We start from the raw sequence: 71335 nt of genomic DNA, 5'->3' as shown, positions 1-71335 counted from the left end.
CTTGTCGCAGATCTTCGTGACCCTTAAGCAAGTACATATAGTCTTTTCCATTTGAACCGCGTATACACAACTTGCGCGGTCTTTGTTTTGACGTAATAACCTGGAGGTTTGTTTTAATATAGCTTATACTTATTAGGGCATGACCTGGATTGTACGAACCCGGTACGGCCAATTCCAAATCTTTGCATGCCAAGAGCTTGGGTGAAACGTACGGCAATTCCAAAGAGGTTAGCTGGGGCAATTGGCGCGATATTTTCTGGAATACATGATAGTATATATCCCAGGCATGATCTAAATCGGTTAGAGCGTTTGACGACTTATAGCGCTGTGTCCATTCATAGGCTTCTGTCAGTTCTCGTCCGTATGCCTGTGAAAATGAGGTTTCCTTGAGTGTTTGTGGTCCCCGTTCTAACATACAGTGCAACGGTTCCAATATATCGAACATTCCCTTGATATTACGATCTCCAAAGTACAGACGCGAAGCTTCTTCCAATCCCTCATGCCACTGTTCGTGCCACAATATGGCGACCCTGATCAATTCTTCGCTTATCATCATGGTCTGTTCCACCAAAGTGGGGGAATGTTTTCGCATAGAATCGAGAATTTTAAACGCTGCATTTTTACGTGCCATCGAGGCAGACTTCGAAGCCACAGTCAAGGGATATACCAAGGCCTGTGGATGATTCTTTCCAATGTCAATCAACAGTTGATGGATCAATTGGCCCACTAAATTGCGGTGTGTGTCGATGCGAGCTATCAACTGTGGTATAACCTGTAACCAGGTATTGATTTCAATCAGTTTCATACCTGATAGCAGAGCATCATACACTTCCGAGTGGTGGCCATAATCAAACCATAGAGTAAGCAGACGCAGGGTATCTTGCAAGGAGTTACCCTTAATAAGACTAATCGAGCGGAAGAAGCCATGTACAGCTGGCACTGCATACTGTTCTATGATCATTTTCTCTTTTTCAAGTAACAGGGCTGTATTGTGTAGATCCATGGGTGATTTCAGATTTTCCAAAGCTTGTTTCTGGGCCTGAACAACCTTAAAGTTCATGTAGGCATACAAGTGCCAAGCCTTATACCAATTCGGATCGTATTCAGCTGCTTTTTCAAAGCATTCCAAGGCTCCCTGAACAGCATCTGGGTCTAAGCCTTGCAATTTGTTTTGCCAAGTGGCCAAACGAAGGTAACACCTGGCCAATAGACGATGATCCTCTTGTTTATAAGCATCTGGCATACAATTCAGCTGGCTACTATATGTGTTGACAAAGCGACTGAGTTGATCATAAGCACCTTGCATATTGTCGGACGCTGCCATGTGTTTGGTATAGGCATAGGTCACTTGCGGTAAGTTGTAGGGCAAAGGATCGCTGGGATTTTCTGTGGGATCCACACCTAGTAACATGACCAATGTTTTGTGTGACTGTTGCAAGGAACCGGATTTACGGCAAAGGGAGGCATATTTCAGCCATGTGTGTATATCCTCATGAGGACGTACCACCAATGAATGGACTTGTATTATACGGCGCCAATCTTCGACCAACCGTTGACCACCCTGCAATCGTTTCCACCACATATTCTTAAGAGGCTCCCGTCGTTCTGGTATCAGCTTGTATTGTATAACTTCTTCCAACTCGGCCAACATTTGTACGCAAACCATGGCGCCGTAGGCCCGTTCATAGGATTCTCCAGCCATGGATGTCAATTCGGTGTCGAGTAAATCGCGAGTTTCGTCTATTAACCGTTGAGCTAACTCGAACTCATCGTGGTGTACAGCGAGCACAGCTCTATAGAAGGAACCATCCTGTGTATCTTCGGGTATACATTTTACGTATTCCTGCATTGATTCCCAATCCTGCAGACCCCAGGAGGCCACAGCAGCCAGGGGAGCTGCCTTTGACTTTATATCTTTATTTAAGGTATCCCATTCCTGCTTGGACACCCTGCTTAACTGAGACCATTCGCCCAAAGCTTCCAGACAACGCATACTGCCTAGACGGGATTCAATATCGCCGTTATCTTGACGTAAATTCCTCTGATAATGTATTAGAGCTTGATCCCAATTGTGTAACTTTTCATACCATCTACCCTGAACTTTAAGTTCATCTTTAAATCGAGGATTTTCACTTCCTACGGAATTGCGATAGGTGGTCAGCAAACCTTCTGCAGCTTCTTTTTGTTGCAGTTTGTTGTTAATTAAAATCAGGGACTCGAAAACATGAGGATCCTTGTGAGTCATAAATTCTTCCTCCTTGTAACGTAAAGCCTTGGCGTAGGCGCGACAAGCCATGGCGCGTGTGCCCAATAATTTGGGATCAATTAATATGGGATCTTTGTCACAATGTTCCATGAATTCGGCCAAATTTAAAATGGTCTGCGTAATTTCGGGCATATCGGTGACTTGTAAAGCTTGTATTAGCGACTGAGTCAATTCATTTTTATGTTCTGGTTTTAATTCGGACCAACACGATATGAATGCGGCATTAAAGAGATCCCTCAGTAGTTTGTCATAATCTTCGGCAAGCACACGACAGGCACGCAGTGCATGTGACTGTGATTCCCTCAGCAGGCCGATAGACAGACGTTTTAACCATTCAACCCAATCGTCTTTGGAGACACGACGATTTACCTGCCAAGCCATGCACAGTTGCTTGGTGGAGACGTTCAATTTTTTTATGGTGGTGTTGGCATCACTCATCACATTGGCAGCTGTGTTCTGTTTGAATTTTGCCTGTCGCATAAGGAACTCCTCTTCGAAACACATGGTGGTATTTGATTGCAGTTTAGCCATTAGCTTTTCGTATTGGGGATTCACAATTCTGTGCTTAGCGATGGTGCGATTAACCAAGGGGGCAAATACCAAATACTTCTTGCCCAGTTGGATAACCAACGAACACAGGGTGGACATAGCCTGATCTCTTAGCTCAGCATCAGTGTCCAACACCCTAACCAACGGATGTACGATACGCGAGGAGAAATCGGTAAAGTCTAAATTCCATGCCAAATTGTCGATAGTCTCCAGGGCACAATGGGAAACCTGTTGTGGTACATAGGGCGAATCGAACAGTTTCACTATGGGCGGTACAATTAAATGCAAATAGTCATCCAAATTATTGCCAAACTTTTGCAACGCTTGTAGAAGACGCCGAGTGACATTACGATCTTTGGAATTGTCGTGTTGAAGAACTCTCAAAATCTGTGGTATCAATTGGGCCAAATAATTGCGAAACTCGCCGCCCAACGCTACTGCAATCTGCTCAATTAAATTAATCAAAGTAACTTGTAGGGGAGTATTGTTGGTCCAGAACTCCTTGATCAATTTGAAGATGTCATTCATGTAGGTAATAATGTGTTGTCGCACAATCTCAACCAGTATGGCCAACTGTTGGAACAAGAATTCTCTCAAATTATTATTGGCAGTTCGGACATTTTCCAAGAGGCTAGGCAAAACTTGAGACAAATACGGTACACATTTGATGCCTAAACTTTGAAAGATATAGGTAACAGCCTGCACCACACTTGTATGACGGCTGGATAGGGTGGGATCGCGCAAAATACGCATTAGAGCAGCAATGGCCACTGCTGGATAGTATTCGTCCAGAATGTTGCCCATATTCACCAATAGTTCGGCTGTTGATATATCCTGATTCTCTTCCACCTTGTAGTCGGAAAGTGAAATGAGGACGCTGTCTTTTTGGCTGTCAATCAGACCCTTATTCATTTTGTGTTTGTAAGGATCCATGGCGCCCAATAAACCAAGTACCCTGATGGTCTCCCTACGTATTGATCTACGTTGTTCGGTTTTGAGGAAATTAATGAGAATATCAATCAATACGGGATATTTGTGATAGGGTGTAACGACTCGTCCTGTAGCACTTATCAATTGGCCCAAAGTCCATAGGGCAACACCACGTTTGTCGGGTGATCCAGCATCACCCAACATTTCCAATAGAATGGAAAGTAATTCATCTGCCCACAGTTCCATTTCATTAGAACCACCATTGACTTCAGCTAAATCACCCACGGCTCGTAACACATTTAATATGACGCCTGGATTTGATTCGGGCTCACGTAATTTGGGCACCAAAATGGTCAATATTGGATTCATATAGGATGATATTAATCGTGGTGTACTAATGACTAAATGATCCAACATTCGGGCACTCTGCTCCTTGTTACGGCTCATACCAGAGTGTTCCAGTTCGGTAAGTAGCTGTAACAAAACACGTCTCAATTTTGGCATAACATAGGCCGGATTCATGGCAGATAAACGTCCAATTGTGACCATAGCCAATTCACGAATTTCAAAGATCTCGTCGTTCAATGTTATGAAGAGGGCACTTAGTGATTCTGGTTGTGCCAACTCTGCATCAAATGTCTCATCCAGTGAACGTAGGATACGTACACGTACATTGCAATCCATATCGGTTATGGCCACAATAAGCAGGCGTTCAATTACATGCGACACCGTGTCACTGAGAGTTTTGGAATTTTCGCTACTGTCGGCTTGTTGTACGGCCAACTTCAGAAGGCGGGTACAGGTTTGTACAGCTTCCAAGCGTATTTCCTGTTGTTCGTGATTTATGAAATAATCGGCACATCTAAAAGAAAAACGAACGTGAATATAAATATTCCTAATGTAACACAATGTATCTCACCTTTGTACAAAATCCAACATGTTTTGTTCTTCGAAATTAAATGTGCCTAAAGTACGCAAGGCCAAGACAATTGTTGCCACATCCTGTGACAGATGCATTGACGAATCCATAGAAGAACTCATGGGCATGATTGTACCATACGCCGTTGCAACTGGTTTGTTCATCAGTATTTGCGATAATATGCCAATTAAACCCTCTGCAATGGCAGATTTTAAATCCGGTACATTCTCTGCCAGTTCCCTTAGACATACTGTCAATGCTGGCGATAGACCTGTGGAAAACATTTGCTCCAAAATTTCACCAATATCTTCAGTTATACCAGCCTTAACCGCATTCGCCAGCAGTGTTATACAGGCAAATATTGCCGGATCTATCACTGTTTTACGTTTATTTGTGGCATCCTTAGCGGGTAATGCCATTTTAATAGCTGACATTATTGTCTTCAAATGTTTATTTATGTCACGTTCCACGGCAACAGCTATAAAGCCAATCGTAATATAGGCGACATTACGGTCCTTCTCTTTGCTTTTGAGAACATTCAGCAGATGACTTATACACTTGTTTAAATATTTTTGTACGAAGACTTCACGATTTATTGCTGCCAAACGAGGTAGAATTTGTAACAAGGCCTGTTGGACATATGTGGACTTAGATAGTCTTTGCTCTATAATGTGATCACAGATAACTGTGTAGTGTTCCATTATGACTTCACGGGCATACGACGATTCAAGGACATTGGACTGAAAATATAAATGGGTATTATATTATATATTCTTAAAAGTTTAGAAATAAAATTCGGCATCGCAACTTACCCCAGTAAATTTGTGACTGCCTTGTTGACTCTCCCCCAACTCTACTAAACGAGTAGATCCCAATTTTTTAACAAATGGTGCCTTCAAGCGAGGTACTATTGTTGTCAATTGATGGCTGCTAGTGCCCGAACTACTACCGCCATTTCCAGCGTTTACATATGAGGCAGCAGAGCCATCTCCCAATTTGCCAGACATTGTGTCAGGCAATAAGGCTTTCAGAGTGTTGTATCGTCGTTCCCATGCCGCATTTGAACAACGGAATAGTTCGTTAAATATAATCATGCTACCGTGGATACGATCATCCCGTGTCATACCTTTTGGTTCTTTTTGTGTAACATTTATATCTTCATTGAAACTTTTTAGCGCCTCAGCATATGAAATTTTATACCATTGCGGTTCACTTGATTGTTTTGTGTTTTCACGTTGTGCAGTGACAATTAAGGCAGCTCTCAATGCCTCACCGGCTGATTCACGTATAGCGGGTTTAGGATCAAAAATTGCATTGAAAATATGATCAAAGAATGTGGAAATTTGTTGATAAAAATATGTGGGCATTGCGACGGCTAATTCTCGTAGAATAAAAACCGCAGCATGACGGCGATACTAGAATGAAAAATTAGTAAACAATGAATTACTAGTTGTTTCTACTAAAAATGGAGTAAATTTTGGTTTACTTCGTGTCGGTCGCCGCTTAGCCATTCAAATGCTCTTTTTATATCGAATTCAAAGGATTCTGCACCCTTGGAACCCGGCAAGTTGGCCAACTTAACCAGGGTGCGTGCTGCAATTTCCATGACCGAGACATCGTTGCAAGGCAGCAAATCACGCAAATGATTATAATACGGAGTTATTCGCTTCATTGTATTCACAACATCGCCACTAATTAGGCACTCTGAAAAAAGGAGACATATGAACAATTATTTCGTCACAGACCACACCAGACATCGCTGGTAGTCTGCCGGCAGGTGATACTCACTTATGGCCAATACGCCACCCTTCTTCTCATTTATGTCGGTAGACATAACCATACTAAATATCTGATGATTAAAGTCATCGAAGAACTGTACCAACTCCTCCTGGGACATTTCACGCAGTTCGGTCTTGACATAGAGGAATAGATCTTGTGCAGCCTTGCTTTGCACAACGCGATTTCGGGATTTGAGTCCCGTCACAAATTGTTGCACAATCGATGTCGTCGACATGATTTCCGTTCTCTTCATTAAGAAATGCAAAATATTTCCCTGTCGATTTCCACTACATTCACTTTGTCAATATACTTTTCGCTTGTTTTCGTTCTAAAATCTATAAAATAATTTTTTCTATTTCACAATAGTGATGGACAATCCATCGATGTGACTATCGACTATTTCGGCGATACCGATTAAAATGGTTGGACTATCGATAATGTCTGTTAAATGACAGCTACAGCTGCCTTCGTTTGTTTTCGTACATGTAATAGTACGTTTACATAAGCACATATTATCAGGATGTGAAGCAAACAGTCAAACCAATAATAAGGTCACCCAGGAAGACCAGCCAGATTTTCGTATGTATATATAAATATGAATTTAAGAGTATCCCAAAGACATTTCTGTAAACTATTAGGAACATATCTAGCATGACAGAACCATACAAGGTAGGCTACAGCAACTTTCAAATTAATTTTTTTTCTTGTTATGGCTTGTTATGTCAAGCCATACACAAAATGTGTGAATGGATGTGTATTTTTTCAAAAATAAAAATCTATTTTCAGTTTAAGTAGTTTGACAGCCCTACCTAAAATTCAACTAGCTCATTCGACGTTTTTCACCTCAAAAGTAGAACAAGTGTCGACGTACGAATTTTCAAAGTTGAAAAAATTCAACTATGACAGAACATATTTTAGTTTTTCATTTGTTGAAAAAAGAATCAAAACATAAAGGAAATATGTATTTTTCAATAAGAATATGAAATAATTGGACACATTTTATTATTTTTCGAGTTTATTTCTCGATTTTGTTTAGCTTGCTAAGAGATATGAACTCAACGTATTTGGGTAAAACGGCCGTACAAAACATTTCGCCATAGTAGGGAAATTGAATACATTTGTACGCCTCGTTGGAATTTAGGTAATATTGTGAAATATGGATTTTGCAGTGTCCGTAGGGAAGAAATTTTAAATTTGTGTGATGAATTAATATAAACATTTTATATTCTATTCGATTTTCTGAGGAAAACCAGACGTTCCATTCCTTTTGCGTTTTAGTACAATGAAAAAAAAAAATATGTCAAATGAAAACAAGGACGTTTTGCATTTGTATATATTAATTCTGACATAATAAGTCTGAGGTTGAGGGGTATTTTTTCTTTGTTGACAAAAGCTACCCTGTCCTGTCAAATTGTACCATGATATCTAGTTTATGGCCCGCTGGTATATTTCAATTTCCCCCTGCATCTTAAAATTCTGTAATGGTGTTTTTACACGATATGTATTTTACATATGTGCTGTCACTTTATTTATATATGGAAATCGAACTCGTCATGTGAAACATACGGAAATTTCAATGTGTCATATGCAATTACATATGTATTATTTTCCGAATAGGACGCTTTCTATTTTCGTATGTGAAACATAAGGAAATCAGCTGATTGAATGAAACATATTGTTGGAAGAAAATATTTCAATTGGAAGTCAAAGAAAAGGATGAAAAGGCAACAATTACAAATTATTATTTCGTTTGTAGGTGTTTAATAAAAACTGATGTTGATTTAAAAAAAAAATAAAAGTAGTTTTTTGTTTATAGGTTATGTTATATGTAAAATGCATATGCCGATTTGAACACAAAAAATAAAAGTTTTGAGTTTCGACACACATATGGATGAAATAAGTGACAGCACATATGTAAAATACATATCGTGAAAAAACCCATAAGCAATATTGGTATCAATTGATTACAACAATGTAATTGTCTAATCGAAGAGGCCTATTAATACATAACGCTATAAAAATATTAATTTAACTGAAAATATACGTATGGGCTTTATAAAAAAATTTTAAATTTATTTGTTTTAAATGCTTTAAACCACATCAATATAAACTTTGCAATGGTAATTGGAGTGGAAGCGCTAGACGCCATCGCCGAACGTTTGTTATTGTCCAACTAACAACTGACATTTGTTTACAATGTACACACACACACTCACATATTCACATGTTTTGATTTTCCTTCACAAGAGTGTGTGTGTGCGTTTGTTCTTGCCCGTTTTGTTTTGCTCGAAATATTCGCGTTCGGGGTAAAAAACAAAAAAAAAAGAGTATATATATAACCCCCGAAATGAGGTAATGAAGAATAAAGAATACGTAAAAATACAACCCTGTCGAATATATGGTAATTTTCATTTTTTCATTTTTCTCGCATAGGTGGTTTTTTGGGTGGATTATTAGTTTTTTGCACCGAAAATAGCCGTCATGGCTTTCAATCACAAACACTTCATATTTTTATTACTAATAATAATCGTAAGTTCCGCAATAGCTCAATTATCTGAGGATCCATACAAAGTTTTGGGCCTAAATAGACATGCCACAAATCAGGAGATACGAAAGGCCTATAAACAACTGGCCAAAGAATGGCACCCAGATAAAAATAGTCATCCAGATGCTGAATTAAAATTTGTGCAAATCAAGAAGGCCTACGAATTGCTGAGTGACTCAGATCGACGACGACTGTATGACCAGCACGGTGTCACCCACGAAGATTCACATATGTACAAGCAGAAGCATGATTACAGCAACTATGGTCGCTTTGCCACCGACCCCCTTGAGGAGTTCTTCGGCAAGCAGTTCCATTTCGACCACGACATTAGCATATACCACAAATTGTCGGTGACGACCAACTACTATGAGCAGACTATTCTGGAAAAGAGTCGAAGTATGCCATACTTGATAATGTTCTACAATGATTGGTGTTTCCGTTGCACCCGTCTGGTGGGAGCCTTTAAGAAGTTGATTGATATTTTGGAGCCTTTGGGAGTGCAGTTTGCCAGCGTCAATGCGGCCCATGAACAACGGTTGTTTCGCACGGCAGGGCTCAACGATTTGCCTGGCCTAATTTTGGTGTTGAATGGGCACAATTATGTGTATCGCGAGAATACTCTCAGTGCCCAAAAGGTAGTCGAGTTTATACGCAAAAAGTTACCCTATCGGATGGTGACAAGCGTCGATGACAGCAATATTGATGACTTCTTGAATGGCTGGATGGATAATAAGGTCAGGGCTCTGATTTTAGAGCCCCGCAATCAGACACGACTACGTTATTTGTTGTCTGCCTTCCAGTTTCGAAATCGTGTGCAATTTGGCGTGGTGCATTTAGAAAAGTCCAACTGCAAGGACATAAAAGAACGTTTCCAAATTCATCCGAATTTGGATACATTGCTGATATTCAATGAATTTGTGGAGCGACCAGTGGCCAGTGTATCTATGGCTGATATACCCACACAAACCTTGAATAGCATCATAGCATCGAATCAGTATTTAATGCTCCCCCGTTTGTCGTCACAAGAAATTCTTGAGGGAATATGTCCAGCCGAATGGAATCGCCCTCGGAAACGTCTGTGTGTTGTGCTGATAACGGAAAATTCAGAAGAGCACAATTTCGCTCGTGGAGCTTTACGCAACATTGCCCTACAAAGTGCTTATAGCATGGAGAAGGTACGTTTCGCCTATATCTACAAGGAGAAACAACTGGACTTTATCAATGCCATTTCACAAGGTTCGGAAAATGAAAAACTTCTACGAATTGTGGTATTGTGGCGTCGCGATACATCGCACATCAAATACGAATGGGTACATGATGCCAGTTTAGATCTCAAGGACCATCCTTCTTCGGATCATTTGATAAATCATACCAAGCAGCAAATAGACCACACAATACAGAAACTTCTCAAAACATCGGAAGCCCTGAGTTATGAAGCCTTTGTCAAGAATCTGTTGGATGAACATGCCCAAGGTTTTATTCACAACTGTATTAATAAAGTGTTTGGCGTTTACGACTATTTGGTGGACACCATCGAGGAACAACATGTCTTGGCTGCACTCTCCCTGCTGGGCACCATTGCATTTATGTTTGCCGTAGGCTATGTTATGGTCTACTTTGTACGAGCCGAAGAAGAAAATCTCAAGGCCAAAGGAGAACTTTCTCCAAATGGCGGTGCCAAGACAAATCGTCAACAACCTGAATTAAGACTGCATGAATTGAGGGCAGAGAAATACAATGGCCTAATAAGACTACTCAAGCCAGGTTGCAGGACCATCATCTTAATAACAGATCTGCAATCGCGTCCAAAATTAATTCCTCCTTTCCACAAGGCCGTGTGGCCATATCGCAAAAATAAAACACTTATGTTCGGTCATATGCTCATCGACAAAGGGCTTTCGTGGTATTCGGAGTTGTTGCGTCAGGGTTTGGGCGATACGAAAACCTTAAATATCAATCCCAGAAATTGTGTTGGTACTGTGCTGGCCCTAAACGGACATCGTAAATATTTCTGCATGTATCATGCCAAACACCCAGAGACGTCGAGGGGTGTTAAGCGAATGGAAAAAATAACACGACAATTGGTGCGTCGTCCCGATGATCCTGAAGTGGGGGCCTTCTTTAACGATGCCAATTCTGATGATTCGGAAGATAATGAGCCCAGGGTGCTTTTAGAGGGTAATCTTTTGGACGGCCTTAGTAATTGGTTGGATCGCCTTTTCGAAGGTAGCACTCACCGGTATTATATCAATTATTGGCCGGAATTTCCCACAAAATAAAAAGCTTTAAAGTGGTCGAGTGGACAACATTCAGAAGCCACATAGCCTGCCAAAAATCAAACCACATTCAATACCATCCAATCAAAGGGGGCGAATGGTGTTGGTTGGAGCAAAAAAAGAAAAAAAGGAATACTCATTATTGCGTATTTTCCAAATAGCTAATTTACCAAATAGAAAAAATACTATTTAATAATACTAAAGAATGAAAACAAAACCAAACAACAACCAAATAAACATACATACATACTTGCCAGAAGCAAAAGCATTAAGTTCAAATACGACATAATACGAGATACGACGATATCATAATTTACGATACTACCCCATCATTACATCTTAAAAACAATCAAGATTACGAAACGAATACGAACTTCGATGGAATAGTAAAATTATAGCAATTGGTGTTATCTAATTGGAATGCGAATGTTTTTGTTCAACATAAAAATCCTAGTCAAGAAGTCCACAATATTTTTAGTTGAAATTTAAAGTAGATATATAATTTGAAAACAATTGGTGTTGAGTGTTATATTGAAATTCATAAAAAGAACGAAAAACAAGTAAAAATTGTAATACACTGAATTCAATTTGTATTTAATTGATTTTAGATTTTATTCAAATTTATTTCATATTCTTTAAATTACATCTAAAAATTGTGGTTATTTTTTGTTACAAATTATTTTTATTATTACTTTACTATTATTATTTATAAATTTAAGTTATGTTTTATACATAATTATGTGTTTGTGTTTTAAATTATATTTTGGACTTCCCTTTCGTAGGGAGCAGTGTCATATTTCGAATATGAACGAATTCGTTCATGTTCGTTATTTAAATAACAAAACTTACAGACATGCATAATTAGACACAAATATACGTTCATAGTTACATACATACACACACATACAATAAAAATACAATAGTTTTATAAGCTTACGATAATATAATATTTATTATTATTACTATTATTATTAATACTATTCACAATAAATTTTAAATCAGATTTAAATAAATACAATTAAATATAAATAGTTTTATTCTTTTGTTTCGCTGGGGTATTTTTTGTGGGAAGAAAAATGTTCTACTACAATATCGGTTCCATTGTGAATACCATCAACCACAGATATTACTAATTAAATTTCTACGTATTTGGCAAAATATATAATAATATTTACAGCAGCTGATAATTGGGAAGATAATGAGCACGGAGTGCTTTTAGAGCATGAAGTTCGAAAATGGACTATATCGGTCGAAATCCAGACATAACGGTATTTTTTACATGTTTTCAACCGTAGTGGCTCTATTACGAAATTGTAGTATTCATTATAGCGTACCTTTATGGATTATCGGTACTTTCCTATACAGCGATCCCACCCATTTATCATTACATCGGAAGTTCTTTCAACGCTTTCCAACTGCATCCTTCCTGCAGTTCCAAGTGGTATTGAATACGTCATACCAAAATAAATGACAGTCTCCCTCTGGCGCAGAGTAATTAACACTTTTTTTAATTGTTTTTATCCTTCTTCGTTTGCCAAATGCTGCTATTTAAACAACTTCTACGAACTCTGACAGAAAATTATGACACTTTAATTAAGTTCGTTTTTATAAAGTTCTAGCTGGCAAAGATCGTCATAACTGATTAATAAATTTATTATGTGAAAATGGAAGTTGGAAGTTAAATTCCCAGAAACATCATATACATACATACGTACGAAAGTGATTGCCAAAAAAACTTTAGCAGAAAGAAACCAAACAAAATAGAAGAAAAACAATTAAACACAAATGTGCTAGGATCACAACTGCAGAACAATTGCTGGAGAATTATTAATTATAAAATTACTGGCAGCCAAATGTGATATGGCTATAGTTTGCAGATGCGACATATGGTACAGTGGTGACGAAAAATAAAAATACAACAAGACATTACAAGAGCTATGACATTTTTGGTGTAGCCCCCATATATCCCCAATATTCGTTATTTTTGGGCTTTTGGACACGTGTTGCAACCGAAATGACTGTAACTTGGCATTTTAGGTTCTCATGGTGTATCACATCTCCGTACCAACAAGTTAGTTTCAGGGTGGCCCCCATATAAAGATACACCAATATTCGGGATTTTGGATACATTTTCTATTTGGGTTCTCATTAACTAACACATATCCGCACTAAAAATTATTAATATTGACTCAGGTCGATATTTTGGACATGTTTTCGATATTTTGAACCGGGGTTCTTCGCTTTATAACTCCAGAATTAATAAAGTACATGAGAAAAATTAAATAGGTTTGGATTTATTGTTCTGTAGTTGCAAACTTTTCATGATATTGACCTCCAAACTTTATATTTGTGGAAGCTGTGTCTACATTAATGAAAAAAAATGGAAAACAGGGTGAGGCAAACCAGTTTTTTTATGTTTTTTTTTTCTCGATTTGTGGCTTAGCCATTAAGCCATTAGTACATCCCCTTATGTATTTTTTTCGAAAATTTATCTGCTTCTACATATAAATGATTCGGACATTTGAAGCTCGATTTTGAGTGTTTTTTGCATTTTTCTTCTAGTTTTAATGTGCAATCTCGAATTTCCAAAAAATAAATTTCTTGTGCGAATTTCCTTCAATTTGAAAGACCACGTTCTAAGATGATGTTTACTACTTGGTCTTTCCATCTAATTGGCCTTCACCTTCTACGGGAACCATCATTAGGCTCGCTTTTGTATGCCTTTTGAGCTGGGGCATTTTCATTCATTCGCACAACATGGCCTAGCCATCGTAGTCGCTGCAGCTCAATACGACTGACTATGTCGATGTCCGCGTATAAATTGTAAAGCTTGTGCACATATTGAATAAAATCTTCTTCGTGAACATCCATCTTCTAGAACGGCGGGAACTGACCTTCCAAAAACCAAATTAAACCTAATATTTTATATGGATGCTACCTTAAGATATAAATTTCAAAAACTTAATTTTGCACAGTCATCTGTCAAAGGTTGTGAGGTCCCTATTATTTGGGATTCAAAGAAAATATTCTAATATATTATATTACCTGAAAACCAAAACTCATCATAAGATGTACCTTAAAAGTTTGGGAAATGGGTGATTCATGCCTACATGCCTATTAAAACACCAATAATGGGATGGGATCAATGTGCGACTATGTTTTAACATGGACCTATATTGAATGTTTCCTATGAGCAAAATTAATTTACCCTACAAGAATGCGTATATACGATACTACATCCGTACGATCACAGCAAATGTTGTTCATTTCCTTTTTTAGACATACTTACATACTTGCACATACACTCCAATTAGTACATCCATTTTATTTGCATCCTATGTGAATTTCTAGACGATTTTATTTTGTGAACAATGAACTTATCCTTTTGTTCGAAAGCATAACAACAAGAAGTTCAATAATTAAAAACGTGTTTAATTTCAAATATCTCATTACTTTGCACAATTGTAATCATTATAGCAGCAGATAAATACTAAACGATGTATAGCCTAAAGCGCCAACAGGCAAAACTATGTTGTTCCAGGTAGTCAATGTTAACTTTGTACATAAAAATTGAAGAATGGTTACAGAGTTTGGGTTCATTACAGTAGATACCAACAATAACATATTCTTAAAAAAATCCACACAAAATCTACATTGAAAAATATTCTTTAAAAAAATCCACACCTTAGATAGTTGTTGAAAAGTATTGTTCAAAAAATTCCAGCCTAAGAGGGAGAACTGAGTGGTTCAAGGTAGTCAAAGTTAACTCCGTACGTTGACATTAAATAAAAGCTGTAGAGATTGGGGTATTACTGTAGACACCAGATACTGTATAAAACATTTTCAACTAGGAGAGTTGTTGAAAAATATTCTTTTAAAAATCCACACCTTAGATATTTTGAAGATGATCCATATAACGGCATTCTCAAATTTGCGATATTCAAAGGATTTTAGCCACCCTTTCAACCGAATTAGCTTTTCCTTAGTTTTCGTACTGCTTTAATATTAAGGAAAATACTGATAATACTCGAACAATCCATTCGTCTGTGTGAATGTGTGCTTGTGAACATTTTTTTTCTTGGATGATGGTAATGTTGCTTGACGTGGTGGAGGGTGTTATGGAACATTATTCATTCCGCTCATAATATTTTCAATCAATAAAAAAGGAATTTCATTACTATCGACTTCGGCAAACGTTAAAGAATTAGAAAATGTGGATAAGAAACACAGAGCATTGTGGTGGATAGGTTATGGTTTGGAATGTAAGTAGAACAAGCAGGGCAAATTGTGGTCGCATGGCAGAAATAGAAGAATATTAGTATTTTTAAAGTATAAGATGTGTAAATGAAGTTGGGTAAAGCATGACCTCCCAGTCACCTTAGAAATAATACTATGGCCTGTATTTTTTTCTAAATTAGCAGGAATTTTCAATCTTGCTTAAAACATACTTAGGCTAATAATACTCAAATTTGGGATTGATTGTGGTTTAGTAGAAAGAGTTTATTTTTAGTGAGGGCTGTGTTTACTACAAGCAGTCCACAAATATAGCATTTTTTGCGCCTTATTAAGTTTGGTTCTTAGAGTCGAATAAGGAAAGGTAGTGGTTAAAATTTTCGGCATAAATATTAGCTCTGTCTGTTTACTCGAAATTTGGTAACAATTGTTACCAAATGTTGGCTGTTTACACAAAAATTCAGTAAAAGAGAGTCAAGTGAGAGAGCAAGTTTGACAGTTGAACAACAACGAACTTACTGGAGTTTACTGAAAGAATTTTATTCAGTAAGATTTTGCAAACTCGACATTTTTTGATCAGCTGTTTTATGACCAAACACAAAAATTATTCAAAACATTTTTTTTAATTTGCAAAGTTCAATTTGGAATTAAGTTGTATAAAAATTACAGAAAATTCGTAAGTAATGCTAAGTTTCATTAAATTAGAAACTAATTCCTTATATATTTTTATGCAAGTTCTATATATATGGCAATGTTTTGATGCAGGAAGCTTAAATATTCCGGGGGAATATACCAAATCAATTATTCTTTTATTATTTATTATATTTTTAATATTAAATGCAATACAAATAATTGTGTTCGTTCTTTGTTTGTTGTTTATTTTGGCGGAAATCAAATGTTTTCTTAAAACAGCTGTTTATTTGCTAAATCTTACTAAATGTTGTCTGTTTACTTTTCTCAGTAAAAGAGCAAAAGAGACTAAAAACGGCTTACTCTCTGAACTAGAACTTACTGAATAAATGTTACCGGAAAAGTAACCAGACACACCTATTCATGAATTTACCTTAACGTCTTAAATGTCTGCCAGATAAGCTGAAGCTTGTTTTCGCAAGTGGAAAATTTGACCCTTCTAACATTGGTCCTTAGAGTCGTATCCGTGAGCTATAGTGGAGGAAAAAATCCCCATATAAATATCGACGACTTTGCCTTAAATTCGATGAAAAATTTCTTGATTAGTGTGAATTTGTCGTGTAAAATTAGAGCTAGAATTGTACTCAGGGAGAAAACATTAGACATTGGTCCTTCGATTCGGATAATTGACTAATAGTGGAGAACAAAATATCCGCATAAATACTGAAATTTAAATCATAAAAAATCGCAGGTCACTGTTCGCTTGTCGTTAGTTGAATTTTTACATCACACAAAAGTTATTACACCGTATTTTATAAATTAACTGAAGCTGGGCGATCATTAACAACAACATTGGTTTTTAAAAGAGAAAACACAACCAGTTTTTGAAATAAAAAGGAAATAAAATAAAAAATTTTATTTTCAAATTGAAAGCACAAAAATAAATAAACATTTTTTTGTCATCTGACTCTCTTCTCTTTTGCAGAACTTTTGGGTTAACAGACGACTTCCAGTAACAATTTGTAACAATTGTTACAAACTTTAGGGTAACCAGACACACCTAATATTTGCATCATTTTTTTGTCATTGACCATTCTTGGTGCTCAACTTTTCATGGACCGTTTCCGGTCGCCGATCGTTTTGAAATGTATACCACATGCAGTCGTCGAGGCCTGGTTGCGAAGGCATACTTTTTTCTTGCAGAAGTTTGTATTACTGAAGATATGCTCGTAGCGGATCCTTTTTAAATATACATAGCTACAAATTTAAATTTAACAAAAATTAAATTTCCTTATCAAAAAAAAAAAAAAAATCCAAACGTCCTGAGATATGGTCTCCATTACTATTTGAAAAGTTGAAATATTTTGATTTAACACCTTGCGAACCCTTCTTCTTTCGGGTTAACGATAAAGTCTACGCCAACAACTCAGCATCAATTAAAGATCTAAAATTTTGTTATCCATTGCAGACCATTATTTCCTGAAGTTACAAACCAAGTGACCAACCTAAATTCCTTACCATTCCTAAAGTGGATGCTTTTGAAATCATAAAAAGAATTTATGCTTTCTTCACAACTATTTGTGCCATCTGAGTGTAAGTATGTGTGCCTGTGTTTATTATTCCAAACGTATTTATGTGGTAGCAGTATAACACAAGAATTTTTCCCCAGCACTCATCCATCTGCTGTGGTTGCCATTCCGCACTTTCTTCATTGCCGGAGTTTTAAGGAGTCAAAGAACAATTGAAAATAATAATAAATTCCAAACGATTGAATTCTGACAACAACATTCGTCCCTTTATTGATTGATAGAGACTGTGCTTACAACGATACGGTTTCGCACAGATCCACCGCACATACACACCGACATAGAATTGAGGGCGAGGAACTTACTGGCTTTGTTGTGAGTTGAGGAGAATGAAATCCTGCATCAACAAACAAACATTTAATTGCTTAAAACTACACTCTGCCAGGATCTAAGTTTTATGGCATCTGGTGTTTATTTGAAAATAAGTGATGAAGTGTGGAAGTGAGAAAATGAAAGAAAATCGGGGCGTTGCTGTTTTCTAGGAAGTTTTTTTCTAAATAAGTCAAATATCATGGCGGTTTAATTCAATATAAGGGGAACATCACTGATTTTGTAATATGCTGTTTTAGGAAATTATGGGGAATTGACAAATTAAAATCAGTAAGGAAAGAAGTAAAGTCGGACTGCGCCGACTATATGATACCCTTCACCACTTTGGGTATAATGTACATATGTATCCTTTCAATTGTATGTCAATGTTCCGTCGAAGGAACATACTCATGTCTTTCTGCAAACTATGATAAATTTAATTTCATTCGGTCATATGGGGCAAATTTATATATGGGAGCTATATCCAAATCTGAACCGATTTCCACGAAACTTGGCACACATCATTCTAGGCTTAATTGAGTACGCTATGCCAAATTGCGTGCATATCGAAAGATGTTTAGGGTCTTTGGTGCACCATATACCTTAAATGGGACGAAAATATATATGGGAGCTATACCCAAATCTGAACCGATTTTCACGAAACTTAACACACATCACCCCTAGACTTCATTCTGTGCCAAAGATATTTGGGACTTTGGTAAAATCAGACCAAAATATATAAAAATGTACAGCTATAAAACTTCCAACGTGGATGCTATTATCCTTCTCGCTCTTACCTCTGTTTGTACACACCATTATAAAATCACAGCGTTAGCTGTCAATAATCTTTGAAGTATTTCAACACCCACAAAAATACGTACATATATATACACATACTCACAAACATTTATGTCATTTAAGTGTTGGAAATATCGACATCTGTTTGTTATGGCGGAGAGAGAGACCATAAAAAAACATCAAACTGCATTTGGCACTTAAATCAATGCCGAACTATGCGTCAGTCTGTATTAGTTGTATGACTAGTTGCCCAATGTATATACATATATACTCATCGCTTATCTGCTGCCAGACCAGCATAAATCAAAAAATCGATTTTGCAGAAAATACGTTTTAGGTTTTTAATTTACGCACACTGTTCACGCTGGATTTCCCACCCGAATAGCTCTTAACACTGCCAAAAACAGATAGTGGCTGCACTCCCACCTGGGCGCATAGAGCTCACTCTTCCTTTCTCCCACACAGGTCTTGACTCCGCCGGACCTTTCGAAATTAAAAGTTATACCGGACGAGAATGTCGAATTACGAAGGGATATGTGTGTGTGTTTATTTCTATGCCAGAGCATAGAAACCACTTCCGAACTTTCTACATTTACGTTCCTGAGAGTGTTCCATCGACTTTTAACGACATGAATATCCCGCTCAGATGTTCTCTGATAATGTCACAACGTTTGTGGGGCATCAAAATTGCTGGTTAGAGAATTCTTCCAAAACAGCTGCCATTTATAATTATGCGACACAAAATGTTAGTTGACATTTTATTCCACCCGAAGCGCCGTACTCTGGGAAGCTGTCCTTAAGGGTTTTAATATTTATTTTGACAGTTCGCCGGCTCTTTCAAGTTCACATTTCTTGTCCAGAATATAAGCTTGCTTAAATTCACGGCCACTTTCTCCCATCTCCATTAATTCTACAGATTGTGCCGCTTTAACTCCATGGCATTTCCTTACTGGTAGTCCACTTCTAGTTCCAGTCAATCCACCTATTGATTGGATTATCACCAATAGGTGGCAACTTCTAAAAGCCATTCATCAGAGTTTCTGTACTCAATGGTTGTTTAAAAACAGTTAATAACACTTGTGCTACTTCGAATCTCGTTGGAATTTCTGTTCTGTTTCAGTGAGCGGAAATCACGTCCTCCATCGAACAGAAGCACTTTTCTTTAATTTAAAAAATACAACAAAACTATGAATATTGTTTCAATCACTTAAGTCTCCAAATAAGATATTCGAAAATTTACAAAATTTGATTCGAAATTTGAAATCGAAAATGCTAGACCTTGTCCACTTAAATCGATTTTTGTATGAGGACTATGACATTGTAAATTGTCTGCTGATAGGTGAAACCTCCTCTCTTAAATCTGCCTTTATATGAGGACTTTGCAGTTGTCTGTTGTTAGTCTTAGTTTTTCGGCATAGATGATGTGTGTCTCACTGCAAGATTATGAAGTGCAAAACTGCAGTCCATTCGTCTCGAAATGCGGCTAAAATATTCAAAAATGGGATCGTAGTCTGAATACGGGGTGCAGAGTTGAGGGTTACGGCTAGTTAAAAGCCCAATATCAGGTTACGTCTTAGGTCACTTCCTTCATATGTCTTAGGTCACTTCCTTAATATGTGACTGCAAACCGTAAACGGGGTCCCCTGTATTCAAACGGAGACTTGTCGAGTCCTTAGCTGGCGAGTCCTTACCATGTCCCTTTAAACCACCCCACCGTTCTTCTGAAGCTAGAATCTTGAAATTTTGCGTGAAGGCCACTCTTGGTCCAAAGGTGACAGATAAGGCTGAGTTTTTGGAAATTCGTACTAGAACGGTACGAAAAGTACTAAATGTGATACCATTTGTATTTGGCGAACGGGTAGAGCTAGAATTTAAAATGAGGGTCAGTAATGGAGTGTAGAATAGATATAGCAAAGGGTGTTTTGGACATTCGAACTATAAGTATTCGAAAAACTCTGAAATGTACTAAATTTGGTACAATTTCGTAGCATGTGAATGGATAGAGCTAAAAACTTGAAATTTTTAAATACGAATTAGGGTTGAGGTGTAGAGTCTATTTAAGGAGATGGTTTTGAAAGAAGGTACTCATGTGTACGAAAAGTACTATATGGTACTATATTTAATACAAATTTAATTTGGAGATACAAATCGAGCTGGAATCCTGAAATTTGAAATTAACATTACCGTCGGAGTGTAGAATTGGGACGTAGTTTTGGAAATTTATTACTTATGTGTAGGAAAAATACTAAATCGTACTATAATTGGTACAATTTGGATTTGGGTGAACCGATAGAGCGGTAAAAAGTGAAATTTGCGGTCAGGATCACTGTGGGGGTGTAGGATTGGGGTCAGAATTCAGTTTAAGAAATTAATACTTATGGGTACTAAATTTGGTACAATTTGAATTTTTAGTTGAACCAATAGAGTTGGAATCACTGTTGAAGTGTAGGATTGGGGTATGTAGGAAGTTTTGGAAATTGGTGCGCTAAATTTGGCACATTTTTTATTGTGGGTTAACCGATGGAGTTGGAATCCTGAAACTTGAATTTAGGTGAAGTGTAGGATTGGGGTATGTGGGAAGTTTTGGAAATTGGGACTACTGTGTTCTAAAATTTGGTAAATGATGGGTGAAATGATGGGTGAAGCAATAGAGTTGAAATCCTCCAATTTTAATTTGGAATTATTGTAGGGGTGTAGGATCGGGGTATGCAAGAAGTTTTGTTGGATGGTTATGGAGAGTACTTATGGAAATAATGTGTGTTAAATGGAAATAAATTTAGTAAAATTTGGTTTTGGGTGAACCTTTAGAGCTTGAATCATGTAATTTGGTACTCAAATTTAATATATGTGGTCGATATCAATGTGCGGGTTGTTTAGTTTTTCTGACATATGCAGTTTTCTGTGTAAATAACATTATATTTTAATACATGTATTATTTAATATTTCCCACATTCGCTTACGAAGTAGCGGGCATATGCCAGTATTCAATAAAATAAATGCCAACATCTTTAGTAAGGAAGAATGATATGAAGCCTTTCTCTAAGAATATATACGCCTTTTTTATAAGAAAATATCTAATTTTACAAGAAAATATCTCTTCTATAAGAAGATATATAGCTTTATTATATATTCGTATAAACCTATATATCATATAGATCTTATATATGTAGAATAACTACAGTTATTATATTTCCAATCGAGTTGACTGTACAATGGAACTCATAGAACTCATATTTTTTTCTATTCTTTTCGATAATATAAGGGAAAAATTGATGTCGTAGTAAAAAAAATTGTACATTTGTTCAGGATCTGGAAAAGACCAAATATTAATAAGAATGCTATTATAGAAAATCTGTGTCAGTTATAGGAATGGGGATTTTTTTCCATACATTTATCACCAGCCAAGCAATAGTGACAATGGAGAATTTAAAAAGGAATTTTGTCGTTTAGTTATACATATGTGTGTAGTGTGAGATATATTATATTTAGTTGTGGTTAAGACATACTTGCCAACTTTTATTTTTAGCTTTGCCACATAGCACTCACTAATTTACACTTTCACATACACACACATGCAACCACCACAAAGGACATCTAACAGTCTTACAGTCATTTTCAATTTCAGGACCTTGTCCTCATACCCAATGCTTCCTGGAATTGTAATTATTCCAAAAAATTCGTAGCAACTGTTAATGTGCGTAAATGTGTGCTCAAGTGTATATGTGTGTGTGTGTTTGTGTGCGTGTGCTGGTTTAATGTTTACTTTTGGTCAGCAGCATCTGGCATTTGAAGTTCTAAAGTGGTTATAAACGTGAAACTTTTTAATGTAGTTTTAATTTGGTCCTAATAGCAGCATGGCTGACTGTCTGGTTGGCTGGTTAGCTGGACGCAAACATATATAAAAGTTTGGCGTGTAATATCATGTTTTTCTGTGTGGTTCTTGTTTTATGTACTTGTCGTCAACAATATTTCCGACATTTACTTTTTCTCATTTTCTTTCAGTTCAGTTTTTCTTTCTTTCTAATGTCGAAAACTTATTTTTTTCTTTGTGTCCAGATAAAATAGTACCGGTGGAGCAGAAGTACCACAAACTTTGTGACTACAAATGATTTAGTCTGCCAGTCAGTTTGTGTTTTTGAGTGTATCTGCTGGTGGTTAAACCAAATGCAGCATTCGCATAAAAATAAGAGATCGTTAATAGTTTATGACAGATTTCAAACAGGAAAACACGGGATAGAAGGACAATGACAGGTAATTATTTTTGTTTTTTTTTACTAAAATCAATTACCTGTCATTGCTATTCTACTTGGAAATTAAATGTTCTTAATGACGTTTAAATGGTTAAATCAATACATTTGATATTAAATAATGATAATCTATGGATGACTTTAACTAGTCTGAGGGATATATTGTCTCTAGTTCTAGAGTCAGAATGAAGTATGGAAATTTTACCAACGAGTAAAACAGCAAACCGATAGCTTTGGTGCAGGCACATCCTACTGTAGAGATGAAGAAGGAAACCTGGTGACAAATACAGACAGCGTGCTGAGGATCTGGAAAGCTTCTAGTATCATATAGTGGCGATGAAGAAGATACCCCAGAACCAATAAGAGATCATGGTATATAGTGTATACCATCTAGCCAAGATGAGGTCATAAAAGCAATTTATCGGCTCAAGAACAACAAAGCAGCAGGAGCCGATGGGTTACCAGCCGAACTATTCAAGACTGGTGGCCAGATGCTGGTCAGGAGCATGCACCAGCTGATTAGCACAATTTGGCTAGATGAATGCATGCCCAATGATTGGAACCTCAGCATCCCGTGTCCCGTGCACAAAAAAGGAGACAAGACGATATGTGTCAACTGTAGAGGAATAAGTCTCCTTCCCATCGCATATAAAGTGCTACCCAGTGTGCTGTGTGAACGATTGAAGCCAATGGTCAATAACATCATCGGACCATACCAATGCGGCTTCAGACCTGGCAAATCCACCATTAATCAGATTTTCACTCTGCGCCAAATCCTGGAAAATACCCACGAAAAACACATCGACACATACCACATATTTGTCGACTATAAAGCCGCATTCGACAGCCCTATCCGTTCAGAGGTGTTTAAAGCCATGTCTGCGTTCGGCATTCCGGCAAAATTAATACGGCTATGCAGGATAACTTAAGTGGCACAAGGTGACAGTTTGTCGTGTGATCCTTTTAACATCCTACTGGAAAAGGTCGTACGAGATGCAACGGTGAACATAAATGACACTCTGTACACCAAACAACACATGTTACTCGCCTACGCCGATGACATCGATATAATGGGTCGAACATTGCGAGCGGTAACAGCACCTTTGAACAAATTGAAAAGGAGTCTGCCAAATTGGGTCTAGCAGTAAACGGCGAGAAGACCAAGCTGATGGTATCAACGCGCAAGACGTCCAGTAGACTCGGACCAACAGTGGAACTTGAGAACTACAGCTTCGAGGTAGTTAGTAGTGGACTTGCGCACAAGACCGACGCGCTTGGAAACCCTTTTTATGCTCGGGTTATGGAACAACCGTTCTGTAACAAGCCAGCTAAGTAAGGAAGTAAGCTAAATCTCTTTTATATGAAGAAGACCTAAATCTCTTTGATATAGACCTAAAGCTCTTTGATATAAAGAAGACAAAATTCTTTATATAAAGAAGACCTAAAGCTCTTTTATATAAAGAAGGCCTAAAGCTCTTTTATATAAAGAAGACCTAAAGCTCTTTTATATTAAGAAGACCTAAAGCTCTTTGATATAATGAAGACCTAAAGCACTTTGATATAAAGAACACATAAAACTCTTCTAAGACCTAAAGCTCTTCTATATAAAGAATACCTAAAGCTCTTTGATATAACGAAGACATAAAACTCATCTATATAGATAGACCTAAAGCTCTTTTATAAAACGAAGACATAAAGCTCTTTTATATAAAGAAGAGGTAAAACTCTTTTATATAAAGAAGAGCTAAAGCTCTTGTATATGATGAAGAGCTAAAGCTCTTTTATATGGAGAAGACCTAAAGCTCTTCTATATAAATAAAACCTAAATCACTTCAATAAAAATAATACCTATAATTCTTCTATATAAAGAAGGCCTAAAGATCTTTTATATACAGAAGTCCTACATCTCGGATATATACAAAAACACATAAAGCTCTTCTATATAAAGAAGACCTAAAACACTTCTATATAAATAAGACCAAAAGTTCATCTAAAAAAAGAAGACATAAAGCTCTTCTATATAAAGAAGACCATAAATAAAACCTAAAGCTCTTCTACATAAAGAAGACATAAAGCTTTTATACAAAAGATCTATTGTATCTGCAGGTTCTTCTATTAAAAAAGTATCTAAAATATCTTTCATACGAACACCTTAAGCTCTTCTATGGGGCGAAGAGCTTACGCTCTTCTATGGACAAAGACCTTAAGCTCTTCTATAGGAAGACGACCTAAAGTTCTATTTTATAAAGAAGCCCTTAAACTCATATACAGGAAAGCGAATCAATAATGTTATATATGAAGAACCCCTGAGGCTCTTCTTTTGGAAGAAACTCTTATTATACAAAGAAGACATACAGTGGTTTTAAATTTTTAAACTACGGCATTAGACTTTATAATTCCTTAATTTGAAATGAAAAACTTATCTATGTGATGTTGTTGTAATTTTAATATTAAAAGTGTATGAAATAATCATTCATACATAAACAATGGATATGAAAGAAATATGTACAAAAGTATATCCTTCACCATTCCATCAACTCATAATATGTACGAGTTAGTACGTATGATGTACGTGACGACGGACATGACATTGTAAGTTTGTATACCAAACATCAAAAAATATTATAACTTCTCTAACAAAAATATTATTTTCATTTTTTGGGGGGGAAACGAAATTTGAATGGCTAGAAAACAACCGATAACAACTTCAACTGAATTGTACATTTCATGCTCGCTCGTAATCATCAGCTCAGCTCCTTCATTGTTCGATGTCTGTGTCGCCATAGTTATAAAAAAAGAAGTAGAAAAATAGTTTTGCTGCTGCTGCTTACAATTTTACAGATGTTTTTCTTATACCGGATGGGGTTTTTGTCTCACTTGCTTATTTTTACTTTTTGAAATGTTTTTCTTTTTTCGTATTTTCCTTTTGCTTTTGGAAAATACGTTTTCCGTTGCATTAAGATGACGATGATGAAAACTTCTTGAAAGCCAGAATACCATGATTAGTCGAAGGAAGCAAATGGCGGAAGTTACAAGGAAAAGAAGTGACTTGTCCAACAACGTACACACATACATACAAATGTACAAGTATATACAAAAGAAATGATGAATGGATAAGTAAAATGAGAAACACAGAAGCAAAGAAGACGAAAAACTTTTCCAGACTCAGGGGATGTAGTATTTTATGCACACTTTATGTATGAATTTAATATAGTTTAGCATATATACGTATGTACATGTACATACATACATAAGAGTGTAAAGGTAAACTCTTAATTTTCGACTAGATTTTATATATTGCTTATAATTGGTAAACATTAAAATCTAAACTGCATATGTATTTCGGTCTAAATATTAAAAATATAAATAAATACAATTGTATATACGATGGCAGTTTGGAGAGTTCTTAGCCTAGCACAGAAAGTGAGGCGTAAACAGACAAAAGTTAAAAGTGTTTTGGAAACTTCCATCTCTGTTATGAACACATGTTAAATTTTGTTTCGATCTGGTCACTCCTTCATATAGAAACATGAGTTCAAAAAGACACATTCACAATTTTTTTTAGAATGGAAAAATTAGAAACGCGTGCTTTCATTGGAAAAAAAATCGCGGAAGCGTCTTTTTTGAACAGCGGTTATTGCACTTTTTGTGCTAGGCTAAGAACTTTCCGAACTGCCCTCGTACATATTTGTTTCAAAACAAAAATATTTTGTGGTTAGATAAACTTTAACATTGTTAGCCAAATAAGAAATGAAACAAAATAACATTCACACATACAAACATTCTTGTACGAAAATTTATGTTGATGCGGTTTAGGTTCAAAACTTTCAAAAATCCGGTATTCCTTGTGTCTTGTAGAATATAACAAATAATAAACATACATACAACCGGAAAAAAATAGCACAGCCGTTTGTACATATGGGAAATTACAAAATTCTTTTAAAATTCCATTAAAAAAAATTTGAAAAAATTTTTTGCGAGCACATTTATGATTTTTGGTACATATGTTAAGAAAAATATGCTCATTCGAAATCTATTCGCGTTCACAAATACGGATGGTGCGCACAAAAGTTATAGCGGTTTTTAATCTTGTATTTCAAATATAAATTAAATGACTTCCTATTTGTTGTAATTCGCGAATTTCTTCACAAATGGTTAAACACCATTGCTTTCTTTGCATACTAGTCAATTCACAATGAAATACCGTGTAATAGTCTCGAAAAACAAATAGAAGCATGAAGATATCGGAAAATAAAATAAATTAATTTTTGAATCAAAACAATTTTTTTTTTTTGAATTTTCGATTTTTTAGTATTGTTAAGAGGATGCGGTTTTGCTTTAATATTCTTAAATATGATGATTGTTAAATATCGGTAAATTCATTTAATAAGAGTTTCGTCGGTAAAAGTGACTAAATATATTGCACATACAATTCATAAAAATGATCAATATTGAAAAGTATGCAATTCGCGTATTAGTTGAAATCAGTTGATGCGCATGGGGTTTTCGTATAAACCGAATCAATCTCTTCCAATAATTATGCTTTTTTCGAGGTTTCATTTAGCGGCCAAAGTGTGCCGCTCGATGCACTTTACTATGCAAAAACCCTAAAAATGACTAAAAATGGCGCAACGTGCATACGATTTTTATGCGCATCCGATTTCAGTAATCTCCTATGAAAATACACAAAAGGGCACCTATTTTAAAAGGATCGGTCAAGAACCGCGGATGTGCCTCCACAATCGATTTTTGATAAAATACGCATATTATTCGCGTATCGATATATTTTTGACCTATTTTCACACAGATTCGCGAATATGATAACACAAGAATGAATGTATGTGTAATCAATTCGAAGGAATCCGCGATTATATATGCGAATTTGTCAAAATAAGTTTTTGCAGTTTTTCCCGCATTCAAGGTACCTATATCCGCCGTTTTATTGGGCGGAATTGAACATGGATGGGCTCATTAGATCCGGCACGTAAAAAAACTAAAATCACGCGGGGTTCCACGGAATTTGAATAGACTTTCTTAATTTTAGACTCAAAAAATATGTTTTTTATAAAAATTTACGCTTTGGAATCCAATTGCAAAGAAGCTACGGTGAGCACATTCATGAGATATACACAAAACGAAGCAAAATCACGAGTTCGACAATCCTATAATTAGTTTAGTCCATTATCTGAATGCGCATCCTAATTATAAGAAAAATTAAAAAAACACCGAAAATCCGGCTTCAAAATGTCAGCATCCATTTTGGGTGGATGCAGTGATTATATCGAAAAATCATACATTAGAACCATATTGTCCATGGGGTATTCTGCAACTTGGTCACTGATCACATGTGCGTGCGTTGTGTAGTTTAGCCACAAATCAGGAAGGAACACAAAAAAACTCGTTGGCTTCAACACATTTTCATCCATTTTTTTACATTACCACCATCACAGCTTCCACGCAACTTATTATTTATTACCAATATTTTAAGATTTTGACAAGAACACTTCATTTTATAGAAATGAATTTAAATTTTATGCAATAAATTCATATTTCGCGAGTTATAACCTTGCAAACCTCAGCTTCAAGGAATTTAAAAGATTTTTGTAATTTCCCATATGTATATGTATTTTTTTGAGGAACTATAATGAAATTTATAGCACTTGCAATAATAAGTGTTCGTACACTTTAATATTAAATATTAAAGTGATTATAAAATAAAAACAAGAACACAAGTTTGTTTACTAATGCCTGATATTGTAACATTAATTTTCAGCGAAATTTCGTCCTTTTTATGTGGAAGGCACAAAATGTGGTAGACCGACGGGGCCCAATCTTCGAACTTGGTTTAAAAGAAATAAATTTAAGGAAATATCAGGATTATGGTTTGGGGTTTGGGATTTCTAGATTTTTTTGACATCGATATGCCCGGGAATTCCCGATAGTATTTCCCGGGAAACGGGAAATTGTATTTCTAAATAAATATTAATACGGAATTAATAATTTCAATGCTTAGGTTATAAACAGAATGTATCCGTTGATCCATCCGTCGTACTATTTATTATCGATAATACAACAACTACAAGGGGAGATTTTAATGTGTGTATAAGTGGAAGATGCACATTTTAAAACCGATTTATATAATAGACAGGTTCAAATTTCGAAAAATGGTTGAAGAAAAACTGCTTATGTCTTGAAACCCACATTGTAGCAACTGTTCAAGATAGGGCAAATGTTATGAGAAAATGTATTGTGAATGTCCTATTGAAGGGTTATTTTGCTGGAACCATGCTATACATTTAAAATATTATTGATGCTGTCTTGAAAACATTGTAAGATCAAAAAACTTCCATCGACCATTCAATTCCACAGATATTACAAAAGGAAATAAGGGAACGACGTGACTTAAAATGTATATCTAAACTAAAGTTTTTAAGAGACCCAGATAGTTTGGACGCAAAGGTTTTATTGATTTCAACAGGATAATAATCTGAGGAACACGACACAAAATGCAACGTTGTGTCGATTATATAACACTCTCCATCAATTGAAATCATATGATACCACAAAATTATATATATATATATATATTTTTTTTTTTCAACAATTTGTCTTGTGTGCGAATATTTTTTCTCATGAAATAATTTAAAAATATGAATTATTTGTAAAAAAGTTTTAAAACAAATTATCATAATTTTTAAAACATATAAAAGCAAATACAACCTGTGGCAAATTGTTAAAAATAAAATAGGTTAATCCGGTAAAAAGTTTTAAACATATGCAGTTTTAAGACCTGAAAGGCAGCATATTCTTTGATTGAGTTTAAAATTTTATGTTGAATGTGTATGAATACTATTCTTGCAAGTTTAAATATTTTATATACGTATATGTATTATACGTCCTCTTTTTTAGGGCAGTCTTCTATTTTAACTGTCTGTCATCTATAAAAGTTATGTCCTCTAACTATTTCTATAATCTGTTATCTTTGTTGCAAACCCTTGATCAATATTTATTTTTGTAAATTAAAAAAAATCCAAGGGCATTATCTCTTATTTCATATTTTGAGTTCTAATTGGATAACGAATTTCCATAAAAAAATATTATTTATTAAATTTTAGTATTTTAGGACACGTTTTGCAACCGTATTGGCTCTAATTTTATATTTTGGGTTCTATGTTTCTAGGTGTCCCTAATATAAATCCCCAACTTTTAAATTTTTTTTTAATTTTACAAAAATTTGCCTTTAAAAGTAAATGTAATTTACTACTCCTTGTGACCTAAGGTTTGCAAAATATTCTTGGAAAATATAGTCGACATAGGTATACTTATTTGCTATATTTCTTATATAAAGATGCCAAGATTATTCGCTTAGGACCAACAATTTTGCAAGGCCGTAATTATCGACTTTTTAACTCATTTTATATATTTATTTTTATTTTGTTTTTGCAAAATAGTCAGGCTAAATCCCAGTTTGTTGTTTTTATAAAAAACAAATATTTATTAGTGGGGAATGTATGGCATTGTCCGCCGAGGGGTAAGGCCGTATCTCGCCATTCCTCATCAGTTCCCTTAGTTTTTTGTTGGGATATTCTTATTAATAGCTTCTTTACACATTTTATATATTTTCGTTTCGTTGGCGCCTGACTTCAACAAGGCATTTACTACTTATTTTTTTTATTAAAAATATATATGTTTTTGTCATCCATTTTCATTTTCAAAATCTGGTCACTTTATATTATTACCATACATAATTTAGAAATGTTCAATGTAATGCTATATGAAGATGATACGAAAAATATCAACATTACAATGTGGAGTAATAAATGTTACATGAGCTCGGCAAATGGAGCTCTACAACAACGATCAGCATTTTTGTTGAAAAACTAACTTAGATTTAGACACTGTTCCTAAATCTTGTGATATCTCATTTCTCATTCTCATTTCTCTCTCATTTCAACAAAATCGTATGATACAGATCTCATATTGATTTTGAATACATTACATATACAGCAAAAAATATATAAAAATATGAATTAATCGAACATTTATTTTTACTTTTAAAAATTAGCTGATAAAAATGTTTAAACCCGTTACTGAGTAAATTTCCCAGCAATACAACACTCACACTGTTCGGTTATTGACATCCAGCCACAACAATCCTCAATTCAAATTTATTCGCAGAATATAACAAAAGCATTGTCAAACTGCTACACAAACAAAGCTCCTGTGTTTTACAATTTCCTGTTTGAACAATATTTTACTTCATCTTTGTAAATTTCCTCATTTTGTTGCAACAATACATACATATTTGTTGTTTCATCTATGTCCTGCATCTTCCTTCTTATCAATTGAAATTTTATGAAAAGTCCCGTTTTCACGAAAAACTTAACTATGTAGAAATTTATGAAAACAAAAACATACAAAATATTTTTTAAGAAGTTGTATCCCTTGCGTTTTTCAGTTTCCATCAATTTATGCAGCGTTATTGTTGCCATTAAGTTTTGTGCCATTGTCGTCGTAAATATAGTCAATGGTCATTGAATTAAATCGATGAATCTCAAGATATAATATTTTTGCTTAAAATGTTCTTATATCTGATAATAAAAATCAAATTTTTGAATTTCAGTAAGCAAAAGCTATATTTTGCATTTCTTCATATGGAAGACAATATTTCAATTCAATGACCTAGGACTGGAAACCCAACGCATACATCTTCTACGCCAGCAGCATTAAAATATTACAATACTGATACAAGAAAAGAAAGCAAGTCGTCTTATAAGTAACATCATGACAATTTGCTTCCCATGAAGACTAACTGACTGACGACGACGACAACAACAACTCAGCATTAATGTCCACTAATATTATTTTATATAGAATACTATTTTTTATTTTTAGTTTTTTGTAATGAAATCTGCAAAGGAACCATAATGCAATGCAACACTAGACTGAATAATGGAGGGATGGATGCACAATGTCTTAAACAATTCCCATTTAATTTATGTCCTGTTATGTCATCAACATCATAAACAACGTTGTCATCAAAAAAATGTTGAAGGCTAGAGAAAGTTTGTTATGACATATTGCATTGCCAAATGGTGGTATTCAAGGGAGAAATGGTTAGAAAGAAATTTCATGACTGAAAGAATTCAGCACTTCAAATTTATTTAAGATTTACTTGACTTGAAATTGGATTTTTTTCTTTTGGTCTGAAATCTTTATATAATTTTAATAAACAGCTATGTTATATATTTGGCATATCACGAATTCCACAAAAGGTCAACCACATAGGTGAAAAATCAATTCGTTAAGAGAGATATGAAAATATATAGGAAATATTCTTTGCAATCCGGACAATATATTTTTAGTTGAATTTTGAAAAATAACGGTAGTTTTTCTTTTTGTTGTCCCATTAACGTACTGAATTGAGCCTAGAATGATATCTGCCAAGTTTCGTGAAAATCTGTCCAGATTTAGATATAACTCCCATATATAGTTTCGTCCGATTTCATGTAAATGATGCACCAAAGTCCCTATATATCCTTCGATTTGCACGAAATTTGGCATAACGTACTGAAATGAGCCAAGTTTCGAGAAAATCGGTCCAGATTTAGATATAACTCCCATATATATTTTCGTTCGATTTCATGTAAATGGTGCACCAAAGTCCACATAAATCTTTCGATTTGCACGAAATTTGACATAACGTTCTGAATTGAGCCTAAAATGATGTCTCCCAAATTTCGTGAAAATCTGTCCAGATTTAGATATAGCTCCCATATATAGTTTCGTCCGATTTCATGTAAATGGTGCACCAAAGTCCCTAAATATCCTTCGATTTGCACGAAATTTGGCATAACGCACTGAATTGAGCCAAGTTTCGAGAAAAACGGTCCAGATTTAGATATAGACATCAAATTTTACACAACGTACAAAATTGAGAATAGAGTTTCGTAGTTGCGTTTTCTAGAAGTACAGATATAGCTCAATGGATGATCTATTGATATTTGTTTGAAGTCGATTTACATACTTTTGTCCCATTGTAATAAACGAATGTCATGTTTATAGATAGATCTAGGTAGATTTACATTTAGATAAATATCACATATTTTATTTCATCCAATTCCATGTTAATAGTGGTGAAGGGTATCATATAGTCGGCCCGTCCGAATTTACTACTTTCCTTACTGGTTTGATAATGCTGTTATGTGTGGATCTTGAGATGGCAGACTCAAATAAAAAAAGTTTGTCTTCTATCTCCATCGAAAAATGTTGTATCCGTCACTTACTTACTTAGCTGGCTTGTTACAGAACGGTTGTTCCATAAGCCGAGCTTAAAAAAGATTTCCAACCGCGTCGGTCTTGTGCACAAGTCCACCAATTTGGAAAACCACGTTCCAAGATGTTGTTTTCTACTTGGTCTTTCCATCTAATTCGTGGCCTTCCCCTTCTACGGGAACCATCAGTAGGCTCATTTTTATATGCCTTTTGAGCTGGGCCATCTTCATTCATCCGCACAACATGGCCTAGCCACCGTCCGACTGACTATGTCGATGTCCGCGTATAAATTGTAGAGCTCGTGGTTCATTCGACGCCGATATTCACCGTCGACGCAGATCGGCCCGTAGATCTTTCGGAATATTTTTCTCTCAAACACCCCAAGCGCTGCCTCATCTGCTTGCGCAAGTACCCATGCTTCTGATCCATATAATAGCACGGGTAGTATCAGCGTCCTGTAAAGTGTGAGTTTGGTCTGGCGAGAGGTGGCCTTGTTTCTAAACTGCTTACTTAGACCATAGTAGCATCTGTTGGCCATCACAATCCTTCTCCGAATTTCAAAACTGATATTATTCGTTTTATTTATGGCGGTACCAAGGTATATAAAGTCTTTTACTACCTCAAAGCTGTAGTTCTCAAGTTCCACAGTTGGTCCGAGTCTACTGGACGTCTTGCGCGTTGATACCATCAGCTTGGTCTTCTCGCCGTTTACTGCCAGACCCACTTTGGCAGACTCCTTTTCAATTTGTTCAAAGGTGGCTGTTACCGTCTGCAATGGCCGTCACGCACATGTTAAATTTTTCCTCAATAAGTTAGTTTAGAACCGGACTTACATGCAAAAATTTCGTGACGATTGGTCCACAACTGCATAATGATATACAAAAGGTTTTGGGGCCACACAAAGCTATAATAAACTGACAACGTAGTTGTGTGGGGTATAAGAATTAGCATATTTAAAACATTATTGGTCTGTTACCGTACTATAAGAATCTACTACTTTTTACTACGATAACGAATTTTCCTTTATGACATCGAAGAAAATAATAAAATCTAGTAGATTCTTGCAGTATGGGAACAGACCATATGTTTTGAATTGAATTTTTTAGTAAATGTGTGCAATGGTGCGTTACGACGGTGTTCAAAGTAAAAAAGATATGTTAGATTTTGTTAATTAAATGCCAATATAATCTTTAATAGCCCCTTATAGCTGTATCCGCAATTTTATATCCAGCCAATTCGCAGAAATTTCATATCGAAACTGATATCCAAATTTTAAAGGAAAATTTTTGTAGCGCGTGCGTACCCTGAATTTTGCTTAATATCTCCGAAATTTACAAATATATTCATACAAAATTAGCAGATATTGTAAAAGGGGTAAAACTATTTAACACAAATTGCAAAAGAAATTTTCTTAACTAAACAAACGATTATATTTCGCACGCTGTAACAGTGCGTGACATGTAATTTGTGATATATAAATTATATATCTAAACAATTTGTGTATAATTATTGAAGATAAATACATTCTACATTAAAATTCCACATCAAAAAACAGTTTTCGATTTTTTCAATTTCGCTACGCTTCTCACAGCAATTACAACAATCGAAAGAAATTTGGAGACAAATCAGTCCAGCCGTTCTCAATTTATATGGACACTTTTGAGATAAAAAACACAGAAGGGCGGTCACACACGCGACTTCAAAGGCTGAATCATGTGTGATCTAAACCCCGCGGACCTTAATATTTTTACGAAACTAGATGTAATACTTTATTTATTTTTTGTAAAATATTTATTTGTTGTCATTAAATAATACACTTCTTTCTGAATGGCAAAAAAGGCACACATGCATGCCCTGTTATATATATTAAACATCTATTAATATAAGAACATATTTATAAAATATTTGAACAGGGCATCGTGGAATTATATTTCATAAAGTATTCTATTAATTTATTCTAGAAATTTTGACAGAAAAAAAACGGTGATGTATGTACTTTTTCCTAAACCAATTAATTTCCTTTCAAGTATGTTCGTTAAAACGATATAATCGGCAAAAATTTACTGGATATTCTTTATTTTAGCAAATAAACAACAAATTTTAAACTTAGTTATTGGCTAATTTAAACTATGTACTACTAATTGCCAAAATATTTATATAAATTTATTAGCCATATAACGTATAAGATATATGACTTATTAGCCATATAATAAATTTCATATTCTTCGGTATTTTACATTTCATCAGTGCTTAATAACGTGAAATTCAAATACCACTATACTTGCAGTTTACTACCATTATTGAATAGAATATATGTTACATATACTTTACACGTATGCATTTATGTACATAAACATTGTATATAGATTTGTACATACAAACAGGAACACGCATAATTATTTGTATATACACTGAATAGTTTGTTATCACGTTGTGATATTCTGTAAATGCTATCGGAATTTACCGGCAAAATGCTAGCATGTACCAAACCTTACTACAAACACCATTCATTCATTGTCTCTCACACATTAAACAGATTCCAAATGTTCCACATTCATTTATAAAAGTTTCGAACAATTGTGTACCCACCACATATGTGTTATACTGTTATAATAATTATAGTATGTTTTGTTATAATTTGTAAATGATGAATAATACCACCAGCATTTACTTGAAGTTGCTTTCATGCAAAGAAATAGTGGTTTTGGCGAAAGCAAGCGACAAGAATTTAGGATTTTATTTAAACCATTGAATTTAAATGAAATATTACAATGCATACCGTTTTGTGAGATCCAAGTGATACACTTCAAATATTTCTAGTCTAGGAAAACTGTATTCTTGGGGGTAATTATTTATTGATTCAGGGGAATTATGATGAAACCAACACGCAAGAAATCAAACATAATTATGAACAAATTTTAACTTGTCTTTTTATATAAAATGTTTTTAACAAATCCTATTGGTGAATTTCGTTTGCATTTTAAATGGTAATAATGGTATCGGATATTTTTCAATCCAACATTTTACGCTATTCGCCATTTTAGACTCCATAAAGTATAACGAAATAAGATGGATTGCCAAATGTATTTTTCTTGCAGGCATGCCAATTTCTATGTTAATATTCGTTGAAAAGTATGTCGAAAGTATACACATTGTATAAACTCTAAAAAATGAGATTAATAAATGTGGTCTGCGGACTTTGAAATAGTTCTGAATAAATAAATAAATAAAATGGTACGTACATACATTGATTTTTATAATTTTATTTATTATACAGTATTTTTAGTTTAAAATTGTAGAGGTCATACACTTAGTCTTTGCTTATTTGCCATGATGTGTGTGTTTACACACACAATTTCTATGTAACAATTATTGCTTGAAGCGTAAAAATCATTTGCTTGTATTAAATTTTCGTTTGGCAAAGGTTTCTGCGACTATTATTGGAAATACCAAACTAGCTTCTGCATACACTTTTACCGGACTGGCATCTTTACGAATTTTACCCCAAGATATAGCCTCATCAGGGCGGGCACCACTATCACTTCCATCGAACTCTGATGCTGTATTTATGAATACAGAAAAATCGGCACCGTTACGCATCAGATTTGCATTACAAATATGATGCTTTATAACACCACCGCCTACTATAATCATGCCAGAATTTTTTGCCTTTACCGCCATTGTATTGAGTCTTCTTAAATCGGATAAAATGTCAACAATTAAGCCGGGATTACGAAATGAATGAAAGTACATCATATCGCCTAGACTGCCATCTGTTAGGGCGGGACAGAATACAGGAATTTTATTTTTTGCAGCCCAATAGTATATCGATGATGGATCATTTATTCTTTCTCCTAAGCGATTAATTATACGTGATGGTGACCACACAGTACCCTGTGTCTTCTGTTCTTCCAACATTTCATCCAGTAAAGGCATAAGCCAATCTTCAAACTTACAATAGTTATCATTGGGTACTAATAAATTTCCAATACGGTTGATACCCCGATCTCTTAAATCTCGGCCAGACAATTCAAATGAACCTATATAAAATGAAAATAACCATTAATTAAACCAAAAAATGACGTCTTTAATATGTTCTTACCCATAAACGTTGGTGCTAAACATTTAATAAAATCCTCTTCTACACCGCCCGCTGTCGCCACAATACAATCTACCATATTGTGTTCCACTAAAAACCTCAGCGTTTCTCTCATTCCAGATGATACCAAATTGGAAGTAAATCCCAAAAATATGGTACACTTGTGTTTACGTTTAATAAATTCGTCTGTTTCGTGAATATCTTGCTCATCTTCCGTCAGGGGTTGGGATCTACAGTCTAACTTTAATACAATTGAATTATCTGTATATTAAAAAACCATATACATTATTTGTAATTTAATTATCTTACCATTTTATTAATTTCTTTTATGGCCAAACCTAAATTAGTGGCCTGGAAACCGGTATTAACATAGGACTCAAACAATTTACTATAATTAATTCCATCATTGAAATCATAACCCTTTACTTGAGCCGTTCCCTCAGGTATGGCCTCACTCCTCTTAAGGACAGCATCTTTGGCAATTTCCGGCTCCTGACTCATTTCTTTTGTAGTTGAATTATTTTAATTATTTTACGTTGAAGAGAGACAATGTTTTTGTTTTGATTTGTTTCACGTGCTATTGGTATGGCGTTATCGATTACTTGAAGACATATCGTATAATCGTGGACTTTTTACAGTGAACACCATAACTTTTATCTAATTTGACATTTTTTCAATAGATGTTAAATTACGCTTTAGTGGTAGATCTTTTCCATTTTATAAACCTAAAATTAAAAACGTCTTCTATTAAAAGAGGATTGTTGCAGGTTCTGGAACTAGGTAAACATTGCCACTGCATTATATTGGGTATGTTCCCTTAATGCAAGAATCATCTAGATTTTACTATTTTCTTCGATATCATAAAGGAAAATTCGTTATCGTAGTAAAAAGTAGTAGATCCTTGCAGTACGGGAACATACCAATTGTATTTATGCTAATAATCATAATTTATTTTGTATATATGTCAAATAAACGTGGTTTTATAGAAATATATGCTATGAAATTGTCATTAAAAAATGAGTGAAGTTCGTAAATCTAAACGTACTTAGAGATACATTAACACACAGAAAATGACAACCTAAATGACAAATAAATTACGATTATCATATATCACGCTTGATGTAATAGTAAGTTTACATTGTACCGGATTACGCTAACTCAGTGTGTTTCAATTGTCAATTCCATTGTATACATGCCAAATAAATCCTCATAGAGTAGGTTAACCCGATAAAAAGTTCTAATGTAAATATCATTTAAATGTTGCATAAGTTCAGCTTATAGTACGTTTAGATTTACGAAATCCACTCAATCTCAAATGCCATATCGTATACCTCAAATTCAATGCTTTTTACGTTATACGCTAAACTAGACACGTACAAACGTAATCACAAGCAAATACAACACTGCTTGCCAATTTTGCAACTGTGGCGGATTTTTTTTCTCTGTGTAATTGTATTTATTTTTTTATTTTTTAAACTATGTACTACTAATTGCCAAAATATTTATATAAATTTATTAGCCATATAACGTATAAGATATATGACTTATTAGCCATATAATAAATTTCATATTCTTCGGTATTTTACATTTCATCAGTGCTTAATAACGTGAAATTCAAATACCACTATACTTGCAGTTTACTACCATTATTGAATAGAATATATGTTACATATACTTTACACGTATGCATTTATGTACATAAACATTGTATATAGATTTGTACATACAAACAGGAACACGCATAATTATTTGTATATACACTGAATAGTTTGTTATCACGTTGTGATATTCTGTAAATGCTATCGGAATTTACCGGCAAAATGCTAGCATGTACCAAACCTTACTACAAACACCATTCATTCATTGTCTCTCACACATTAAACAGATTCCAAATGTTCCACATTCATTTATAAAAGTTTCGAACAATTGTGTACCCACCACATATGTGTTATACTGTTATAATAATTATAGTATGTTTTGTTATAATTTGTAAATGATGAATAATACCACCAGCATTTACTTGAAGTTGCTTTCATGCAAAGAAATAGTGGTTTTGGCGAAAGCAAGCGACAAGAATTTAGGATTTTATTTAAACCATTGAATTTAAATGAAATATTACAATGCATACCGTTTTGTGAGATCCAAGTGATACACTTCAAATATTTCTAGTCTAGGAAAACTGTATTCTTGGGGGTAATTATTTATTGATTCAGGGGAATTATGATGAAACCAACACGCAAGAAATCAAACATAATTATGAACAAATTTTAACTTGTCTTTTTATATAAAATGTTTTTAACAAATCCTATTGGTGAATTTCGTTTGCATTTTAAATGGTAATAATGGTATCGGATATTTTTCAATCCAACATTTTACGCTATTCGCCATTTTAGACTCCATAAAGTATAACGAAATAAGATGGATTGCCAAATGTATTTTTCTTGCAGGCATGCCAATTTCTATGTTAATATTCGTTGAAAAGTATGTCGAAAGTATACACATTGTATAAACTCTAAAAAATGAGATTAATAAATGTGGTCTGCGGACTTTGAAATAGTTCTGAATAAATAAATAAATAAAATGGTACGTACATACATTGATTTTTATAATTTTATTTATTATACAGTATTTTTAGTTTAAAATTGTAGAGGTCATACACTTAGTCTTTGCTTATTTGCCATGATGTGTGTGTTTACACACACAATTTCTATGTAACAATTATTGCTTGAAGCGTAAAAATCATTTGCTTGTATTAAATTTTCGTTTGGCAAAGGTTTCTGCGACTATTATTGGAAATACCAAACTAGCTTCTGCATACACTTTTACCGGACTGGCATCTTTACGAATTTTACCCCAAGATATAGCCTCATCAGGGCGGGCACCACTATCACTTCCATCGAACTCTGATGCTGTATTTATGAATACAGAAAAATCGGCACCGTTACGCATCAGATTTGCATTACAAATATGATGCTTTATAACACCACCGCCTACTATAATCATGCCAGAATTTTTTGCCTTTACCGCCATTGTATTGAGTCTTCTTAAATCGGATAAAATGTCAACAATTAAGCCGGGATTACGAAATGAATGAAAGTACATCATATCGCCTAGACTGCCATCTGTTAGGGCGGGACAGAATACAGGAATTTTATTTTTTGCAGCCCAATAGTATATCGATGATGGATCATTTATTCTTTCTCCTAAGCGATTAATTATACGTGATGGTGACCACACAGTACCCTGTGTCTTCTGTTCTTCCAACATTTCATCCAGTAAAGGCATAAGCCAATCTTCAAACTTACAATAGTTATCATTGGGTACTAATAAATTTCCAATACGGTTGATACCCCGATCTCTTAAATCTCGGCCAGACAATTCAAATGAACCTATATAAAATGAAAATAACCATTAATTAAACCAAAAAATGACGTCTTTAATATGTTCTTACCCATAAACGTTGGTGCTAAACATTTAATAAAATCCTCTTCTACACCGCCCGCTGTCGCCACAATACAATCTACCATATTGTGTTCCACTAAAAACCTCAGCGTTTCTCTCATTCCAGATGATACCAAATTGGAAGTAAATCCCAAAAATATGGTACACTTGTGTTTACGTTTAATAAATTCGTCTGTTTCGTGAATATCTTGCTCATCTTCCGTCAGGGGTTGGGATCTACAGTCTAACTTTAATACAATTGAATTATCTGTATATTAAAAAACCATATACATTATTTGTAATTTAATTATCTTACCATTTTATTAATTTCTTTTATGGCCAAACCTAAATTAGTGGCCTGGAAACCGGTATTAACATAGGACTCAAACAATTTACTATAATTAATTCCATCATTGAAATCATAACCCTTTACTTGAGCCGTTCCCTCAGGTATGGCCTCACTCCTCTTAAGGACAGCATCTTTGGCAATTTCCGGCTCCTGACTCATTTCTTTTGTAGTTGAATTATTTTAATTATTTTACGTTGAAGAGAGACAATGTTTTTGTTTTGATTTGTTTCACGTGCTATTGGTATGGCGTTATCGATTACTTGAAGACATATCGTATAATCGTGGACTTTTTACAGTGAACACCATAACTTTTATCTAATTTGACATTTTTTCAATAGATGTTAAATTACGCTTTAGTGGTAGATCTTTTCCATTTTATAAACCTAAAATTAAAAACGTCTTCTATTAAAAGAGGATTGTTGCAGGTTCTGGAACTAGGTAAACATTGCCACTGCATTATATTGGGTATGTTCCCTTAATGCAAGAATCATCTAGATTTTACTATTTTCTTCGATATCATAAAGGAAAATTCGTTATCGTATATATGTCAAAAGTAGTAGATCCTTGCAGTAAAGCAGTTTTTTTTGGAAAAAATACTGAGAAAAGAAGTTAACAAATAACATCCAGTAATGAAACAGATTGAAATTAATTTGTTTATGTCGTTAAATTCAAGTTGTGCTGCTTAAATCTTATTAGAAAATAATTACCCAGTAACATTCAGTAAGTTCTCAGAGTAAAACTGTATATATTTCTTTTACAGGAACATACCAATTGTATTTATGCTAATAATCATAATTTATTTTGTATATATGTCAATAAACAAACAACATCCAGAAACGTGGTTTTATAGAAATATATGCTATGAAATTGTCATTAAAAAATGAGTGAAGTTCGTAAATCTAAACGTACTTAAAAATACCTCAACACACACAGAAAATGACAGCCTAAATTACAAAGAAATTACGATTACCATATATCACGCTTGATGTAATAGTAAGTTTACATTGTACCGGATTTCGCTAACCCAATGGGTTTCAATTGTCAATTCCATTGTATACATGCCAAATAAATCCTCATAGAGTGGGTTAACCCGGTAAAAAGTTCTAATGTATATATCATTTAAATGTTGCATAAGTTCAGCTTATAGTACGTTTAGATTTACGAAATCCTCTCAATCTCAAATGCCATATCGTATACTTCAAATACAATGCTTTTTACGCCATACGCTAAACTAGACACGTACAAAATTAATCACAAGCAAATACAACACTGCTTGCCAATTTTGCAACTGTGGCGGAATTTTTTTCTCTGTGTAATTTTATTTATTTTTGGGAAAATTTAGAAGGAACCAACATAAGTTCGGAAACGGAATTGTAATACATTGAAATATATAATATTCGCTAGATAATATATTTGAATATTGTTAATAATCAATCATTGCATGTTGTTAACATAAATCCAAATCTCTGAAATTAAGAGGAAAAGGCCAGCACAAAACATTGCAAAAAATCTACACGGAAACACGGACAGCGAAGAAAAGAAAATCAGCAACAACAACATCACAGTCAATCACTGCAAACGAAGACGACAATACAACACAGAGGTCTTTGAAAAGCTGGCACCCAATCGGCAGGGTCTCGAATTCAGCAAAAACAACAAGAGAATACTATTATTCATCTGGAATTAGCAATTAAAGTTCAAAGATGATTAAATTATTTTCACTGAAACAACAGAAGAAAGAGGGCGATCAAACTGGCCGCAGTGGAGCACAACAAAAGAAAGCATCTGCTGCCCAGTTGCGCATACAAAAAGGTAACATGTGTAAAAAGAAAATGTTCATTTCGAAAATAATTTGTATTTGGTGCGTACAATGAGTGTTCTATTTAAGGCGCATCTTTGTTAGTTTTTCCTTACTACTTAATAAGATTTTCCAATTGGATATTTTTCCATGAAACTACCTCTTTCGAAAAAAGATTTTATCCATGATTCATGCCATTGCACTTGGTCCCTTTTTCTGGACAGAAATCTTTGTAGTGGTCATGTACTTTTCCGATTTATACGTCAAAGTGAATGTAAGCTATTTCCGACTGAAGCATGTTGGTCTAATGGGCTTAAGTCTAGTTTAGGGCCCCCTCGAGGATCGTTTTGAAATTTTTATCACATGTATCCTTGGGATCCTGATTACGACGGTATACTGTTTCTTGCGGAAATCGGCATTTCCGGAGATATGGGCCTCAAAAGTTCCTTTGGGACCCTACGGGTTTTAAAATCTACTGAGGCAATATGGGTATCAATTTTAAGCGTTTGAAGTCCAGATTACAAAAAAAAACTATCCAAGTAAAAGGAGATGCGATCGCGTAACCGGGGCTGCCACCTGTCCATAGGAGAAAGTTTTAAATCCACCTAAAACACTTTTCTAACTATTTAATGTTTAGGAAGCGAACTATTTTGAAATATTTGCATGTAGCCCTTATATCGGCAAGTCTCGAGATATGGGCACTTAATTTTCAATAAGTGCTCTTTTATTTTCGTATGCAAACATTATTGCGTATACCTAACCAGCCGAAGTCCTTCCATCTACCGCAATGTTTCTATTTAAAATGTGATTACGTCGCGTAGCTGGAGGTAAAATCTGTCATAGGTGAGAAGTTTAAAATCTGTTCTGATTTAGCATAACTTAAGGCCAAGTTGTGATTTAAACCAATGAAGGCATAACGGCACCCAATGGGGATTTTTTTTTTTTGTTTGCGGACATTCAACAATCAAATTTGCATTGTGAAATATTATTAATTTTGTAATCTTCTAAATAATACTTCCAAAACATACTCAAATACTTTGGATACTGGCTGCACTGTTTTCGAAAACTATGCGCTGTGGTTTGATTTTCACGGAATACCACATATTTTTAAATAAAACATAGATTTGAAGATTTGAATTTGGAGCAAAAAGTTTGCCTCCACAGGCATGATTTTAAATAAATGCATACCTCTTTCATTTCGTCAGAAGGTGGCATAGGTTCCCCAGACTGTTATTGTTTAAAGTCATCCACATATTTTTAAATAAAACATAGAATTTTAATAAAACATATTTAAATAAAAAATAATAAAATAATTAACTCATTTGGCGCCACAAACTGAAAAACTATCGTTATCTCAGTGAATTTTTATAAATGATTTTATTGTTGTATCTATTCCATACTGACCTAACGTCTTGCTTAAGATAATTTTGAATAAACAAAAATTAATTTATTAAAAAAAATTAACGTTTTAAAAGGAAATTTAAGATGTTGAAGAAAAAATCATGATATTAATCCATTTTTAGACATTAATGAACTTACCCTGCCAAAAACATGTGCTATGGATTTCCCCGATCCAGATGATTTGCTCAATTTCAAACTGATTATTTGTCCCGATGAAGGTTTTTACAAAGGTGGGCGTTTTGTGTTTAATTTTCGTGTTGGCCCCAACTATCCACATGAAGCACCAAAAGTTAAGTGTGAAACACAAGTCTATCACCCCAACATTGATCTCGAGGGCAATGTTTGTTTAAATATTCTGCGCGAAGACTGGAATCCAGTATTGACTATAAGTTCGATTGTCTATGGTTTACAGTATTTATTTTTGGTAAGTTTACAACATTGTCGCCATACAATTATTATGTATTAATTTGTATTACCCGTCGCCGCTTTAGGAACCCAATCCAGAGGATCCATTAAATAAAGAAGCCGCTGATGTTTTGCAAACAAATCGTCGCCTCTTTGAACATAATGTATCGAAAGCAATGCGTGGTAATTTTGTCGGAGAAACATATTTTGAATGCTGCCTCAAGTGATATAGAAAAACAAAAGTTTTTACTTTAAGAAATGGTGTCTACCTCTTGGCCATTTTATTGGGAATTGGTGGACGCTTTTATATTAATTTAATTTTTCAAAACAATTAAAGCAACTCTTATTACTCATAACAAGCATCCCGCCCGTTTCATTTTTTTGTCTTGAAAGAAAAAACAACAACAAGCTAATAATATACAATTTTCCCTAATACTTAAACTTAAAGTTCTCATTTTGTTAAACATTCTCCACCTTTTTTTGTAGCAACTTTTTTTTAATCTTCTCCTCCAATATTGTAAACGAAATAATCGCTTTGTTTTAAACATATACTATTTTTGTAAACATTTAATTGGAATTATTATTTTTTAATACATCTTTGAAAAATTAAATAACAAAAAAATCGTCAAAAGGAAACACACATAATATTAGAACGAAAACAACTCATTAATGTAACGTTAAATAAAAACTTAACATATTTATAACTCAGTAGATATTTCGCAAAATAAAAAAAAAGAATTATGAACATACATTCAAGGGATTTCTTATTATTCTGGACATACATAAGCCAATACTTGTATGCTGAAGACATGTTTGCGATAACCTGTAACATTTTTCTCTTTAAAATTTCTTTATGAATATTGACCATTTCTGTTATTATATTTTTAATAACATTATACACTCAGCATTCTTCAATTGATCAATTAATGTGGTTTAATGTTGATGTTGTAAACACATTTAACACCAGGTTTTCGTAAAATTTTTCCTTCATTGGAAGTTAGTGAGGTGTGGAAAAAATTAATTCCCCGAATGAATATTATGTATACAGTTCATTGCACAAAAGTACTTACCAATATAGCTTATTTAATAAAATTTGCAAAAATATTTTTTTCACTCCATACAACCACCGCATGCATAAAACTTTTTTTTTTTTTTTAATTTACTCTTTCTTTATTATACACACTATATTTTCCAAGCAGTCCATGGCTTGCAATTTCTATTAAAATTCCTCTTATCATATAAAAAAACATTACATGTTGAAAGATTTATATGACCTATTGATCCTATAATTGAATGCTTTGTTGTTTTAATTTGATATTTCGCCACAAACATAAATCTGAGACAGCTGCTTGTCGACCAGTATTCAAACCCAAATCATAAAGTCTGAAAATAAACATATGTAAACACATTAAAAAATAAAGTATTGTGGGGAAATTTAACAGAACCACCCACCTTGCAATCAAACCGACATTAATGTCATCGGTTAACATTAATTTCAATAAATTATGCATAAGATTTGCTGGCAATAATTTAAGTATTGGTCTGGCACGTTCTTTACCACACTCGACGAGTAGTGTTATGAACTGATAGACAAAATATATTTTTGGTGATAGTTCATCACTGGCAACAAAATGTTGAAATATTTTAAAAATATATTGTATTGATGATTGCAGGGGTTCTTTTAATTGTGCTGCTGCGGTATCATGCATATTATTTGCATGTAATGCCGTTATGCTAGAGCCTAGCAGTAAACTGTTTTCGGTAAGAAAATCGTTGGAACAGGAATTGTCTGAACCATCGGTTGCAATTTTACGCATTTTAGCCGCATTATTTAGTTCATGATCATCCCCGTCATGGGAGCGTGAACGTTTCTTTTGGAGTGGTTGATTGCGTGTCTCCAATGCCGATATAACACAATAAACACATAATCTTGCTAAGACATAGGAGTGGGGTTCATTGACGTCCTCTCTGATAGAAAATAAAAAATTTAATAATTATGTATTCAAATGTTTGCATATGTTATTTACCCTTGACGATTGTTGATAATCGATGGTACAACATTGGTTAGCAGAGCCTCTGTGATACGTTCAATATCCAAATGGGAAATTGCAAAAATTATGTCCATTGCCTTCATCATATCCTTGAATATGTATATAAAATGCCAGAGGTTACATTTCTCTTTTAAAATCGCCCCTAAGCAGAGTGGAGTGCTTACCTTTTTATATTTACATTTCAGCATTTCTTCAACCAATTGCGAAGAAAGCCATGCTGGTCCGCCAGCATGCAATAGGGATTCCAGAACTTGGGCAGCCCTTGGTGGTACCCAGCCATGATTGGCTATGGTACTCCAAACTTCTTTGAACTGTTCAACTAATGGGTTCCGAGACACCAAATTTTGTGTTAATGTCAGAATGCGTGACTTTAAACTGCCTGTCGGATGGGCGTCATATTGCATTTTTCGTATAATTTGAAAAGACAGACCTAATCGTTCTTTAACATATTCCTGTGCGGACATTTCCTCATTACCCGGTGGGGTAAGAAATTGCTGAATCATATTTAGTGGTTTCAAAAGATCTTTCTAGAAAAATTTTGAAACAGTCAATTTTACAGGCATAAAATTTATATTATATATTTTTATGTTACTTACATCTGTTACGGAATGCATATACGCCCTCAAGAATGCCGTTGCACAGACAGAAAATGTAAACATACGCCTCTTTATATTATCCAATATATTCTTAACATCGGCCGCCGACAACGTTTCTTTTTCCCATGAGCTCAGAACATGATTAATAACGCCGGGTATATTAATACAAATATCTTGCCATGTTAGATTACTAAAAGAATATAAAATAGGATATATTATTCAGATTGCATTTAAGTATATACTTTTTAATAAAATCCAAATAAAAAATATTAAATATTAAAGACCACAAAATGTAGACCAACTTACGAGTTTTTAATTTGTGCATCGGGCTTGCTGAAGGTCAACAATAACTCTTCCACAATATTATCATCGCACATTGCAATCATATTGCGGGGATTTTTTGGTTTATTTCGTTCAACCATATAATCCCGTACCCATTTCTCAATAAAGGTATCACCATTATCTGGGAGGACAGCCTAAAAAAGCAAAAAAATTACAATATGTTATTCCAAACTATTCGTTACAAATATCTACAAACTTACATGGGAACCATATGTCTGAACAATGGAGATCGACATCAGAAATGAAACATCAAAAAATGCAGAACGTATGATATTCGTTTTGCCCACTTCGCCTGGGATTTGTTTAGAATTTTCATTGCATTGTATTAGACGTTGTACGAATGTTTTTAAGCGGCCTTCGACAGCGCCCACAGATAATATTAAATCGAAACTGTTACCTGCAACGAAGTCTATTTAATAAGTTTTCAGACCTTTGGTACTTTTTATTAGTGCTACTTACCCACTAACACTTGACACAGTACTCCCAACAATGCCTCTTGCATTTTATTGTAATCTGCGCAAAGTGTCTTCAAAATACCCGACAATGGAACTTCAGCACGTATAATATAATTAATTATGGAATTTGTTTGATTACCCCATTCACGTTTTTGCAAAAGCAATGAGGCTTCCTGTTCTCGTTGGGCGGCAAAATGTTTGACATGAACCTCACTGACCAAATGCTGTTTGGCCCAATCATTAAGTGTAAAATCAATGATGTTACAAGAACATTTTGAATCCATTAAATCCAAAAGGAGATTATCCTCAAGAAGCATTTCAAACGCCTCAACGACTTCTGGGATATAATCAGTTGGGGTTTGTTCAGAAGGAGCTGAAATTAAAAAAATAATAAAAAATAATGAATTTATGAATCTAAAAGAACACACACAAATATTCACCTCTATTTTGCGCATGTAACTGTTTTATAATCTGTGGAACCTTGAAAAAGGTAAATGCACCCCAAATGGTGTCATGACTTGTTACCGAACTACTCAACGACACAAAACCAGCACGTATTATTTCATAATAGAGACGAGTATTGGAAAACTTTTTCAATCGCTGCAACATTTGCATTTCGGCTACATAATATGATGTATCATTGCAAGGATTCAGTAAAACTTCCACTGCCAACAAGGGTTGCACACAATACGATATTGGTTCTGGCAACGGCTGGACATCAAGTATCTTCATATCCAAATGATGGACATCTATGTATGCCAATTGTTGAAGATATTTCTCAACACACGGATGAGGTGGTGTAAAATTTGAATTTGTCAAAGATGTCTTGATTGTGGCATAATTTTCACGTATTTTACTATAATTATCGGGCGCCTCTTGTCTTCCCACAAACAGAATCGCCAGTATAAATTGATTCTTAACTAGCTTTTCAATAACCGCACAACACTGATCAAACAAATATGAATGTTCTGCACTTAGTTCACGATTCATTTCGTAGCTGGTGGTAATCGTGGCAAAGATGTGCATTAACCAATCGACAAAAGAAACAATTGCACCAGGCAACATTGATTCTTCGGCTTTGGTGCTGAAAAATTTAGATAAAAAAGGGGATTAACAAAGGAGTTTACTAGACCAAAAAAGAAAAAACTTACCGACATGAAACACCATCTAAAATTGAATCGACAAAATCCAATAACGAGGTCAGGCAATAAATTCGATCGAAATGTTCATATTTTGCAATACGCCTCAGCACGGCGGCATATGAAACTAAGTGGGCACACAATGAATGTTTTAAATAATTTAAAATCATCTAAAATGAAAGATATTGGTTACAATCTGAGCTAATAAAATTGAGAGAGATATAATGTTATTCACATACAGGATTAGCAGTGGATCCAATCAAGGCCTGTTGTAGAATACAGTCGGATAAATTGTAAACATCGCCGCTAACACCTCGAGGTATTACCTGTAAATAATATTTGTTAAGATTAACACTATTGTAAAATAACATTATGTTAAGGTGATGGTACTTCCAATCTATCACGGAATCGAATCTGTATGTATATACAGTATGATTATGGGAATGACAAAAATTCGACGAAATCTTGACTACCTTCAAGTGTTTGTCTGAAAATGTTTAGGAAATTGCGATATGTACGGCTACATGGTATTGTAGGTGATTAAATCATGAGTGATTTATATATGTTGTACTCAGATCATGGCCCTATCTTCGTTCCGCCAAACGGTGTTATAACTCCCATAGTAGTAAATCAAAAAATTAAATAAAAAAGAAATCCCATTTTCAGAGCGTTGCAATTCATTCATTCATGCATATACTGCTGCGTAAGATAGGCAGGCGGATATTATCGATCAAATAAGCTACTATAGTGTTTATCTTGGAAGCAAAAAAAATAATGGATCCGCACTAAAGAAATCCATTTTAAAGTACCGCAGCATATATATATATGGAAGATTTATAAAATTCATGGGTCTATTGGTTGACATATTTTTTAATTTATGTTTAAAGATCGAATGTCATGGAAAAAGTTTTCAAATTAAATAAACATAAAAAATGGAAAACACAACATACACACACATTTCCAATTTCTGTCGTTAAATCATCTAAAATGAAACATTTAATAAAAATAACATATCTATATCCCAACCAGTTAAAGCAAAATTTCGGTATTATTCAGAAAGTACATCTCGCAACCGCCGCATATCAATTCAAAGTGGAAAGACCAATTTATTATCCCGATCGTCGAAATGAAAAACTTCGTATTGATGGACAACAAAAATCAGAATTGATTACCGAATCGAAACAACCAAAACAATTGCCCAAAGATTACTACTATAAGGTTCTGGGACTTCAGAGACAAGCAACAACGCAAGAGATAAAGGCTGCTTACTATGCGTTGGCAAAACGTTTTCATCCTGATTCAACAAATTTTAAAGATAACAAAGAAATTTCGAAACGTTTCGAAGAAATTTCAAATGCCTACCACATTCTTACCGATGAAACGAAACGTCTGGAATACGATCAGTTAGGTCAAGTGAGAGATGAAGAACAATTTCTAAACAATATGAATACAAAAAATCATGGAAAGGAATATACAATAAAAATACCAAATGTTTTGAAAAGTTTTAAGGATTTGACAGCCTCAAAAGCTACTTCAATACCAACAATGACGGCACCATCAATAAATGATGGTAAGTATAAACAGTGTGAAGGGATTTAACTATAATAAATTCCATTCTTCTTCCATCAGATATACGTCATTTTGTAAATTCTGAACAAAAACTCGACATTACGTTTCTTGAGTCAGTGCATGGTGTTAAGAGAAACATTGATTTGAAATATTTAATCAAGTGTCCTCAGTGTAATGGCAACTCCCTACGGATGGCGGGAAGAACTAGTGTTGAGCCATGTCGTAAATGTAATGGTTATGGACAACTAAAGAAGAAAACAGCAACCTATACTGCCGTCTCCGTATGTGACCAATGTAATGGAAAGAGATTTGTAAATCGCAATCAATGCGACCTCTGCGAATGTCGTGGATTTGTTCAGGAATCTAATAGAATAACAATCCATATACCGGCAGGAGTAAAAACTGGTGATGTTATGTCCGTGGAAAATTCTAAAAATGGTCAACGACTTAGCTACCGCATACAAGTTCAAGAATCCGACTACTATCATCGGATTGGTAATAATGTTGTTACCGAAAAATATGTAAACCTAACTGAAGCAATACTTGGCGGCACAGTTAAAGTTCGTGGTATTTATGAGAATTTAGACTTGAAAATTGAACCGGGCACAGAGTCACACACAAAAATAACACTAAAAGGAAAAGGTATTCGTAGCCGGGGAGATGGGGCTGGCGACCATATTGTTGTGATTAAAATTCGTATACCGCGCAACTTGACCATGAAACAGAGGCAATTAATTTTGGCTCTGTCAAAAACAGAAAATCCAACATTCGATGGTACAATATAGGATATTCAATATTATTTGTATTATTAGCTAAAAATTCTCATCTTCCAAATAAAAGAAAGCATTATCACAATTCTATACATACATTTTTTATATTTATGCCCCATTGTGAGTCCGACCATCGTTCACGCCATGCAACATGCACCAATTTTATTATTTTATTCTCTTTCATATTTGCACATTTAATATTTAAAATTAGATATGTTAATCTTAATTGTTTGCAGCGAAATTAAAACCAGTAGTGCTGTGTTAAAAGGCCGCAGATGAAATTGCAACCGAAACCAAAAACGTTCCACCTGCTACAAAAATAAAGAACTCAAAGCGGAACGGAAAAATATTGTTGACATCGTTGATTGTTGAGAAAGGTGGAAAGGGAGACAGACAATTGAAAGTCTTCTTCTTCACCTTAAATTGTAGTAAGAGTGATAGCACATTTCCACAATTGAGAGAGCTCTACATTACGTTTAAAGAAAGCATCTTTACACGAGCCATAATGTGGAATTGACATTTAAAATCAAGTAAAGAAAAAAATTTGGCATACATACAAAACGTCGTATGTACAGAAAAACTGACAGCACATTTGACATTGATGTCTCGTGTGACAAATCCTTAAATAATGTCATATGTACAGACAAACTGGATTAGGGTCGTACCTAATTTATTGCGCTCCGTACAAAAATACTCACCAAATTTATTGCGCTCCGTACAAAAATACTCACCTTCTCACCTTTATAGGGTTTGTTAGACGTCCGTATTACCCAAATACACAAGGACTTTATTTGGATCTGTGCCAATTGAAAACGGTGAAAATGGACGAAAACATGTTTTTAATTGATCGAAAAAAGATTAGCTTTAAGCGATGTACACACTATCATTTTTGACTGTTAACTTTTTAATCGATTACTGACTGTACAACAACCATAAATATTTTTGTGGTTGCCTGATGAAGGACAAACATATGAGGACACACTATCAAACAACAAAATTTAAGCAAGAGTGTCATTCAAAAATGCTAGTGTGTACACCGCATTATAGAAACACAAAATTTTCAATGACTGAAATTCTATTTTCAAAAAACAAAAATTTCAAAATACGCATTGACAAAGTTGAAAATTTTCAACTTTATATTTTAACACGCAATGCGTATTTGGATAACATTCATTGAAATACATGTATTTAACTTTTGAGGTGAATAAATTCGTCCGCATACGCATGAATTTAGTTACGACCCTCATACGACCCTCATATACTCTGAAAATAATTTATGAAATTTAAGAAATTGTTATTGTTTATGTGCAGTGGTTTTTCAAAGATTTATTAAATGTCAAATAATAAAACACAAAAAGTTTTTGAGTATATTTATTTTATATCTAACGCAGAAACGGAGTTGAATAAGAGCGCGTTTAGTCTACTAAATCCACTCGAACACAAAGGTCAATTGCATGGCGTGTACGTCAAATACTGGATTTTTGAACATTTTTAAGGTGACGTATACACTAAGGAATTGATTTTTGAGATCGAGTGGATTTAGTTGTCGTATTATTCAAATCCGTTTCTGCGTCAGATAAATATAGGAAAAAGCATGTTGTGTTAATTTGACATTCTTTCAACACATAACTAAAAAGGAGTAAATTGATTCCAACGTCATAATTTGAGTACGAAATACCATGATAGGTTTGTTTCATATTAACAGAGTAATTTATTCCAGATGAATGCTGTGATAAATGGTTTTCATTTCAATTAACACACTAGTAATTTCAGATAACACACGAGTAATTATATAGCCCCAAATTTACTTCAGGCAGTCTCTTCAGGATATCATTCAATTGAACAGAGTTCAATTGTCTTTCTCCCATGTCCCCTTCCTTCCTTCGTTATTGGGTATTCTTTTTCTTCCCATTTGTAGCAGGTGGAACGTTTTTAATTTTGGTCGCTATATACAACTGCGCCTTTTAGAAAAAAAACAAAACACAACTGGATTCAATTAAATTTCATTAAAAACATAGTTTAATTTGGTATTAGCCATAAGCAAAAAAATATTTGATATTTACAAATAACTCTTACAAAACAAACAACATAAATAAACAATTATTTTCGTTATTCCTATATTTGTGGGTAAGTGGTAAATAGCGTATGGATGACGAACATAAATAGACTTGAAATGAAATGAATTTCGTTGCTCTCATATCAGTTTTGTTTGTTATTGTATTTCAAATTGTTTTTTTTTATTTGTCTGGCCATAGTGTTGTTGTTATTTTGCATATATTTTCTTTATATTCATTTTGGAAATGTAAATTAAATTTCGTTTTGCAAAACCAAAGAGGAAAAAATGCGTATTGTGAAGGTTTATAAAGACCCAATGCATTCATTGTCAAAATGCAACACAAAGAATAATTGACACTTTGCTGTCTGTGTTGTGGTAGTGGTGTGGTTGGGTGGACAACAAAACTAGGACTACCTTTATGCGAAAAGGCGATTTTTCGTATTAAATATATACATATTTGAATCACTTCATAGATTTAAAGCTTCTGTTCTCGGAGAATGCAATATATCTGCTATATATAAAATAATATGTCGCAATTGCTTAAGTCTTGAAAATGTATATGAAATTATTTAACCTATGAGAAAAAAAGAATTCATATTTGACACCTAGTCATAGATATGACCTGACGAAATTCGTTCACGTCTCTAAACAAATCATATATAGAATTTTTTAATAATTTAAATAAAAAATGTTAAGAAAGACGTCAGCATTAATTTAATTTTTTTTTTTTTTTTTTTGGTGGATAACCTTAGGTCCATGGTAAAAAAATATTCGAATGTTATTCATCAAAATGTTGTAGTTCTGGAAAATATTTCATTTACACACGTACATACATATATCTGGTATTATTTGGCTAAATTTTAATATCAAAATGATCGACGTTTATTTAAACTTGATATTGATCATGAATTGAAGTTTCCATTATTATTATAACATTGTTCGAATAGTGATTATATTGTATAAGTAATAAATGTAACCATTATTTTACCCTTATATATTTGAATGTTTTATTTATGAATTTTATTTTCAGGCAGTCAGGCTTAAGTTCGTATAATCAAATATCGATAAAATACAGTTTTCATATAACAACAACTGCAACAATTGCTTTCAATGATGAGTCTACTTTTTAGACCAGACATGGATGCTGGTGAAGTATTTGTAAACTTCAATCAAAATATAACGTAAGTTGTTAGTGCGATTGCAAATACAAATACATAATTTAAATTACAATTTATTTTCATTAGCTCCCTAGCTGTTGGCACGAAATCTGGTTACAGTCTATACAGTCTCGGTTCGGTAGATAATACTCTAGATAAAATTTACACTTGTCCCACAGAAGAAATTTTTCTAATTGAGCGTCTTTTCGAAAGTTCCCTTGTGGCTATTGTTTCTCAAAGAGCTCCAAGAAAACTGAAGGTATGCTGTAAATATAGTAAACATTTTGAAAACGAATGAAATGGCTCTTGTTCTTATATTAGGTCTGCCATTTTAAGAAACAAAGTGAGATATGCAATTATTCATATTCAAATTCCATATTGGCTGTAAAACTTAATCGTGCCCGTTTGATTGTCTGTCTCGAAGAAAGTCTCTATATACACAATATACAAGATATGAAAGTCGTACACACTATACGCGATACACCATGTAATTCAACAGGTCTTTGTGCTTTAAGTTCATCATCGGATCACTGTTATCTTGCCTATCCGGGCAGTGTAACATCGGGCGAAGTGCAAATTTTCGATGCAATTAATTTGCATGCGAAAACAATGATACCAGCTCATGATAGTCCATTGGCGGCATTGGCATTCAGTCCTTCAGGAACCGAAATTGCAACAGCAAGTGAACGTGGTACGGTGATTAGAGTGTTTTCATCATTAGACGGAACAAAGCTATTTGAATTGAGACGAGGACTTAAACGTTGTGTTTCGATTGCTTCATTGTCGTTTAGTACATGTGCTGAATATTTAGTTTCTAGTTCAAATACTGAAACAATACACATATTTCGTTTGGATCGTAGTTCAGCAGATAGTAATGATACGAAACAAACATCCGATGATTGGATGGGGTAAGTCTATTAATGTATTAATACGATTTAGCACTGTTCGTGTTTAGTGTCAGATATTTACTAACTTCATGGTTGTAGCTTATTAACTTTTGTGTGTTAAATTTGATTGGATTTTGCATATTGTTGTAAATTATTATGTATATATTTAAAATGTACTAAGGTAAAAAAAAAAAAAAATTTACACTAATACCTTACAATTCTTTAAATGCTCATTTCTTTTCTACAAAAATATTAATAATATCCAAAAATCTAAAATCTACATTGAAATTCTAATTTGATATTAATGGAATTCACACTTTTGCATATTTCTTATATACCAAAAAAACCTCATGTGTCATGTTTAAAAAATATTAGAAAATTTACCGTCTACTTGTCTTTTGTTCATTTTGTTTTTTCTTATTATTTATTATATTTTTATTTAATCATATTTTCTGTAATTTTCTCTTTTTCTATCTTTTTCATATTTTCACACTACTCAATCAACCAACGACTATAACATCCATTATCGATTTATATTTGTTTTTTACTTTGTAACTACTCTATTCTTGCGAATAACTTTATTATAATAACTTTATTTATTATTGTGTACAAAAAATATCCTGGTCAATGTATATTGTGTACTATTAACTCCCTACCATATCCACCATACATACACAATTGCAAACAATTTAACTTCGCGTTTCCATATTTCAAAAAAGTTACTCGTTTTTTAGATTTCTCAGCAAGACTGTTTCCAACTATTTGCCAACTCAAGTTACGGATGTCTTTAGTCAAGGTCGTGCATTTGCTTCTGTAACATTACCCGAAGCGGGTATTAGGCGTATGTGTGCCATAGCAAAAATTCAAAAGCAATTGAGGTGAGTTCAAATCATATGCAATTAGCCAAATAAGAAAACATATTGTTGTGAATCCAGCCAGACATCTGAGATATTTGAAATGTTTCAATAATCCAATTAAATTAACATTCATTTTTAGGCTTTTGATTGCTTCCCAGGATGGTTATTTGTATGTATATTCCATTCCTTCAGTCGAGGGTGCTGAATGCCAGCTAATAAAAAAACACGATCTTAGGCTTGATGATTGCTATGCTATTGACGTTCGTGGTATGTGAACACATTTATTTATTAATTTTATTTTAGTGCAGAACATATTTTGTTTTTATATTTTTGGTTTAATTTTTATTTATTATTATTTTTTTTTTGTTCTTTTGTTTATTCACTAGTTTCACCATCTATAGGTGTTTCAGCAGCGACAACAACAGCGGGCGCAACTGCAGCTAATGCTTCCCCAAGTTCGTCAGCTGGTGCATCTTCCAACAAAGAAGAAGCTGCTGGAAAGTCATCACCTTCATCAACAGCAAAAACCGAAGGTCCCTCTAGCAATTCTTCAAATTAAATCTCGACTTTTTATTTAAAGTTATAAAAAAACAAACAAACAAACAAAAAAATAGTTATAAACCAGTAACATACATCATGCCTCTTTTGTGGAATATTCAATTCTTTAAAAGATGATAAACATAAATATGTATGAAAACATTTTCTCTTAGCTCACACACAATCAGTCACATCAGTTTAAGCATATGAATATGATGATAGGTGAGGAATGGAAAATGGATTTCTATCAAAAAAATTTTTTTTTTCTTTAATGTTGTGTGGTAATCAAGTTTGACCTTAAAATTACAAAAAAATATATATATTCTCTTGTTTTGCTAAATTTTGTTTACATACATTTTCTTTTTTGATGTAATTAATTTTATTTTAATTTCATTATTAATTTTAATACGATTGTCGGAGTGATTACGCCGTTTTCAGATATTTAGTTTTACTTTTTTGATCAAATCATGCAAATGTGTTATTGTAATACAACAAATATCAAATATCATTTTCTTTAAGACTTTTATGTTATAAATAGGTTTCTTAATTGCAATAAAGTAATATAATAAAAAGCTTGGCATTATAAATTTCTTCGTTCTTATAATTTTTGATTTGAATTACATCGTATATCAATAAATTTATAAACTATACAGCATATCCGTAGTTTACACACACACTCACCACCCACCATAATAAACATACACAGATACACATATAAATATATAAAATACTTTATTTTTTCCTTTTCATCTCTGTCATTTAAGGGAAATACAATAAAATAAATCTTTTTTACAAAAACTCACACTTTTTAGAATTACATGTGGGGTGTTATCACCGCATCCTTGTTTTGGGAGCTTAATTTGAAGAATGTACACTTAAGTTTCGAATATAAAATATTTAATCTAGATTACACATCTACTTTTGATTTATTATGTACGGATGCCTTTAGTCAACCGTTTGTTCATTGCTATACCAAATTTAAATTTTGAAAAAATGGGTTAGGGACTTCAACATACCGAATATTAAAATAGACCTTAGTATTGGGCTATGTCAAAACTGATACTCCAAGAACTCTGAATGCCAAATTACAATCCATTACCTTTATGGGGGCTACGTAAAATAGTCGACTTAATGATTTCTCTCCCAGAGAACCCAGAACGTCAAATTATTGTTCTTACGGTTTCAAAATACCGTTAAAACCATGAAAAATACAAAAAGGGACCGGTATATCCCAATTGCTTTGCCAAACATCATAATAGTAGTAGTAGCAACTATGTACCAAATTTGAAGGTTCTAATTAAATATTTCTATCGCAATTGGATCTCCGACGAATATTTTAATATTCATTTCATGATGGAGGGTATAAAAAACCTTTATGATTGTCCTTCTGTTCGGGAGTTCTTATCCTTTATACACATCATCCTGAAGGAGGGTTTAGGTTATCCCATAGTTGATCCCGTCATTTTACATTTAATGAAAACAACTCGACTGATAAATGCAAAAAAAAATCGATCTGATTGAAGATATATTTTCCATGCATATATCTACTCCATAATTAAAATATAAATACATGGTTTCCACTAATAATGCTGGTTGGTTTTATTACAAATACTAGAAAATGATAAGTGTACATTAACATGGATATACAGACATTTCATATCGAAAACATATATGTAGTAAGTTTTTATTTCAATTTTCATTTGTTTCCTAATTAATAGTCAAACATATTTTTAATTATTTTTAGATATTAAAAATGTGGAAAAAATAAAAACAAAATCACACTAACATTCGATAATTTATTTTAATTCCTTTAAGAACTTTTATGACGCATACGAATGAAGAAGACACTATCTTAGATAATGAACAAAATGATGAAATAATTTACGTATATGGCATAATTTATCGACATAAGGTAGCGTCGATTTTCTGCAACCATGGGGCAATATCTTTCAACTTTGGCCGATACATAACATCCTTGGCTAAGGGATTATGTTCCAAATACACCGTTTTCAATGATTTGCTGCCCTTGAGGATTTCCACATTTTTCCAATCATCTATAGAGTTATCATTCAACCATAATTCTTCCAATTGTTCCAAACACGATATATTGTCAATGGTTTTCAAACGGTTTTTGGCTAAATCCAATGTATCCAATTGCGTGTTGGCTTCCAAGTTTTCAATTTTCTCTATACCATTCTCGGAGAGATATAATTCCGATAAATTGGTAAGTTTTTCCAGATTTTCAATTTTTACAATACGATTAGCTTGAAGACTCAGTATCTCCAAATTTGTTAATTTATCGAGATTTTCAATTTTGGATATTTTATTTTTACCCAAAAACAATTGACGTAGGTTAACAAGTGTATCCAGATTTTCAATACGCCTTATTTTATTATCACCCAACTCCAACATTGTTAGATTTGTCAGCATCTCAATGTTTTCGATTTGTGTAATTTTATTGGCAACCAAAAACAACTTCTCCAGTTTGGTAAGCTTCTCCAAATTTTCAATTTTGGTGATACGATTAAAACTCAGATCCAATATTTGCAGATTGACCAATGCATCAAGATTCTCAATTTTCGTCAATTGATTATCGTAAAACTCCAATTCCACCAATGTTGTTAAGGTGTCCAAGTTTTCAATTTTCTTGATCAAATTCCATCGAAAACCCAAACGTTCAATGTTCTTCAATGGTTCCAAATGCTCAAGTTTTTCTATGCGATGATGATTTAAATCCAATTCATAGCATTCAGGATCATTTTGAACTATTTCCTCGATGGAACTTAACTTTTCGCCGGGTATAACGTTGGGCATAGCTGCCGCTTTTTGGCAGTTCGCTGCGACAACAGATAATTCGGGCGATTCCTCTCCAGACTCATTATCCTTGGCTTCGGCATCAGCCATTATTGTCCGATATAAATTATAAAAAACTAGAAAAATTAGTTAAGAAGGCGAAGCAAAACAATTTAGTTGCAATCAAAAGGTGGTATGAATAATCTATATTGTAGAGTTGGGTAGTTCCGGAACGAACTAGTTCATTGGAACTATTCCGAAAAAGGAACGAACGGAACTAGTTCCAGTTCTTTAATTAATATAATTCCTTTCTCTGATCCAGTTCCTTTTTTGAACTATTTGAAGCAAAGGAACTGTATGGAGCAAAGGAACTATAAAGAGCAAAGGAACTATATGGAGCAAAGGAACTATTTGGAGCATAGGAACTATAAAGAGCAAAGGAACTATATGGAGCAAAGGAACTATATATGGAAAAACGAAAAAAAGAATGATGAAAGAGAGAGATTCAAAAGAACTATGTAGGAGTCGGAACTATATGGAGCAAAGAAATTGTATGAACTAAAGGAATTATATGGAGCAAAGGTACTATATGGATCAAAGGAACTATATGGAGCAAAGGAACTATATATGGAAAAACGAAAAAAAAAATAATAAAAGAGAGAGAGAGAGATTCAAAAGAACAGTGGAACAGTTTGCTGTCAAAATGCATTATTGTTAATTGACTTCCATTATGAAAACGTAAACAAAGTCGAAATTTTTGACATTAGACTTGAGAAAAAGCAGCTGTTTTCCGATTTCGATTGCTATCTTGGTGACCTTATTAATAGATCTTGGACTCATGGCCTATAAATAAGGTCACCAAGGGAGACCAGCTGATTATCGATACCTCTCAAGTTTGCTGTCAAAATGCATTATTGTGAATTGACGTCCATTATGAAAACGTAAACAAAGTCGAAATTTTTGACATTAGACTTGAGAAAAAACAGCTGTTTTCCGATTTCGATTGCTATCTTGGTGACCTTATTTATAGGCCATGCCTATGTCTTTGAACAAAACTGCAGTTGCAATTTCGCTTTGTTTTGCCCATGGCCTATAAATAAGGTCACCAAGGGAGACCAGCTGATTATCGATACCTCTCAAGTTTGCTGTCAAAATGCATTATTGTGAATTGACGTCCATTATGAAAACGTAAACAAAGTCGAAATTTTTGACATTAGACTTGAGAAAAAACAGCTGTTTTCCGATTTCGATTGCTATCTTGGTGACCTTATTTATAGGCCATGTCTTGAGCCATCCGTCGCGTTATATGTTATCGAAAATACAACAACCACAAGGAAACGATAACACAAACGCATATCGTTCCCCTCCTGAAATCCTAATATGTGTTTTCACCTTAAAGTACATTTACATTTTACCGGTTCTAGTTAATTTACCTCGATTTACCTCACAAAGTGAAATCTACTCATTAATATGCTTGTTTTCAGTAACGTATTGTAATTGTTTCAATATTTGTTAATAGTACACACCACATTGCAAACAAAATCAACTAAAAAACATTTATTGAAACTTCATTTTGACTTTACTGGAATTTGTTCGTATACTTTTAGGAATATTAAATGGAGTAGTATAGTTTGCAATTTAATTGAAATCGGCCTTAATGGGTTCAAATTGCATTTTTTGGAATAAATAAAAAATAAATATTTTTCCTTGAGAGATGTGACTGAGTAATTTTTGCTAGAAAAGTAAGCAAACACACTAATTATCATCATTTTCTCGAAATCCAATAATATATCAAAAAAGGCGCATTTAGACCATTTACAACACCAAATTAAATCTCGATTTATTCGAAGTTTACGCACATCATTTGTCCAGCGGCAAAATTCTTAAATCATTTACATTTATTAATATGTTGAAGTACCCTGTCTTTAAAACCGATAAATATAAGTTTTTACACATAGAGTTCAATTTTTAAAACAATGTGCAGCTTCAGAAAATAAAAATGTTTAATTTATTCGAAAATGTGCCAATGTATTTTTTATCATATTTGAAATTGATATATGAGTTACAAATTAAAACTAGCTGTCATTATTAATTTCTCAAATGTGACTACCTTCAATAATTATGCCATGGCAAAACATAAAGAAATAAGAATATGAAATAACAGTACGTTTACAGTACGTTACATCCTCATAAAGAAGGTTTACCCTTGTAAAAAGTTCTAATGTACAAGTCGTTTAATTCTACACATTTTATAATTTTTCAAATTTGTTCCTCAATGTTGTTGTTGCCTTAAAATTGTAAGAAAATGATTTTTGTCCAATAAATCAAATTTTGAGTCGTAAATTCAGTTGTTTTTTATTTCATCACAATTTAAATATATGTTTACTCAAAATTATTTACTGTCAACATTGAAAATAAATAAAAATCACCAGATTGAAAGGGTTTCATTTTCAAAATCAAAACTATTTTGATATTCTTCATGCATTGTGTGTGTCACAGATACATAAACAAACTTTCAAAAAATCACACATAATATGATAAATGCTGTACGGCATGATGTATAGTGTGTGGAAACTTTTAGAGTCCACACTATCGAACAAGCAAAATCTGTGCAAGATAACACGATAACACAAACGCATATCCTGAAATCCTAATATGTGTTTTCACCTTAAAGTACATTTACATTGTACCGGTTCTAGTTAATTTACCTCGATTTGCCTCACAAAGTGAAATCTACTCATTAATATGCTCGTTTTCAGTAACGTATTATAATTGTTTCAATATTTGTTAATAGTACACACCACATTGCAAAAAAAAAATCAACTAAAAATCATTTATTGAAACTTCATTTTGACTTTACTGGAATTTGTTCGTATACTTTTAGGAATATTAAATGGAGTAGTATAGTTTGCAATTTAATTGAAATCGGCCTTAATGGGTTCATATTTGAAATTGATATATGAATTACAAATTAAAACGAGCTGTCATTACAAAAATATTCAACTTCCCCACCATGCAAAATGTTCTGTACGGCTTAAGGGCTAAACAGAATGTTCGCGTTGAACGTTTTTTGTTATCGCGTTAACGCACGCAAAAAGTTAAAATATATTTAACTCCGAAGCGCAGCGCACATCAACTTCGAGCATTTGTGTTATCGTTTCCTTGTGGTTTTTGTATTTTCGATAACACTTAACGCAACGGATGGCTCAACGCGAGCATTCTGCTTAGCCCTTTATTACCCAAATACGTCGAATCCATATACAAACCGCAACACAAAATTGAAAATTTATTAAATTAATCCACAAAAATGAAAAATACGTTCTGTCAAAGTTGAAATTTTTCAACTTGAAATTTTATACGTTCGACGTATTTCGGTAACATTCATATAAATACATGTGTTCTACTATTGTGGTGAAAAACGTCGAACGAGCTAGTTGAATTTTAGGGAAGCCTGTAAAGAAATAAGAATATGAAATAATTCTACACATTTTATAATTTTTCAAGTTTGTTCCTCAATTCTACACATTTTATAATTTTTCAAGTTTGTTCCTCAATGTTGTTGTTGCCTTAAAATTGTAAGAAAATGATTTTTGTCCAATAAATCAAATTTTGAGTCGTAAATTCAGTTATTTTTTATTTCATCACAATTTAAATATATGTTTACTCAAAATTATTTACTGTCAACATTGAAAATAAATAAAATTCACGAGATTGAAAGGGTTTCATTTTCAAAATCAAAACTATTTTGATATTCTTCATGCATTGTGTGTGTCACAGATACATAAACAAACTTTCAAAAAATCACACATAATATGATAAATGCTGTACGGCATGATATATAGTGTGTGGAAACTTTTAGAGTCCACACTATCGAACAAGCAAAATCTGTGCAAGAGCGCCATTTAAAAGTGCTAGTGTGTACACAGCTTAATACGGACGTACAAAACATTTTGCCACATATAATTTTGTGCGCCTCGTTGGAATTTAGGTAACGTTGTTTGGCATTTGTTTTTTTAGTCAAAAGTCGATTTACTTGTCCCTATTTTGGATTCTTCTGGAATATAAGAAAATATTGAACATATATATTTTAAACTACTAATAAATTGTAAGAATACATTTCTCGAATCATTTCACCCAACTGTGAACAACAGTGACATACATCCATTTCAAAGACTGATATTAAGTTTGTGTACAAATTTCATTTTATTGTTTTATAGTATCGTAAGAATATAAAAAAGAAGTAAAGAGGTAGACATGTCGGATTGGGATACAGTTACTGTTATAAGGAAGAAAGCTCCCAAGGCTTCTGTTCTTAAATCGGAGTCGGCAATTAATCAAGCCCGTCGTCAGGGTCAAGCTGTGGAAACTACACAGAAATGTAAGTCAACAATTCATATATATTTTTAGTGCATTTTATAGGTTATGAACAATGAGAAAGACGGACGATTGCATTCGTTGTCAATATACAGAATTAGGTTAATTTCTTAACTCTGCGCCTAATGACCTCCTTTTTTATATTGTATATATCTTCAATTTCATCATATCGTCAAAATGTTGCAGTACTTATACTTTGAATGAATTACGAATCTTCTTGTCAATACAGAGTCACACATTGGTGTTTATTAGTTCAGAAATATTTTTTTTTTGTTTTTGTCGTTTGTAGTTTATTTGGTGTAATGGTGCTTCATAGCCAATACACGTGTGTGTGTTTTGCCGGTATATTTCATGATACATTTTTAAAATAAACTCTGAAATTTTATGCGTCCCTGAAGGTGGGAAATTCTCGATTCTATAATCTATTGAAAATTGAAATCAGATATTTGCAGCTATATTTCCTTATTTTCTCAGAAAAGAAAAACAAGAGAATTTAACGAAAACGTGGAAAGTACTAAAAAAATCAGAATGTAGTAGTTTACTATTTTCAGTCAAATAATTAAAGTGAATACTCATATATAAGCAACAACATATGCATATAACGCACGGAAGGCTTGAATATATTAACCACATAAATAGTTTCAATAAATTCTTTGTACATAATAATTCCTTGTCAAACAATGAAATAAATTTTAATGTCTCATTACCCACAATGTCTTCCTTCTCCCCCTTCGGGCTACTGACTATGTGTTTTTAGAGGAATATATTAAAATTTGATAATTTTACCTAGGTGCTTAAGGATTCTGTACAAGCTAATAATGGTGATGGATGTTATAACCCAACGATAAGTTAATCATTTCCCAACACTGTGGGCTCGAAAATGTTGAACTATGTTGAATGTTGAAGTAATGAAAATTCATAATTGTAATCAGCATTTCGAATTGATACCATTAGTAAATTTTATGAAGCTTGGGAAAATACAAGGTCCCAGCGGAATTTTGGTGGTCAATATCTCAAGATATATTTATGAATGAATATATATCTCTGTAATGAGGTCCAGCGAGGTTTCAAATCGCCCAGAGATACGGCCTTTAACTTAAGCAAAAAATAAATTAAACAGTCTTTCATTAAAAATAACTTCCTCCTTATTTCTAAATGAAACGGTAATGATTTCATATTTGACATGACAAACCATTATTGTACTTACTTAAATATGATAGACTTCTCGAGAGGCAATTTACAATCTCTAATTTTTCTTATATTAAATACACAAATTACACTGTCAAATTATATCTACAGCATTATGAAGACATGACTTTAAGATAGAAACCAACCAAGCAAAATTTTTAAAATGCATGACACTCTTCGATTCAAAATATCTAGCATTGACGAGTGTCATAAAATAAAAAGAATATACTGAAATATTATACGACTTTGTATTTTTTACTCTCTTTATATATTTCTTCGGTCATGGATTCAAGCCAATCGGAATAGTAGCTTAGAAAACGATGCAGTTTTACTTGTTATTACGACTTGTTAAATATGTGTAAATATGTAAATTGCAAAAATGAAACAAATTGAGTTTGCGCCGCTCAAACATTACAACGTTGTAAATTAAGTATATGCTGATAATTCTTTTTGGACATAGATATAACAATTGGACATAAATAAAATAAAACAACAAAATTATCATGTAATATTACAAGATTTTTAATACGACAAATTTTCTTGCAGTCGGTGCTGGCACCAACAAACAGCATGTAACAACAAAGAATACTGCCAAATTGGATCGTGAAACTGAAGAGCTGAAACATGATAAAATTCCATTGGAAGTTGGGAAAATTATAATGCAAGGACGTCAAGCTAAAGGCCTAAGTCAAAAGGATCTCGCTACTGTAAGTTGTCACCTATATAACCCGCCAAAACACGATAATAACAAAATAATATATCTTTATGTTTTTGGTTACAGAAAATCTGTGAAAAACAACAAATTGTTACAGATTATGAGGCTGGTCGTGGCATCCCCAATAATCTGATTCTTGGCAAAATCGAACGTGTGATTGGTATCAAATTGCGTGGCAAGGATCGCGGCCAACCTTTGGCGCCTCCCGGTAAGAAGTGAGAAAATGCTACCACCGCTGCGTGTACAACTGGCAGCGGCGGTGGTAATAGTGGTGGGAATGGCGTCGTTGCAGTTGCCAAAACTAAAAATAAATCGAATGATACCACTAAATCACAACAATTGGTGGCGGCAACTGGTACTGCGACAAACAACAATTCATTTTCTCACAATGCTAATACTACTTCTGCTAACAGCGGCAGCAAAAAGCGCAAATAATTTATCGGGAGGCCGTGGCTTCTTCAAACTTAAAACACAAATACAACAACAATTAGATGATGGACTGTGAATGCAAAGTTTTGAATTCAATAACTAATCTAATAAAACGCCATGTTAATGGTTGCTATTATTGATATATAGCCCCTATCTTATTTGTCATAGTTTGTTTTGTTTTTTTTTTCTCCTATGATGCACTTTATCCAGCTTTTAAGAATACAATCACTTTTAGGATAAAGGCAAAAAACAAAGCAGGACAGAACATAGAATCTAGAATATGTTTATATAACCACTATATTTCTTAACTCGTTCAAATGCAGTTTACATTTATGCCATTTAAAATATATTTGTGTGCTGTAAAAATCACAGCAACAACAAAATCAAAACTGAATGTAATTACTGTATAACATGAATATATATAAGTATGTTTCTTTGAAATTCAATTAACAATATCATCATCATCATCCAATAACAACCAACCAAAAAATCTAAACTTAAATGTATTTTTAGTCATTCTCCTTTGATGTGTTGTATTTTATCAGCGCACAATGGAGTTTATTCTACTATCGTTTAATATTTTTAATTAAATAAACCAAATTATAAAAAAACGAAAATGCTTCAATGTTGATTTTGTGAATGCTTTTTTAAATGGGTTTAAAAGAACTGGATGCTGATTTTCACTGAATCTCGAGTATAATCCGGAAATTTATCAATTAGACTATACATTTTTATTTATTCTATTTTGCGTCGGAGCTGATTTTCTCTTATTGGAACGAAAATAATTCAACGGGGATATGAAAAAGCTTTTGGACCATATGTTCCTGTTATATACGATGCCAAAAGAAGCGCTGAAGTCGAAGACGATACGCTATCCTAACTTTCTTGTAAATCAAACAACGATAGTTTCAACTTTGTTTGCATTCAACAAAAAAGGTCAATATTTAAAATAAAATAATTTTCTCTTATATAGCATACGTTTATATTTGTATTGTTAATATGGAATAAATCTTAAGAAATTATGAAAATCGGTTAGGAATTCGCAGAGTTATTTCCAAAACGCCAATTTTTTCATAATGGCTGTTGGATTGTAAAGAAAATTATAGCATACTTTTAGGCAAATCACACAGTCTGTGTGTATTACATACATACACTATAGCCATTATGAAGAAATAATTGTATTTCCATTTGTATAAGAGCGCTTTTCATTTTAAGGGAATGGGCGTTCAGAACAGAACATCAAGTTTATTTCGGATCAGTGTTGAATTCAAATGCAAATAATTCGGCAAAAACTAAATAGATTTTTTTATAAATTTAACAAGTATTTCGTAAGAAGATTTATTGCAATTATTTATCCCCTTCCCCTTGTCATCAAAAGTAAGCATAGCTCTTAACCCAAAATAAGCAAAGCGATGACCCTCACCCCCTATAGTGCTTACGAATCGGCTTCCACAAGCTGTTAAAATTTAACCAACTGCTCTATTACAACAAATGAGGTGTTAAATTAAAGGGGATATTTTTTTCTTTATTATAGAAGCAGCAAATTTAATAGTATCCTTCAAAATAATGTTACGCACATTTATGAGGAAAATACGAACACGATTTGAAATAGCCAGACTTCTTAGCTTTTATATGACACACATTTCATTACAATACCACCAAGTTCAGTTTAAATGTTATGGGGCAAATGTCAGAACATAAATTTTTCCCTTTCGCTATTTACATCGACTCTATTATCAATAGCATTGCGGTCTCAAATTGACATTCATAAAATTGAAATAACTATTGACCTAATTGCGATTTTTGGAGAATTTAAAAGGTTCAAACCCAGTGATTGTCTGTGTGGAAAATTACATTCAAAATTCATTGGATTGGTTCGAAATATCTCAACACGTTTTCAAATTATTTAATTTTTATCAAAGTCTTGATTTTTTGTTACGCTCTGCCTGTGCGTCATCTTTTGATGTAGTATGTTAATAATAATTTCGATATCTGTTAATAATAATTTCGATATCTGATAATAAAATTTATAAATATGAAAATTTATATACGAAATTTTGTTTAAAGTATATTTTTAAAAATTAAACCATTTAGAGGTTTTTTTATAATAAAAGTTGTCGATACTATAATAAAGACATTTAGCCCATTAATATGACACCTTATTTGTGTTAATAGAGGAATTCGTTAAGAAGTTTGAGGCAATGTAAATTTATAATTCTAAAGAAACAAGTGTCAGTCTGGAGCCAAATCACCGAATTCGTCATCGAGTTCTGTTTTGTATAGAGAAACATTTCGATCTTTGTAAATTTTTGGATCACTGCATTCGATAGTAATTTATTTTGTCTACTACTTTTTTACATTGCATATCGCTCATTAGCTGCAATACCGACATAAATAAAAAAAATCGTTATTTTTGAGTTAATAATGCAGAATTGTTCCCTATATCAGACTTCATATTGTTACGTTCTTAGATTTTACTAAATCCCTTGTAGACGTTGTTTTATTTCCCGATACAATTCGTACCAAATAAAACGCGGGTTCTTTCTGATTACGATTATTACAATGATTTTATTCACACAACTTTACTTTGCACTTTACTTTACACGACGGTTTCAATTCGCGATCTGATTCACAACTGACTCACTGCCTTTCCATTCCCTCTATTTATATGAGCCCTGCCTGTCGCTACAGAAGTTTCTAGACGATCTGGTAACACCTAGATCACGAACAATCTACCAATGCAACAAACACATTGAGTAACAATAACAACAACAAACTTACTGAGTGAACAATAACAACAACAAACTTGAGTAAACAAACTTACAATAACAACACATATACAGGCGAGGGAATAACAAAGAAAGAGGAATAACAACAACACATATACAGGCGAGGGAATAACAAAGAAAGAGGAATGACGTTTAACAAGAATTGTACGACAATAACAAAATAGAAAATGAAAGAGGAAATGGAAGGATGTAGAAAAATCTATGCAGTGGTTGTTGTTGTGAAGTTATTCAAATAAACTGCGTAGTAGAAATTTACGTTACAATTCAAATTCTTAAATTAACGGAATTCATCTAAATTAACTTAAATCTATAGTTATATTCGTAACATTGCCCCCCGCTTAAGCCTGTTCGTCCCGAATAGGCACAGTTCCCGTTCCGTAGGGGGCCAGCCGCTCCAAATGTACAACTTTCATCTTCGATCTGGGACTGTCACTCCTCTGGATGCGATAAACGACGTCATTTATTTTCGTGACAATCTTGTAGGGTCCTTCCCAGTGCGTCTGCAATTTGGGGCAAAGTCCTTTCTTTCGTTGTGGGTTGAACAATAGTACCAGTTGCCCTTCTTGGAACCCATCGGTATTTGCCGCTCGATCGTACCTTGCCTTCATGCGGTTGCTAACCAATTTTATTCGATGGCGAACAGCATCGTGGACTTTACTAAAAGAGTTCTGACTGTCTTCTTCTTGGTTCACATCGTGGTTTGGGGTAGCACCGAATATCAAATCGCCAGGTAGCTTTAATTCATTTCCGAACAGAACTTTGGCTGGAGTCCGGGATGTGGAATCATGAATGGCCGATCTATAAGCCAGTAAAAACTTTGGAATATGCTCATCCCAGTCTCGTTGGCCACTGTCCACCACTTTCCGTAGATGTTCTTCAAGGGTGCGATTGAATCTTTCCACCATGCCATCTGATTGTGGATGTAGGGGCGTCGTTCTGGTTTTCTTAATTCCGTAGGAGTCACACATTTCCTTGAAGATCGCTGATTCAAAATTCCTACCTTGATCGGAATGAACCTCAGATGGAACACCATAGCGACAAATCCAATTTTTGCTGAACACATCCACAATTGTCCTGGCTTCTTGATTTGGGATAGCATAAACCTCCGGCCATTTACTGAAGTAATCCATGACCACTAAGACATACCGGTTCCCAGAGTCGCTTGTGGGGAACGGTCCAGCTACATCCATTGCGATTCTTTCAAAAGGGGCTCCTGAATTATACTGCTGCATGTAGCCTCGACTCTTCCGTGTTGGACCTTTAGCTTTTATGCACCTTTCACAATTGGCGATCCAGTCGGCAATGGATTTTTGACAGCCGACCCAGTAGAATCTCTGCTTTACCTTTTCAGCGGTCTTTGCTATGCCAAGATGTCCTCCACTTGGCCCATCGTGAAACTCCGACAAGACATCTCTTATTTTGGAGTCTGGGACGACGATCAAGTTCCGGTGAGATTTACCGTCCTCACTTTCCCATTTGCGATATAGGCAGCCATCTTTTATAAGTAGACTGTCCCACTGGGCCCAATAGGATTTTAAAAGAGGGCTTTCGGAGGTAATTTCTTTGCGACTAGGTCGCTTGCCCGTTTCTATGGCCGAAATTATTTTGCCCAGAATGGGATCCCCTCGTTGTTCCGTCGACCAATCTTCACCCGACTCAAACTGCAATAGCCGGACATCAACGATATTCTCCTTATTCTCAGCCTTTGAGCAATGCCTGCATTCTACCTTGCATGGCCGACGAGACAGGGCATCAGCATTACCGTGTTTTCCGCCTTTTCTGTGCTCGATTCTGAA

General features: G+C 34.0%; 10 protein-coding genes across 11 annotated transcripts in view; 5 read left to right on the top strand and 5 right to left on the bottom strand.

The window, feature by feature from the left end:
* LOC133334590 (serine/threonine-protein kinase mTor) overlaps positions 1-6781 on the bottom strand; it is a 7878-nt gene extending 1097 nt beyond the window's left edge. Inside the window, exons 1-5 of the mRNA XM_061542905.1 lie at positions 6453-6781; positions 6151-6368; positions 5477-6079; positions 4665-5404; positions 1-4607 (exon numbers count right to left, since the gene is read on the bottom strand). The exon at positions 1-4607 is cut by the window's left edge and continues 1097 nt beyond it. Coding sequence (XP_061398889.1) covers positions 1-4607; positions 4665-5404; positions 5477-6079; positions 6151-6368; positions 6453-6696 — 6412 coding nt within the window. The 5' untranslated portion in view covers positions 6697-6781. The remainder of the gene's footprint in view (positions 4608-4664; positions 5405-5476; positions 6080-6150; positions 6369-6452) is intronic.
* A 2066-nt stretch (positions 6782-8847) lies between these two features.
* LOC133334584 (dnaJ homolog subfamily C member 16) lies at positions 8848-11462 on the top strand. Its single transcript, XM_061542897.1, has one exon. The coding sequence runs from the start codon at positions 8925-8927 to the stop codon at positions 11265-11267; it is 2343 nt and encodes a 780-aa protein (XP_061398881.1). The 5' UTR covers positions 8848-8924; the 3' UTR covers positions 11268-11462.
* Positions 11463-36724: 25262 nt separating this feature from the next.
* On the bottom strand, positions 36725-37943 carry LOC133334588 (probable deoxyhypusine synthase). The gene is made up of 3 exons (XM_061542902.1): positions 37751-37943; positions 37445-37682; positions 36725-37382 (listed from the first exon to the last, which is right to left on the bottom strand). Exons 1-3 carry the CDS (start codon positions 37940-37942, stop codon positions 36733-36735), a joined length of 1080 nt encoding a protein of 359 aa, XP_061398886.1. The 5' UTR covers position 37943; the 3' UTR covers positions 36725-36732.
* A 2229-nt stretch (positions 37944-40172) lies between these two features.
* LOC133334587 (probable deoxyhypusine synthase) lies at positions 40173-41391 on the bottom strand. Its single transcript, XM_061542901.1, has 3 exons — positions 41199-41391; positions 40893-41130; positions 40173-40830 (listed from the first exon to the last, which is right to left on the bottom strand). The coding sequence occupies exons 1-3, from the start codon at positions 41388-41390 to the stop codon at positions 40181-40183; spliced, it is 1080 nt and encodes a 359-aa protein (XP_061398885.1). The 5' UTR covers position 41391; the 3' UTR covers positions 40173-40180.
* A 1516-nt stretch (positions 41392-42907) lies between these two features.
* On the top strand, positions 42908-45215 carry LOC133334594 (nedd8-conjugating enzyme UbcE2M). The gene is made up of 3 exons (XM_061542908.1): positions 42908-43043; positions 44553-44854; positions 44922-45215. The coding sequence occupies exons 1-3, from the start codon at positions 42935-42937 to the stop codon at positions 45060-45062; spliced, it is 552 nt and encodes a 183-aa protein (XP_061398892.1). The 5' UTR covers positions 42908-42934; the 3' UTR covers positions 45063-45215.
* Positions 45216-46089: 874 nt separating this feature from the next.
* Positions 46090-51941, bottom strand: LOC133334586 (mediator of RNA polymerase II transcription subunit 24). The gene is made up of 12 exons (XM_061542899.1): positions 51855-51941; positions 49658-49744; positions 49431-49588; positions 48720-49363; positions 48284-48652; positions 48025-48221; positions 47789-47958; positions 47483-47672; positions 47051-47413; positions 46863-46975; positions 46288-46803; positions 46090-46218 (listed from the first exon to the last, which is right to left on the bottom strand). The coding sequence occupies exons 1-12, from the start codon at positions 51939-51941 to the stop codon at positions 46119-46121; spliced, it is 2994 nt and encodes a 997-aa protein (XP_061398883.1). The 3' UTR covers positions 46090-46118.
* On the top strand, positions 50406-51774 carry LOC133334592 (protein tumorous imaginal discs, mitochondrial). The gene is made up of 2 exons (XM_061542907.1): positions 50406-50988; positions 51048-51774. The coding sequence occupies exons 1-2, from the start codon at positions 50406-50408 to the stop codon at positions 51770-51772; spliced, it is 1308 nt and encodes a 435-aa protein (XP_061398891.1). The 3' UTR covers positions 51773-51774.
* Positions 51942-54915: 2974 nt separating the features above from the next.
* On the top strand, positions 54916-57275 carry LOC133334589 (WD repeat domain phosphoinositide-interacting protein 2). 2 transcript variants are annotated; one of them, XM_061542904.1, is made up of 6 exons: positions 54916-54994; positions 55058-55229; positions 55292-55878; positions 56592-56735; positions 56854-56981; positions 57101-57275. In XM_061542904.1, the coding sequence occupies exons 1-6, from the start codon at positions 54924-54926 to the stop codon at positions 57271-57273; spliced, it is 1275 nt and encodes a 424-aa protein (XP_061398888.1). In that variant the 5' UTR covers positions 54916-54923; the 3' UTR covers positions 57274-57275. The 2 variants fall into 2 exon arrangements, with proteins under 2 accessions (XP_061398888.1, XP_061398887.1); XM_061542903.1 differs by having other exon boundaries at positions 56577-56735.
* A 1874-nt stretch (positions 57276-59149) lies between these two features.
* On the bottom strand, positions 59150-60155 carry LOC133334591 (protein phosphatase 1 regulatory subunit 7). The gene has a single exon (XM_061542906.1). It carries the CDS (start codon positions 60153-60155, stop codon positions 59151-59153), a length of 1005 nt encoding a protein of 334 aa, XP_061398890.1. The 3' UTR covers position 59150.
* Positions 60156-64259: 4104 nt separating this feature from the next.
* LOC133334585 (endothelial differentiation-related factor 1 homolog) lies at positions 64260-66890 on the top strand. The gene is made up of 3 exons (XM_061542898.1): positions 64260-64422; positions 66153-66313; positions 66388-66890. Exons 1-3 carry the CDS (start codon positions 64299-64301, stop codon positions 66538-66540), a joined length of 438 nt encoding a protein of 145 aa, XP_061398882.1. The 5' UTR covers positions 64260-64298; the 3' UTR covers positions 66541-66890.
* The last annotated feature ends 4445 nt before the right edge of the window (positions 66891-71335 follow it).

Source organism: Musca vetustissima, unplaced genomic scaffold (assembly GCF_032173495.1).
Source record: "Musca vetustissima isolate MV318-11 ecotype Yass unplaced genomic scaffold, APGP_CSIRO_Mvet_v1 utg34183, whole genome shotgun sequence".
NCBI classification, from domain to species: domain Eukaryota; kingdom Metazoa; phylum Arthropoda; class Insecta; order Diptera; family Muscidae; genus Musca; species Musca vetustissima.
The sequence above is the reverse complement of the archived record's forward strand: the minus strand, read 5'-3'. Positions and strand labels throughout refer to the sequence as shown.

Bases quoted from the DNA above. Each gene is read 5' to 3' on its own strand.
- LOC133334588 (XM_061542902.1), bottom strand. From the start codon at position 37,942: ATGAGTCAGGAGCCGGAAATTGCCAAAGATGCTGTCCTTAAGAGGAGT. The intron at 37,683-37,750 runs GTAAGATAATTA...ATTGTATTAAAG, and splicing joins TAAAAGAAATTAATAAAATG to TTAGACTGTAGATCCCAACC. The intron at 37,383-37,444 runs GTAAGAACATAT...CATTTTATATAG, and splicing joins TTTAGCACCAACGTTTATGG to GTTCATTTGAATTGTCTGGC.
- LOC133334587 (XM_061542901.1), bottom strand. From the start codon at position 41,390: ATGAGTCAGGAGCCGGAAATTGCCAAAGATGCTGTCCTTAAGAGGAGT. The intron at 41,131-41,198 runs GTAAGATAATTA...ATTGTATTAAAG, and splicing joins TAAAAGAAATTAATAAAATG to TTAGACTGTAGATCCCAACC. The intron at 40,831-40,892 runs GTAAGAACATAT...CATTTTATATAG, and splicing joins TTTAGCACCAACGTTTATGG to GTTCATTTGAATTGTCTGGC.
- LOC133334594 (XM_061542908.1), top strand. From the start codon at position 42,935: ATGATTAAATTATTTTCACTGAAACAACAGAAGAAAGAGGGCGATCAA. The intron at 43,044-44,552 runs GTAACATGTGTA...ATCCATTTTTAG, and splicing joins CCAGTTGCGCATACAAAAAG to ACATTAATGAACTTACCCTG. The intron at 44,855-44,921 runs GTAAGTTTACAA...TCGCCGCTTTAG, and splicing joins GTTTACAGTATTTATTTTTG to GAACCCAATCCAGAGGATCC.
- LOC133334589 (XM_061542903.1), top strand. From the start codon at position 54,924: ATGATGAGTCTACTTTTTAGACCAGACATGGATGCTGGTGAAGTATTT. The intron at 56,736-56,853 runs GTGAGTTCAAAT...ATTCATTTTTAG, and splicing joins AAAATTCAAAAGCAATTGAG to GCTTTTGATTGCTTCCCAGG. The intron at 56,982-57,100 runs GTATGTGAACAC...TTTATTCACTAG, and splicing joins CTATGCTATTGACGTTCGTG to TTTCACCATCTATAGGTGTT.
- LOC133334591 (XM_061542906.1), bottom strand. From the start codon at position 60,155: ATGGCTGATGCCGAAGCCAAGGATAATGAGTCTGGAGAGGAATCGCCC.
- LOC133334585 (XM_061542898.1), top strand. From the start codon at position 64,299: ATGTCGGATTGGGATACAGTTACTGTTATAAGGAAGAAAGCTCCCAAG. The intron at 64,423-66,152 runs GTAAGTCAACAA...ATTTTCTTGCAG, and splicing joins TGTGGAAACTACACAGAAAT to TCGGTGCTGGCACCAACAAA. The intron at 66,314-66,387 runs GTAAGTTGTCAC...TTTTGGTTACAG, and splicing joins GTCAAAAGGATCTCGCTACT to AAAATCTGTGAAAAACAACA.
- LOC133334592 (XM_061542907.1), top strand. From the start codon at position 50,406: ATGAAACATTTAATAAAAATAACATATCTATATCCCAACCAGTTAAAG. The intron at 50,989-51,047 runs GTAAGTATAAAC...TTCTTCCATCAG, and splicing joins GGCACCATCAATAAATGATG to ATATACGTCATTTTGTAAAT.
- LOC133334586 (XM_061542899.1), bottom strand. From the start codon at position 51,941: ATGAAAGAGAATAAAATAATAAAATTGGTGCATGTTGCATGGCGTGAA. The intron at 47,414-47,482 runs GTAAGTAACATA...AAATTTTTCTAG, and splicing joins ATATGCATTCCGTAACAGAT to AAAGATCTTTTGAAACCACT. The intron at 46,804-46,862 runs GTAAATAACATA...ATTTTCTATCAG, and splicing joins ATTATCAACAATCGTCAAGG to AGAGGACGTCAATGAACCCC.
- LOC133334584 (XM_061542897.1), top strand. From the start codon at position 8,925: ATGGCTTTCAATCACAAACACTTCATATTTTTATTACTAATAATAATC.